The 72,089-nt window shown below is 44.4% G+C and overlaps 2 protein-coding genes across 2 annotated transcripts; one reads left to right on the forward strand and one right to left on the reverse strand.

Moving 5' to 3' along the window:
* Window positions 1–4,510: 4,510 nt before the first annotated feature.
* On the reverse strand, window positions 4,511–16,279 carry LOC121836169. Its single transcript, XM_042290976.1, has 5 exons — window positions 16,187–16,279; window positions 9,845–9,911; window positions 8,580–8,742; window positions 5,086–5,209; window positions 4,511–4,596 (listed from the first exon to the last, which is right to left on the reverse strand). Exons 1-5 carry the CDS (start codon window positions 16,232–16,234, stop codon window positions 4,588–4,590), a joined length of 411 nt encoding a protein of 136 aa, XP_042146910.1. The 5' UTR covers window positions 16,235–16,279; the 3' UTR covers window positions 4,511–4,587.
* A 1,021-nt stretch (window positions 16,280–17,300) lies between these two features.
* Window positions 17,301–51,660, forward strand: LOC8053896 (cytochrome P450 2J2). Its single transcript, XM_042290383.1, has 8 exons — window positions 17,301–17,404; window positions 21,272–21,390; window positions 22,220–22,326; window positions 29,020–29,324; window positions 30,123–30,238; window positions 32,061–32,319; window positions 40,441–40,631; window positions 51,482–51,660. Exons 1-8 carry the CDS (start codon window positions 17,301–17,303, stop codon window positions 51,658–51,660), a joined length of 1,380 nt encoding a protein of 459 aa, XP_042146317.1.
* Window positions 51,661–72,089: the final 20,429 nt, after the last annotated feature.

The raw sequence follows: 72,089 nt of genomic DNA on the forward strand, positions 1-72,089 counted from the left end.
CAAGATTATTACATTCTTCAAAGAACTCGTTCAAAGCTTTTACATTATTTTGCTTATTTATTGTGACTCCAAGGTGGAAAACATTGACTAATCGCCGACCTCATTAAGTTCTCTTCTCCTGGCCAGGGAATACCGTACACCTTTCTACTTTCGGAAAACTCACTGGCGCTCTTTGTAGCTATAGAAGTGAACTCACAGCGTTTGCGGTTCACCGATCAGTCTAGTAGTTTTGTAGACAAAAATTTGTTAAATTTCTGCGTTGTTTTTGCCCACTTCGTGTGCAGATTGGCAGGTGGGAACAGGCTCTAGCTCGTCAAAAATAAGGCATGGGTATGTTAATTGAATATTGGTATCTGACATAAAAAGTATGTTCGGTTTCTCTCAACTCAGCTGTTGTCCGCATGAGATGCGCCTTTCGGGCAGTCCCCAGAAATGACCTCTTTTTTTTTAATGAGGAATGCAATAATTTCCTAAGAAACGCTAAATTGGGATCACGTAGTTTAAAAGGCGTTACCGTGAAAAGAGCGAAAACGGAACACTTTATTTCCGTTATATATATATAAATATATATATAGATAGATAGATAGATACAGGGTGTTTCAGAGAATGCAGGCCAAATCGCTCCTGCAAAAACTACTCATCGCAACAAAAAAAGGCTTGTGGCGTTTTAGTCCTGGGCCAGAGGCCCATTTAGGAAAGTTATTAAAGTCCGCGATAATTAAGTTGTTAATTATTTTTGCGTAATTAACTTTTTTAATATTGTGTTTAAGGGCATGGTTTAAATTAAAAAATTGCTCAGCATCATCGAAAAACCCTAAATCAATAACAAGTTGTAGAACGATAGAAGGCACGCGAAGCATTTTACTGCTTTCTGCTCCGATATACTGACAAAGCCTGGCAGATCGCGACGAGAAGCGCCCGCAGAAATGGAAAAGGTGGAGCGGAGACAACGTATGAGAGGAGAACCACGTGACTGGCGCGCAACTGCGGCGAGAAACCGAAACACACTTCTCCCAATCCTGAGCAAAGAAGTGTGTTTCGGGACCTCGCCGCTGCAAAAAATGTGCGCTAACGTCTAGGTTCCCCCAGAAATGACTCTGATTCTTTCTGCTACCAGATTCACGCGCTCCAATGCGATTAAATACTCCATTGCTCCGTCGTTGAACTGCCAGGCTTTTTTCAGTATACGGGAGGCTATGATTACACATTTGGACACAGTGGTGCTGCATGGGATGTTTCCTCAATTTAAGGCAGTGACCCTGCTAAACTCTTTGTGGCCACTGTTTTAACGTACCTCTCACATTACGTGGACCATAATATTAAGGGCACTGCATGCTACACCACACGTTTACGGAAGCTTTTAAAGGGGCACTGACACATCAAAATCATATTTTTTTTATCCGAAACGATTGAAAACGATGCCGGGACATTACCATCAAAATTTGAAATTTGGGAATTCGGTATTCGTGAAGTAAAAAAAAAAAAACAATTTCCAAATGCCGAATTCGAAGTTCCCGCGCGATCGGCGCCGGTGCCTTGACGTCAAAAATTGCGGAGACCTGAGAGTCCCCTTTCTTTCACCACTCTCTGCTGTTGCCATGTCGACCCAAAGCGAGGGGGAAAGGAGCGAGCGGCGGCGTTCCGGCGGACTGGTTTTGAGCGGTGTCGCCACTGATCTCTATTGTAGTAGGCTGGATCGCGGATCGCGACCTCGGCAGCTGGGGCCGAGTGTCGCCACCGGCGGCCATTGATTGACACCAGCCAATGCATGGGACTCTATGGGAAGAACGAGAAAAAGTGCCGTTTTCCCCTGTTTCTAAACTGTTCTCGGCGCTGAAACTTTTTGGATGCTTTTCGATAAGCCCGTCAAATAGATTACTTACAAACATTAAATCTGACAGCCCTCTCAATTCTAATAAATAAATATTTTGTGGTTGAGAGTGACTCCGCAGTAGTGCAGCTCAATGATGCGAGTTACCTAGAGTTACCGCGGAGTCGGTGGCGGTTTCGTTGAGTTGGGTTTAGCAGACGACAAGCTCCAAGGCTTTGCAACGCGGAATTTGCTCACTCCCGGAAAGCCGCTGTCGAGATGGAACTTCTTTGTCATTCATCAACTTCTGGGCTTCCCCGAGGACGGTCTTATTGAAGGCAAGTTCCTTTGTTTACTCCACTACGAGAGCAAGCTTGCCTGCTCAGCCGTAGGTGCTCCGGTACGTTTGATTTTTTTATTCGGCGACCGGACGTTTGACAAATACCGATTCGATCTCCAAACACCCGACATAAGGATCGCAGCGCACAATAAAATACTCGACTCCGAGCACAGCGTACATGCTTCAATATGCTTACTTTTGTGCGTTTCTCCCATAGACTCGCGTGTATTGCCTGGTGTCAAGCAATGGCCGCCGGTGGCGACACCGACGGGCTCCCGATCCGCGATCCAGCCTACTAAAATAGAGATCAGTGGGTGTCGCCTGTTTTCCGTTGGAGGATACAAATCCAGGAGACGGCACCACAACGAACTCCCGATTTTCGGTATTTCAAAAAGAAGGGCCGTAGTGCGTTCGCGATTGCGTTAAAAAACATGTTTTAGGATTGTCGTAATTAAATGTTATAAAGATGTCGCCTACAAAGCTTCTTAATTTCCTGATTTTTGACGTCACCGATCAAAAGAAGCGAGGAGGCGAGAGGCGGGAAAATCAAACGCAAAAATAAAAAGGCGCGCGCACGCGCGGGAAATTTTTTTTTCGCGATGCGGTTTTTTTTTTTTTTGCGTGTCTATGACTGCAACTTGCATCGTTTTAGACAATAAAAATAAATACGACCTTTGGGGTGTCAGTGCCCCTTTAAACTCGTTTGAATTTTTTTGTGGTTTTAGTATTTACTTTTTTACTGAGTTTAATACAGACACCGCATCGAGATGTATTAGGGTCCAATGCATACATGCGCAAGAGGAGTTAACTGCAGATTGCAGCGAAATACAGAAATAACCACAGAGAGAAGACAATGATTTCGAAAGTGGAAAATTTACAAATACTTAGTGAAAAGCAAAGTTTAATATGCCCTTGCGCTTGGTTGAAAAACCGCCCTTGCGATTATTTTTCAGCTATGTCATTAGTAAGGGTGTTTGGTCTTCAATAGAGCGCGGAAAATGTGAACCTTTAAAAACAAACTTTACGCTTAAACGGCCTCCTATTTTTTTTTTAATTATCTTTCCTATGTTACGCAGAGTAGGTTCGACAATAAATTTGAATATACTAATAGCACGACTATTTCAACTATGAGACGTTAGTCTCTTTTATATACTAGTTTTCTTTTGTGCCCAGAGGCCGAAAGCAAGCGTAAATTATTTGCAACTGATATCCGATGAATAATATTGTTAAATGGTCTCAACGCGAGAGCGTTAAAAGAGCTCGTGTCGCAGAAAAGCCGGCGTCGGCGTCAGTAGGACGGGGGAAAACTTGATTGGTCGACAAGGTCATGACGTCACAGCCACATGAATTCGCGCGGGGATCTCAAACAACCCACAACGCTCGCGTGAAACACGACGTCACGCGTGTGATGAAAGGGATTATCACATGACATGTTATGCGAATTAAAGGTCGCCGCATATCTCAAACGATTTCTCTTTATAAAGTAATGAATTTGCCTTACACAAAACATCCGAAGAATTATAGACGGGTTTTGCACCCCCGACCTTTCGGTTGTGAGCCAAGCACGCTACTGACGAGGCTACGCAGGCACGCATGCCCTGCTGGCGAACGAAAGAGTTAATTTGTTTAGCTCACGGGTTCCACTCATAAAGGCGATACTTAAACGTCTTCCTGTACTATTCCGAACCATGTGTTACGTACACAGATGCGCTTTAAGTGTTCTAAGCTTAAAAGTATGCTTGTCCTGATTACCCGCACTGTTAAAAAAAGTGCCGTTATATTACAGAACCGTACTGCGCTAACTCATGATGCCAGACGTTATCTGTAACCCTCCGTAATACCACCAAAGCCGTAGCTGACAGTTTACATTATCATTTCTGTACAGCAGACATACAGCAATAGAAGCGCACTACGCAAGTACAGGACTAAAGCCGCAAACTTAGCTCGAGGTATCCAAGCCGTCGAGTGTTCAGACGGTATTGAAGGCGTAAGGGAAGGGTACGGCTTCAGTCCCGTATTTTCATACTGCACTTCCATTGCCGTATTGTAACGGTAACAGTTCAGTTACCGTACCCTTCCCTTACGCCTTCAATACCGTCGGAACGCTTGACGGCTTGCATACCTCAAGTTTAGTTTGCAGCTTTAATCCCGTACTTGCGTACTGCACTTCTACCGCTGTGTGCTCGCTGTACGGTAACAATAATGCAAACTCTCAGCTACGGCCCTGGTAGTATTACGGAGGGTTACAGATAACGTCTGGCATCATGAGTTAGCGCAGTACAGTTCCGTAATATAACGACAAATCCTTATAAACAAGTGTAGTGTGTCTGAAAAAAGGGACACGACAAAACGCAGGCAGTTTTGAAATTGAAGAACTATATTGTAAACCGTAAAAGAACATAATTATAAAGAAACCTTCATGGCATCCGATCGATCATCAGATGAGCTGAAAATAAAACAAATTCATATTCAGATGATTGAAAAGGCTACGGGAGGACCACAACCACTTGCACAAATTGCAGAGGTGCACGCACATGAAGTCACAAAAACCTGTACAGCGGGGCTCCCAAGCTCACAGAGCGATGCTCTAAGCCTCTGGTAGCAGCGCGCAAAAACACAAGGACAAAGGGAGGAAATGCACAAGGCGAGCGCTGAACTTCAACTAAATGTTTAATGAAAAGGAAACACCGAAGTCCTGTGCATTCGTCCCTTTGTCCGTGTGTTTTTTGCATGCTGCTACCAGTTGTAATCATACACCAACTCGCCTGTGCATTGCCACATTGAGCCACTCAGCACCATGACAGATCAAGGTTGCTGCCCTCGACCCCTGTGAATGCAGTGTCGTGCCGCTATTTGCTTTTCTTTTTAATACAAAACAAGACTGGAAACCTTTTGATACCACATCGTACACATGCCAAATCAAATATGTACTCACACTGTTCCATTTTTTCTCAAAAGCAGCAAGATCCGTGGCGGCTTTGATTGCTCTTGCCCGAGCTCCTTTCGACCTCCCGGCCTCCTGTCGTGACCCATCATGTTGTTTGATACCAACTTGGTATCTGAAACAAATAGCAGATTGGCCCATAAGTATTTGGTCAGAAACCAGACAAGTGAAAAAAAATTGCAGTGAAGGATTTGGGATCAGTACTTGCTGATATTTTACATGCACAACTAATGTCGAAAGCCCCAAACTTTGCCACCAAAGTCACATAGGTGCACAGTTCAAAAGTATAAGTGTGTTGAAGGTTCCTAAAATAACAATTAAGCCATAACAAGCTGAGCAAAACCTACATTTAGGCCAGCAGACTGTGCACTTAAAGAAAATATGTCAAGGTACAAATTCATGCCTAGATTTTGAGGAAAATAAAACAATGAGGGAACAACAAAAAAAATATTGTAATAAGGTGTCATTTTTCTGCAAGAGGAGAAAGTCTGGCACTCAAGGCTTCCCTCACTCAGATGCGATGGGGATACAGAACTCGGAATATTTCAGAAGTTATAAGCCCCATGTGGCACATCTTAAGGGGTAGGATTCATATAATGTAACTTTTAGAACTACAAAACACTAAAAACATATTGATTTAAAAAGATATTGAACAGACAGCGATGTAATTGATTTGAGTCATTTGGGAGAAGCTTTGGAAGCAAACAAAAGTAAATTTTATAGCAGCGACATAATCAGAAGAACAAGTACATACTTCGCACCAGGGATGGGCAGTATTTCAAATACAAGTATTTGAACTACGTATTTCAAATACTTTGTGTATTCTGCATTTGTATTTAATTAAAAATTCTGTAATGTATTTGACGTGTGTATTTAAATACTAAAACGTGTGTATTTCAAATACAATTGTAATCAAATACAATTTTGTGGGCGAAAATACATCCCTCAAATTTATTGTCACTGTCCAGAGCAGGAAGAAAACTATGTTCTGCACCGAATGCAGTGTCTCTCAATCAAGCACAAGCGTTTAGTGACTTTGTAATTACGGTGCTAGTCCAGGGAAAGAATAGTGACGAAATCGACGTTCACAGGCAGACTGGCTAAATAAGTGACGGTGACAACTTGTGATGCTTTCCAGCCTGATTTCCATCCATACCTTTGCCTCGAACATTCTAAATGCGCGGGTCATCCAGATGTTTGTAACTGGTGCGAGTTGCAACAATAAAAAAATCTGTAGCTAGTGCTGCGCATCTTGGTCGTCTCGGTTCTTTGATTGTCTATACCAAAATGTAATCAAAAAAAAAAAAAAAACTGCTTGAAGCTCTGTACTTTTTTCACCTATTACGTCCAAGCTGATTACATTTGTTTTTTGTGATTATATTTGTATTACGTTACTAGAGCCTCGAGCACTAACTCCCGAGTGTGCGATGCAAAATTAAAATGAGATACCCAGAAACCTGTTGCAGGTGCCCTGAAGTCGCTGACGCAAATTTTAAGGAATGTATTTGGAAAAGTATTTGGAAGAGACCAACTACTTTTCTGTCTGTATTTGTATCTTGTACTTAAATACTTTTTTGCAAAAGTAATTAGATTTGTAATTAAATACATTTTTGACTAAGCATTTCGTATTTGTATTTTGATACATATTTGCATGTATTTTGCCCATCCCTGCTTCGTGCTTATTTCTTTTATTACAATACAGCATTAAAATTTGTCTGTTGTCCTACACAGTCACAAAGCAATTCCTCCTCTGCATTTCTACTCGTAATTAAGCAAGCAGTCATTTGCATAATTAGTATTGCAGACAGTTGAATGACCTAAAATACTCAACTAGCTGTTAATGATTGCTTAAAAGCACCAGACATGGCAAAAGGAATGTTGTAAGAGAATCATTCTCTTTTTTTAGGAAGCCACATTTTGGCCAGCCACTGTCGAAAGAACATACGATTGATAAACATGTATAAAGACGAGAAAAAGGTATTCAGGTACAAAATCAAACATGAACCACATGCTACTAAAACATGCAGAAATAAAGCTTCAAAAAGTTGTGAAAAGGTTGTATATCAGTCAAATTTAGTTATGAATTAGAGATCATCTGCACATATCACTTCTAGACACTTTTACAGTGATACAGAATAGTGTGGTGCAGTAGAGAAACTCTTAAATAATTAGCTGAGTATATTAAACATATTTTGAGGCTCCAATTTGTTTCCAGCCAAAAATAATTTAATGATGTATACTGCTTATGACTCTGCCTTCTAACTGAATGCCAAATAGAATTATAAGTAAATGACACATTCAGTAAAGATAAAACAATAGGAATAGTAGATATATTGACATATTTATTTGTGATTTCTGGGATAGGATCAAATATAGTCACATTGTAACATTAGGTGAAACTTTTAAATCGAATTATTATGCAAGATATAACAACCTTTAAAGTAACTGAAGAGTGTGTTGGTAAAATTCACAGACCACAGAAAGAACAAATCATACCCGGACGAAGGACGACAAACATTTCTTTTAATTAACAACATGAATGAGCTTAAAAGCACTTCCTTCAATTCAGACCGCCAAGGAAATTGAGAGAAAGGGAGGCAGAAAGAGAGAAAGGTAAGTGTCAAAAATTGTAAGGAAGGAAATAAGAAAAAGAGTGAAGTAACAGCATGAGTTACAATTCTAACTTTACACTTTCCTTTTTATCTTCCTGCCTCCCTTTCTCTCCATTTTCTTGGCAGTCTGAATTGCACGGAGTGCTCTTAAGTTCATTCCTGTTGTTCTTAGTTGAAAGAAATGTTTGTCGTCTCCTTCGTCCCGACCACGTTTTATTCATTCTGTGGTCCAAGAATACAACACCCTATTGCGGTTTAATAATGGACTCTGAAATTGAGCTTGGAAATGTGGGTAGCCAGTGACAAATTAAAGGGCAACTCTACTCAATTTAGAAAATTTCAAGATAGTGGATGACCTTACTTTGAAAAGCACTCATGAACTCTACATTGTTTCACGAAAAGTAGAATATTGTTTGTGCAACTTTGCTATTTATAACTCAAGTCGCAAATTGGAACCGAAACTTCGGCAAAGGGCAAGCAGCGACGTCAGTTGCATGCACACTCATGTCCATGGCAGATGCATGATTACGTGATTTACCCCACTCACTGGGTCAACTCTAGGCAGTGTTGGCTGAACTGACTGGACATGTGATGGCGTTGAAAGAGAAAAAAGCCGGTGTATACAACAGACATCAACATGACGTCACATCTGAAGGAAGTGCCAAAGTTGGCTAGCCTGCACATCGCTCGCTAAAATTAGCAGATTAGCGCGTGTCAAACTTTGAGGGTCCAATTTTATATACAGAAAGATTTCAGTTGTAGCCTTCCTAGATGATTATAAAGAGAACTAATCGTTTTCTCAGCCAAAATTCAGCAGAGTTGCTCTTTATTGCCTCTCATGAGGCTCAAAATTATGAAGGAAATAAACCATACCTCTGAATGAACTCAAGTGTGGTTCCCGCACCTTTGGCATACTGGATGTTTAAACAATAATAAAGGGCGAAAAGGAGCTCCACAGCTTGGAGAAAGCCCACATCTTCCACCATCACCTCATGGTCCACAAACAGCTGGCAGCTGCATTCGAAAAGTGAGCGGCCTAGGAAAGAAACAAGCGATTAATGTAATTAATGCGGAGAAAATGTGTTAGTATCAGATGTATCGACCTATCTAGTCAAGTGACCAGAAAAGTCATGCGACTGACACCACTACGCCGGCTTTTTCTCTAATAGGGCTTTTAACGCTCACGCATTAAATGAAGAAAAAAATACCATTGTCATATTCACATCTGGAAACTTCCATAGAGGTATTAGCAGCAGGGACACTGAATAGGTAGGCACACTGATATAGGATTGTGACGCATATCTGAGATCTGAGACTGAGATGCATCACAATCACAGATAAGGCACACCTTATATGCCAAGCCAAATAAGGGTCACACTAAATAGTGTTGAGCTACCATACCCAGTAATGACATTAAGTTATGCAAAGTGCTCCTGAAGGCTTGAACAAAACAAAAAATTTGTATATGAGCATGTAGAATCAAACACTTTTTGTTGAGTTTGTGAACAGAATAAGTAGCATGGAAGTCTGATGCCAACGTGCAATGCCAGTCGTCGGTTTCGTTTAAATTGCTTTAACTAGAAATTAAATGACCGGAGACCGCATGCGACCACACATTCTACAAGCAGAAAATTTGGCTGTTCGGGTTGGACAAGACACAGAATGCAGGCCCAAACAATCAAATGCCTCACAGGCACCTGCTGTTTGGGCTGTATGCCGTTTTGTGGCAAATGCACTCACAAACCAAAATAAAAACTTCTCTTTTTCTTGCTGGATCAATCAAACATTGATTGTCGAAGTATGGTATAATACCAGGACATGTGCTTTACATTGGTGCTTGATAAGGCTGCCGAAACCAAACAATGTGGTTGTCTATCTAGCTCTGGTCAAAATCGGCGCACCACCCTTTGGTTACACCACTGCAGTATTCCAGCACTCTGGTTACACCACTACAGTATTCCACTACAATTGAGTCGCTAGGAGTCATCTGCATTGACCCCTCTTCTCTCTCTCACTCTCAAAATGGCACTACCCACGATAAAACGGTCTAGGTTGTTGTTCCAAAATTCAACACAAATTAAAAAAGAAAGCACCTTCAAAAATACAAAGCATGCAAGGAAAAGACACATGAAGCTCACCCAGTGCAACAATTACAGGAGAAGCAGGCAGACTGTTACGAAACTCCTCTGTGATTTCTGTTGTCACCTAAGAAAAGTCAGAAAACATGTGTGGTTAATTGAGAAATGCACGAAATGCTAGTGAAGGTACCATACATCTATGGGTCTATATTTATTCCCACAGAATGTAGAACTGTGGGACACAAGCAAGACGACGTAAGGCGGATCGCAAAGAATGATGCCCGAAGAACTTATCGTGGCCGGCGACTTTACCGCAGATGCACGAATATGGGGATACAAGCGAGACAATGACAGAGAGTGCAATGTCTTCACACCCGCCAAGCAGGCCAATCTATGAATTCTCAAAGAAGAACAGACTGCCATTTGCATTGGCAAACGTCGCACTGAGAACGACACCACAAGACTTGACATGGGCCATACACAACATCCAAGCCCGAGTGCGAACTGCTCCTACGCCTTGGGAAGCAAGCACCTACCCGTCGAAATAAAATTAATGACAGAAAGACACCCCAACACTAAATGACAGATCAGCTTCATTAACCTAGCCCCTGAAAAAGTGGCTAGGTGAGCGAATAATGAAAGCCACATCCACTCAGAAGTACCAAGTTAAACAAGACGACCCAGACCCCGACCTTCATCTCCTCAACTTGTGTGCTATCAGACTGCAAGCCCAACAATGTTACAGGAGAAATAAGGACTGAAAACTCCAAGCCAATTTCAATGCAACCACGGTGAAGATAAAAAATACACCCAGAAGCTCCGTAAACAACTGAGGTGCAAGCTCCAAGATAACACACGACGAGTGTAAGGCACATTCAAAGGACTCTGGCAGGAAGGCCGACAACTTTAAATCCACTGCTTCCTGGTACACCAAACCATTCCCAAGTAAATAAAACAGTGTCTGCCGCCGCATGCGAGTTCCTGTCTTTTCTTATCCTTACTATCCTTGGTGACAACAGCGCCACCTTCATTGAAAAAGACACAAAGGATCCCCCATTCTCCCAGGAAGCCAAACAACAGGCCCACTGAAAACACCTCACGGCTCTACTCAAAGAAGACTTAGACCCACTCCCAGATGGTAATTATACCAGGTGGGAAGAGGTGCGCCTGAAAAGACAACGGACCCACAGCACTATGGTTTCCAAGGAAACAGCAAAATGTAACACCCACAAGAACATGGTGTATAAGCCGCCATACACAGGATAAAGACAAGAGCCTATGCACCCACTGCGAGGTCACAGTCTCAGAAGCGCACTCCTGGTACTGCCCACACATGCAAGAACCCCAAACCTTGAAAGAGTCTGTTAATCCCACGGGTATTCGGGAATACCAAAAGGCTAATCTCCATTCACCCCTCACTTATGTGAAAGAGGTTCGTCTCACCCACTTTATTTTCATCTCACCCTTATTTCCTTTAACCCTTCATCCCACCTACAGGAAAGGATGCGGTTCCTGTTATTTTCTCACTAATAAGGACATTTTTAACTACAAACATTTGTTGTCCTAACGCTCAATAACAACTAAAAAACGATGTTAAATAAGCAGCAATGTATCTGCTGATATCTGTCACAAAGCCTCATTGTTACACCTGCGGGACAAGGAAGTTGCTAATATTAAAAACAAATGATCCTAACTTAGGAGTCGAAGTGGAAGTACAAACGTTTGTCACTAGTTAATTCTCTAGCATAATTTTTGTGTTAACTCTAACACTCGATCCCAAAAATGCAAAACATCATGTGAACCCATTAGAAGCAAGTGGTACAAGAGTGGGTGCCCACCGCCGCTCCCCTTTTGGTTTAGTGAAATATTTATGTAGAACATACTATAAGATGACCCAGCCTAGAGTTGCATATCCTCCCATTGCACTCTAATGTGAAGTATAATAAGTTGAGCCACCTCAGCCAGGAAAAGATTAAGGAAGGTTTGGCTCCTCGTAGAGCAATAGTAATTTCACTTTTTACGTGCTCATTATCAGCATTGTCGTCAGATACCAAGAAAGCGTTCACAAAGATTTTGCAGACAATTCTGAAAAAGTGGGGGGATGGTCGCTCAGAAAGCGAAACTGCAGAAAGAGTACAAGGCATTGCTCCAATGGTTAAAAATCACTAGGTAGGCGCCTATTCGGACATAGGTGCATGACCGGTATGTTACGGTATACAGGAAGACTGATATAGCTGAAAATTTCAAAAAATGAAGAAAAGTTTAGTATTTCCAGATGCATAGTTTCTCAGTGGAATGCTGACTGCCTGTGTGAGACTTCCAGGAAGTTATTTTCAACAAGGTCATGAGGATGTGTCTTTGGAAACAAATAGCCTGGTTATTATGAATGCTCCTACCTGATGTAACTGGAAGAGCTCTCCGAGGTTTTCTTGAAAGTAGGATGCAAGCAATGGGAGGAGGCAGACAGCTGCTGCGTTTTGATCTTTGAACTCTGCCTCGGCCTTGTTGATTTTGGGGCTCCACTCGAGCACAGCATCATTTTTGGGGCTTGAACGTAGGAATGTCACGAGGAGGAGGACATCTTTGGGCAGGCTCAGTTTTCCGTCCAGACAGACACCTGTAAGCCTTAAAAAATTCATGTTATCACTGACTCCTCATATCCAAAATCTTTGTAATCAAAATAGCTTTTTGCGAAAAGCAAAATATTGAAGGAAAGAAATCTGCAAGGACGACTGTATGGTGAAAGTAGCAATCGTATTCGTCGTTTAAAGCACCTTTTTATGAGCATAATAGTGTATGTTTGTTTTAGGAGTGAGTGACTCTTGCAAAGAACTGAACATATTCTGCCTTTTTAAAAAGGTATATTTGTGCAAAAAGATTTTCAAGCACACATGCCAGGAAAATCTTTGAAACTGCTGCAAGTTTCCAATTTGCCTTCTTTTTATATTCACTCAGTTATGTGTGCCTCCATGCTGCAGTGCTGAAATGTTTCTTGCCCTCTACCACATGCTATTGTGACTGCTCTACCAGAACATTGAAGCCATAGTTACATTTATAGTTAATGATATTCCCCACATTCTAATTGCTTACTCACGCTGCCCTAGTCCATATGCAACTAAAACAGTGGCCACCAAGCTCGAGCATTATAATGGTTAATAATAAAAGGAACACATGCCATGAAGTCTTTTCACGTCAGCAACTATATCCTGGACGATTGAGGACGGGATCAAATATTTTGACTCAAGCTTCAAAGTAAAAAGGGCCATGCTTTCAAGGAAAGAGTCTTGATCTATGTGAGTGGGATCCACATCATCAATGACTGAAGGCACTTCACTCTCAACGTCTGGTTTTTCCCTAATGTTCTCCAGACCATTGTCATCCTTGCTACAGCATGACGTCACTATTTCATCCTGCTCTACTGGCTCTGTCACCACTAATTTTTTTTTTTACATTCCCATGGTATATGGAAAGATGGGTCTTGAGTGAACCCCATGTCCTAAGCTGGCTATCACACGCATCAAATGGACAAGTTACAACAGTTGGCGGGTTGCCGGTGAGATGTTTTTTGAGGTGCTCGATAAAAGCCTTTCCAGGGCTCACCTCTTCACTGCAGGAACTAACACTGCATGTCCGGCAGGATTGGAAGTTAGTTGCATTACGAGGTGCAAGCGGAGAATGACACCTTGTGATGTGGCTTCGCAATGAGTTGTAATTTTTGAATGCAGCCTCACAGCCGACAACGCTGCATGGAACACCTCTTGATGACGTTTCATGATATAATGTCTGCTTGAAGAACGTGTCCAATGATGTACACTTTTTCTGGCATCTTTTGCAGTGATGTCTCATCTATAACCAAAAAAGAGTGCTTGGTTTATTTCAAGTTGATTTAATATTGAACATGTTTGTTGGGACCCTGAGAAATACAATATCCTAAGACGACATGAGAGCTGAACAATTTGGCTTTCTTTTTTCGGATTGAAGGTCTACTTTAAATTCCAAGATCTGCAAAAAAAAATTTTTCTCTCCACGATTTTGTACTTAAACACATGATCTTTGCATTTTTATAAAGGTACCTGAAACATTACCAATATTCGAAGCAATCATGGCGAAGTCCTAATCCAAAGATATTAATCCTTGACCCCAAATTTTTTTATTCCTGCCACAACTGAAGTCAGTGAACATTAAATCAACTGTGCTTGTGAAGATAATGACACACAGCATAAACATACACCTATCTAGAAATGAACACAGTAAGGATTATAAAGCACTTAACGTGAGCTTTCATCAAGTTTCAAAACTAACATTGTGTTTAAACTGAAGTGCAAAACAGCCATCCTCATTGTTCTATTTACACCAGAAAGATAGAACACCTGCACCTGCCTGTCTACACCTGCAGCGTGCGTGTCGTCTTGTCGTCCAGTCTTAACATACAAAACTATGTTTCCGTGTTCTTTTAGGTTGCCCGAGCCATGAGGAGCAACAGTCTAGCATGCTAACATTGGGCAGTGATATGGATGGCCGCAGTAATTGTCATGTGAAACGTTCGGCTAGGTTTTCGTTTCTGTGCATCTGGCTTGAGAGGTCAGGTGAGCAGAGCTGGGCTGGAATGGTATAGCACCTTGTCATTCATAGCTTGAGCAGTGTAATGAAAGCCAGGACGACGCAGCGCTATTTGATTTAAACTGCTGCCAAGGGCAAGGGAAAGGAACATGGAAAGGAGTAAGTAAACAACGCTGGCAAGGGAAGTTCCTCCTCTCCTTGCCAGCTATCCATCTGCTTCCTCCACTCCCACCTTCCTTTCCCTAGCATTTCGCGCTTGACTTACTGTTTTTTTTTTCTTGCTCTTTTCCATTTTTTGTTTGCGTTGCAGTCTATCGCGAAAATGTTTCACGCTAACGCCCCGCAATTGCACAGTAATGTGACATTTTTTTTACCACCTTTTGGGGCAGAAAATTGGTTTTCTAGATATGTGGGCCGGCTTGCATGAAGCAGAGTCTCGGTTGAGACTGCTCAAAGAAAGCGCTGTCAAGGCTAGTGCTAGAGCTTAAACCGAGTCCTAAACGCTCGCGCGCCCGAGCCTTGGCAGCGCTTTCTTTGAGCAGACTGAACCCAGACGCTGTCTCTTGCAAGCCGGCCCAGGCATCTAGTTTGTTCTCCTTTCTACCTCAAATACTACAATAAGGCAGATGACTTTTAACTCCAACTATAAGGCAACATATCTCTTTTTTTTTTCCACTGCTGGCAGCCACTTATTACGGTGCAGTTACCAAATCATTTCTTGCCCAATTTCATTTTCTTTTTTTTCTAAACACACGACGCGCTTCGTGCACCCTCCTGTGCTGAGACCGTTGCTTCTCTGAACAGAGCTGCACCGCGGCAAAATGTTAAGGCTGAAACACATTTACAAGAAAAGAAACCGAATATAGAACGGAAATCGGAGGGTGCAAAAATTGTTGCAAGCAAATTTGGAAGACAAGTTACACGAGAAGACTGATCCCGCGCAAAAGGCAACGTCCTCCGCAGTAAAATTAATGCAAACAACACCAAACGTGCACTCTTGATATATATATATATATATATATATATATATATATATATGACGCCGTGATTAGGACTTGACAGAATCATCGGATAAAAAGAGACTGGCTGTATCAGCTTTGGTTTTCGAAGCAACTGAGGCCTTCACACACCGGTACAAAGACTGCTATTACAACAGATAAAGTAAACAGAAGCAACGTGCGGAAACCAGTGTACGTATGCCACCGGTCACGACATCCTTCTACAGCCACACGCTTGCCTCGTTCTTATTCACGAAGTTCCTGTTAGATTAATTCGTTCTTACATGCATGGAGTCAGCCACAATCGGCGCTCGATGTTTAGTTGAGATTCAGATGTGCACCGACACGAGCATCGGCCGACGTACAGTCGGGAGCAAAAGTTTGCGGGGCACGGGAGCGCCTGCCGAAAAGACTGGCTGCGCCTTCTCACGGCACGTTGCTGCTCCAAGACGCACGCTATGCGCACGCGCTTCCTTTCTTGTTCGCGGTCATGCTTTTTTCGCTCGCTTCCGTTCGACACGCACGATATATAACTGGGACTGGCGCAAGGTGCCGCGAAATGTTATCTGTAGCATGCGCGAGTTTCGTCACCCATCACGGTGGCTGAGGCAGACGCGCGGCGTGATGGCTGTCATAGCGGCACCTTGCGCCGGTCCCCGGTTATCTCGTGCACGTCGGGCGGAAGCGAGCGAAAAAGTCATGGCTTCGAGCACGAAAGGAAGCACATTCTCGAAGCGTGAATCTTGAGAGCGGCCGCGCGCCGCAGAAGGCGCAACCAGCCATTTCGGCTGACGCTCCCGCGCCCCGCAAACTTTTACCGCCGACTGTACACGAGCAAACTCACCGCGATCTTGCTTTGCCCGAATGCCACAACACAGCGAACAGCCCACATAATTCTCAGTCTCCGCAATGCTCCGTTCACCACATACACGTAACAAGACAAAGATCAGCGAAAAGCAGTCTTCGTACAAAGCTGATCAAAAACCGCGGAAACACTCAACCAGCCTCGGCGGCTGCCGCGGCTGCGCCATAGCGTAGAAAACCCGGAGAGGGACGGAACGGACGGAACTCCCGAAGTAACGTTGCGACATCGCTCCCTCCCCCTCCGGGTTTCCCCCGCCGAAAGAAAAAAAGAAAAAAAGAAAAAAAAGAAGAATGAAGAAGAGAAAGAGAAAAAAAAAAAAAAAAAAGAAGAAGGCAATAGGAGTTGCTGTCCGATTTTCGTTTGCGATTTCTTCATACAATTTGCCCGCTTTTCGCAAATGTGATTCAGTCATGACTCATTACGTAAAGTCCGGCGCCGTCGCTACACTGTAGCGCACCAAAGAATGGACAAAACTAAACTCAACAAACTCAACAAAAAAAAAAAAAGAAAAAAGACCGCGGACTTAAAGACGTACTGCAAAGGATTTGAGTACTGGCAGTGTTACACACGAAGGTCGAATCGATCAATTTAAAGTTTCCTAAATCCACACAAGTCTACCGTAACAATATGAGAGTGCACGGAACCTAAATGTCGGCTCGGCACAAACGAACAAAAAAAAAAAAAAAGGAATTTTGGCACTAGTTTTTTACACTTCGGTCAAACGTATATAGTATATTATTGTGGGCACTTGAAACCTCATTGCACTGTGTCGCTTTGCATGTTTCGAAACAAATTGCACCTGAACAGCACGTTATGTCGAACAAGCAGCTACCGAAAAAATCGGCGTGCATGGTCCTCGAACCGGACCAGGGACCTCTGCCTTTCCAGCGGAGCGCTAAACCAAGAGCGTTTCACGTAGCAAAATAATATTTAGCTAAGAAGGGAGCAAGAAAAACGTAGAACACCGACACACTACGTCTCGTGATAATGCTAGAGTAACACTCGAAAGCAACAAGGCAAAGACCCCGTTACCCTAAACGCTACGCACCTCCAGTGCGAGGCGCACATCGTCTGCACACGCTTGTGGCGAGCAATGCATAATAGTGAATCCAGACAACAGCGCGACTCATCTAAGAAAACAGTGGTGCGACAGGTATTCATCAAACAGTTCAAGGAAGGGGATGTAATGCACTTACCGTGAAATCTCCAGGTTTGAGTGCGGCGAACCAAAAACACGTCCACAAAGTCGCCGAATTGCGCGGGATCTGCCTCGACACGCTCACTGCGCATGCGCCAGGGGTGCCTTCACGCGGACAGCGTCCCACGGGAGCGCGGGAAAGAAGTTCACGTGATCTTCCGCCTCTCCGAATGAAAGGGCTGCATTGACTGCGCCTGCGCAGCGCGCCGGCTATGTCTGTTCGTTCGGGTGCGGTGGAGGGGTTTACGGCAAAACGGCCACGACGGCTCGCGAGCGGCTCTGGTCCCGTTGGCGCTCCCTGTAATTTTACGGTTTTTTTTAACAGTGCGTGCTTGGCAGATCTTTGTTCTGCTGAAACTATTTTTGGGCTTCAACTTTTTTCTGTCAAATCATCATGTATTTGTGCCCATCAGCGGGGGGCGTAAACGCGAATGATAATCGCACCGTGTATTATCCTTGACATTAATAAAACAGTGCAAACTGAACAAGTACGAAGATGTACACAGACGACAGCATTGTCGCTGACTTGCAACTGAGTTGATTAGTTCAAACCTAGATCAAACCAAGCAAGATATACCATCATTTGCGAGAAAAACACTTAAATGAAACAAATACAAAATTATACATTCAAATACTTATCTAGCACGCGCCAGTCTAATGAGATAAAACCATCTGGAACAGATACTTCTTTGTCAGCGAGACACACCGAAGTTAAAAAGAAAGCCTCTATAATTTTCCTTCCGGGCTTGTCCCTGGCTATCTTTAAGGAATTAGTCATATTCAAAAGCAGTTCAAACCCACTCGCTTACAATGCTCATCAAGGATAGAAAATATGACAATTACATATGTTCGGTATTTTAAACTAAGAGCCAAAAGCAAAAGACACCAGAGGGATTCTCTAACGATCTGCATTCCCCCGTATTGAGAGGAAGTAAGCGCTGGTGCCCGCACTTGTGGGTACAGACTTCTAAGTAACTTATATTAAGTACACTACTCCAAATTGTATTAAGGTTTAGGGTTGGATTTTGAGGTAACTGCTAACGATAAACAGAAAACCTTACATAGGCCCAAATTCTCCTCAGCAGAGCGCCTGTGCGAAGTCCTATTCGAAACGCTCATGGCACGAGAGTCGGGTCTTAATAGCGGCCATAAAAACAATATATTACAATTTATGTTGGTAGTTCCCTATAGGCTACTATGTTACCTAACTCTAAATAAAAATTAAAAAAATAAAAGTTTTTTTTTTTTTTTAAATCGACTCCAAACTTGCTAGTTTTTCGAAATATCCGGTTTTCAGGCACATGTAGCGCATTATACACTTATTGCACATTATTGAAAATATACCCAAAAGAAAGAGCTTAATTGGGGCTTTACGGTGATGTAAAGATCATAAAATATGTTGATTAGGTCAGACAGCACCGCTTGCTGAACTTCGTCAAATACCGTCGCAGAGAGGTGGTTTGACAAATAAAAAAAATACTTTAAGAATGTTATGACCTAGACGCTTAATTAGCATAGAAAAAGAATATATCGAGGGTGTTCTCAAAAAGGTATATTGATGTAGCGTAAAAAGTAGGGAATAGGGATGGAGTGAAATATGGCACCCCGATAAGCTGGAAAAACGACAGTTTCCACCTTGGCCGCTCCAACGGTCCGTAACTTGAGAACAAAAAATCCGACGAACTTGCCGTTTGCGTCTTTTATTATAGTAGTCGCCCAATAATATTTATTTTTGTAAAAAAAATTGGACCCAAAGTTTGTGCGTGAGTTGAGATGAAATCACTCATATATATATTTATCTCATAAATTCTCCACCACTGTATATCACAAAATCAACATACCTGAAGACCTGCGATCTAATTTCTCATTAGAATAAGTGTGAAAGTCTCATTTTTTATTGATCGTTCTCATGTACATTCATTTTTTTTAATTATATTGTCTCAAGTCATAAGGTGACGAAACAAAGGATACTTGAGGAAACTGAAACGTTTAATGGGGCGAACTTGTGCCCAAAACAAAAAGTGAACAGAACATAACAACAGAGCGTCGCGGGCGTCGAAGTCGGCGTCACAGCAGGATCGACCGCTGGTGCGAGACTGACTGCGGCTCACCACTCGGAGCCCGTTATGTTCAGAAGCCAACACGCGTTGGCTTCTGGAACAATCGGTGCAGTAGGTTCGGCGGCAAGAACATTCAGACCTCGAAAAAGACACAGGGTTCTCGAATTCACGAGAACAGTGAACAGAAAGAATAAATAAAAGACGCGTCACTCCCAGGAATCGAACCCTGGGCCTTCGCATGAAAGTCAGGCGCGGTAACCACTCCGCCACGAACGCGCTCACGCACAGACGCGTGTGGTAATATGACCCTTTACTTTCTGTTGAGTTTGGTTTAGTGTTGCAATAATCTTAGTTGGAAGTCAGCGCCAGTCCTGTTGAAGGACTGCCTCTTCGACTTTGTTCAGCTTGCGCGATTCGATCTATGTCAAGTATAAACCAACAAGCCCAACGAAAAGTCGTGTGATAAAGTATTGTCATCTGCGATTTTCACAGCTAAACTTGGGCCTGCGCACGAGTGGTAATTTTGAGCTCCTTACCACGTTTTTCACAATCACTAAATCTTCCTAAAAATTACTGACTTCCCGGTTTTAGAAACCGAGTAGAAAGTTTGTTTGTGTGACTATATATTTCTCTACACAAATTATAAAGTTAATAGGTAGGTTTTAGTTATTTAGCCAACTTACTGGTACGATTAGCCCCCTATAGTATCGCTCTGTGGCCGCACAACTCACTGCACCGCTGCAACGTTTACCAACTTTTTAAATGTATTTGTTCAAATTCAAGTATAACACTAAGTATACTATACAAACACAGTTTTTGGGGTTTTCAGACATGTATGCTTCGGTTTCAACTTAAGAAATAGCGTGTTCTACGAGGCGAACTTCATGAAGATCTTCACAAATTGGGTGTAACGTTGAGGTTTAACGATGAGCCGTCAGAGAAAGCGATACGCCCATGGGAACCACGTAAAAAGTCTTCAGTACACCGGTAGAATTTGAACTCACAGCCTTGAGGTTCTGAGCCAAGTGTTTTAGCGACTGAGCAAGGGAGAGACGACATTTGCCCTAGACGCAAAGAGAGACTCTGTCACGCGGCGTTCGAAGACTACGGGAAGAGGCACGCTTTCGCGCCTTATAATTTTGAAAGCGTCTGGGCATGTCATGCTGCGCCATCTCTTATCGTTTGTCAGAGATGGGAGGGAATCTTTGACACACCTGCTTCGTAACGAGGCGGGGCCGTCGACACATCTCTCTCTTTTTGACCTCGGTGGATTAAGAGAGAGGTGAGCTTACTGAGAACCTGAAAAAATGAAAGACTTTTACAATTTCCTGTAATGCCGGATTAGACCGCAGATCTTGAGAAGGAAGGAAGGGCACGGAGGAGGAGGGGCATACCCGCCTCTCCGGACTCCTTTTCCTTTACTCCTCCATCCTCCTCCTCCTCCCCTCCTCCGTCTCCGTCAAAAGTGACCCTTGTGCCGTCACACGTAACCCTCGTGACCCTCGTGTCGTCCCACGCGACGTGTGACGTCATTATGGGAAACGTCGCCTACTGCAACGCGTGGCTACGCCGACGGCGACGGCGACGCCTCTCAAGCTGGAAACGGACGCCTAAGAGCTGCGCTCTAAAACTGTAGAAATAGCGGGAAAAAGAGTCTTCACCAGTGACCCCGGAGTGAAACTTTTATATGTTTTGAGCTGATATAAGTTTCGTATAACGCCACGCTGTCCACTTCTTTAATTTCTCTGAAATGTTTCTGAATTCCTATTTGCTTGCCGATAGTTGATTCCAGTTATTTCTTTTCAGTGTGAAGCTGGGAGTGCAAAGCATGGTCATCGTGAACGACTTCGAATTGATAAAAGAAATCCTCTGCAAAAAGGAGTGCCTCTTTCGTCCACGCACCTGGGTATTCAAGGATGTTGGGGGTACATAGCTCATTTGTTCTTCCTATTGTATTCTTCAATTAATATAAAATTTGCTTATTCCACATTTTGCCTACGAGAAATCTGTATTGATATCAGTGTAAGGAAGGCTTCCTTGCATCTTTGACGTGTTAAGGCATGTGGCTTACTATGAAGTCTAATTTCACATTCTGTTAAAATTGTGTCGCCCCGCCGAATTTACTAAGGCGCTCGCAAGCACAATTATTGAATTCTTTCTTTATGACGCTGTCTTACTATTATTTACTACGAACAGTTAAGCAAAACTATTGGTCGCGTTTCTTTTAATAAATATCCTTGATATTTAACAAACTTATCAATACACTTACAATCAATAGACCATCTTACATTGTACTTAAAATTGTCAGTTTCAAAAGGGGTGGCCCGTTTGTAAAGCAAAACAGAGTTAGGGAGCTGATACGGCTCTATAATTTAAATCGGCTTTAGAGGCTTTGAAAACACCGCCAGTTTTGCTTTCAGCTTCAGGATGTTTGTTTTTCTTTTCTATATATATATTATTTTGGGGAAGCTGTTTATGGCTAGTCTTCCATGGGTTCTTCATGTGCGTCAGCAAAAACTCGCACCGCCCTCTCTTTGTCGCCGTTCCAAGCGCTTGCGTGCCTAGTTTCCTTTCGCTCTCCCGTAATGGTGGTTCCGTCGCGCGTGTCTACTTTCCGCCGGCTCCTCGGGGCGGTGATAGTTTGTACCTCTGTGCGAAATTCTGTCACGTCTGTGTCGTGTGCTAAACAGCTTCGCATGTCATCCCCCTTCACAGTTTGATTTTGTATCCTTTTTAACAATCTTTGTGTTTAAGGAATCGCCTCGCTCAATGGTAAGGCCTGGCAGGAAAACCGTCGCTACTGCGTGAAGACGCTACGAGAACTTAGCTCTGGGAGGAAATCCATGTTGGAACAGGTTAGGGTGAGTACAATTCCGCTTTAGTTTTCCAAAGTTGATTGCATCAGTGCGTTGCACGTGATAAGAGTAGCATCACTGAACAACTTTCGTGGTGATGCATATATTTCTATCGGATATTAATTGTACCGGGCGTCCGTGAGAAATCCGAACCCTATTTTTTTCGCACCGCAAACATACACTAGACGTCACGAAGACCTTAAACTCCGTCTGGAAGTAGCACCAGCCGTTCAAGCAAGATGCAAAAGTTTCAGCACCAACCGTTATCTTATTTACAAGTTAGAAGCGGTTTTATGAAAATTTCGATGGAAAAATGGCGGCCGACGGAGTTCTCGATTATATGGAGCTCCGTATAGCCAGGAACCGAAAACGGCCAAAAATAAGCCCTATAATCCCATTGAAAACGTCAGAATATCATCTATAACTTTTGAATAAGATTACGGTTGGCGCTCGAACATTCGCCTCCTGCTCGAACGACTGCGGCAACGTTCTGACGGAGTTTCAGTTCTCCGCGATGTGTAGTTTATTTTTGCGGCGCGAAAAACAGTGTTCGCTTTTCACGCGAACGCATGGTATACCTGCTGTACGAAGACCTGGGTAGTTATAGAACGTACATTGATGTTTATTGCGGAAGAGCATTTTATTATTTGAAACGGTCAAAATATTTCTTGGGCTAAATTTCGCATTACAAAAAAGTTTCACAACACGGTGTCAACGAATCGTTCTTTTTTAATAAGAAAGCCTTAACTGTCCCATGAAGAGAGCCCACGTCAACAGCTTTGAAGCTGCGCCAAACAGCAGCTAAACTCCCCTCTCCCAATGGAGCGAAGTGAATTCGGGATTTGAAAGGCTACGAGCTTTGAAACCGCGCAAAAAGCCCCGCCAAACGGCAGCTAAATTCCTCTGTCCCAATGGAGCGAACTGGATCCGCGATCTAAAAGGAGCGGTGCAACGATATTCAATTGGAATGTTTTTCACTTTACACGAGCTTACTGAAACTGGTGGGACTCAAGAATACTTGCACGCAAGACCACTGGCCAAGAAACTCCTGTGTTGCGGTATAATTTCAAGGACAAAATCGATCATTTTCATTCAATCTCTCCTTTGCAAAATTTGATGACGTAAGGTGGAGATCGCAGTACACCCTAATGACGATATTCGAATGCGGTTCATAGATTGGACCCGAGCATTGCGTGGGCACTCGATTTGGACTCGTGATAATTACTAGCTCGAGAAGCATTCGACTAGTGGCCCGTGTCCAATCGCTGCAACGATGACAATAGCCGAGCCATAACAATGTCTGGAACTGCGCGCGTGTCCTGTGCTTTGCCACCCCCAGCGCGTACCTATGATTATTATTGGCAGTATATAATCTGCTCTAGATCACGTGGCCGCTTGATCTGGCTGCGAGTTAAGGGGGTGGACGCTGCTCGCCTTTCTTGAATTTTTTTTTTTAACTTCTATTGCGTGAGATGAAAAACGAACGCGTGTTTCTTAAGTCATTAACGTCAGGGATCCGTTCTAAGCAGTATTTGCTCAAAGTGCAAACATTGTTGCATCGCCCCTTTAAGGCTCCCAGTTTTGGAGCCGCTCAAAAAAGCCACGCAAAAGGGCAGCTAAATTCACCTCTCCAAGCAGAACGCAGTGAAGCAGAAATCTGATGGATAGGCGCCCATGGGCTGGCACGCGTCATAGTGTCAAGAAAAAAGGCTCCCATTGGCCGGCGCGAGTCAGTTTCAAGGGCCACCACCCCATGGCTCTGCGGGCCCGCGCCGCCAGCGCGCCAGTAAAATAAAGCGGCTGGTCGCCGAGCAAGGCAGAGCCCGCTCGGGCACACTCCAGAGTTGCTCTACGGCCGAGCTCAGCGCGGCGCGGTTACTTTACGAGAGCGCGAGCACGGCCGTCCGCCCCAAACTCGGCAGTAGGGAAACGTGGCCGTCCACGCCAGTAACCCGCAGACAAACTAAGAGAGCGGAAGGATGACATTCATGCTTTCGCATTCACATCTCATAAGAAGTGCTTAGGTGTCCCTCAAGCATTTTTGTTGTTCCTATTGTTAAGACTAGCTTCTAATTATTTTTTTAGCTTGGAAGAAAATCGAGCAATGAAAATAAGCAATCCGCTAAAAATGTTAACACGTCTTTTTGTCGGTATTTCAACTCTCAACGTTAATATTATAAATATTTTCCTAATAAAAGTTAGCCGAGGTTCTTGTTGAAAAAAAGAAGCAAATAACGCTTTTTTGTCTTTATGATTTGGGATATTAAGTGAAGTAATGAGTAATTGTTTGTTTTTGTGTGATTTCAGGCTCATGCAATGTCCCGTTCGGCTAGAATCTATAATACAATTTACGTTCCATACTACATTTAAACTTCCCTTTTCCCCCTTTCGATATCTATTGAGTCGTTAAAAATCAAATAATTTGTATATTTTGGCACTTCTTGCATTTCTGAATAAGCTTAGATAAGAAGAACAACAGGTTTTATCAGATGCCACCAGTCTAACACCAACAAGGGTGAAAGGCTTGCATCTTAAGATTTCGTCATTCTTGTCCAGCTCGCTTGCTCCTTTGCATTTGATTACATTATAATCGTAAAAATATAAAAAAACTTTCCTATTTTTCAAAAATTTTATGCAACACTACTTTTCATTTCTCATGCGCCCGTATTATGGTAGTCCTTGTAAAAATAAAATATTGTATTTAATTGATAGAGTGTAGGTGCACTCCGTTCATATGTAAACTGACAAGGCACCGAAAGCTGCAACCACACCAGCCATCCCGCTAGCTTACGGCCTCCGGAATTGATCCCTGGAATTGGGCAGACAACGGTAGCGGTGCGCATGCTCAGTAGCAGCGTCTACCTCCGCTTCGAGATTCGGAGCTAAAGAAGCGATATACGAAAGCTCCCTTTTGACTCGGGTGTTTTACCTGTTACAAAAACGAAAAGAGAAAAACTTGGTTCTAATATTATAATGTATATACAGCCAATGCAGAATGCAGGTGTCCCAGCTTACCTGGATATGTTTCCGTAGATTAGGGTTCATTGTTTTGCTGGTGACAATGTGTGTGTTTTTTGGCAAGCAAAGTATGCACTGAAACTCTAGGTTTCCGTTCTCCGTAATGCCCTGAATTTTTAACACCTCATTACGAGATGGTCATGGAGACGATGGACACAGCATGACCGAAAACTCGACTAGTCAGAGAAAAAGTGGCGGTTACGGGTTATCGATTGTTCATCGGTTCTCACTTTCATATCAATATTCGTGGAGGCCAGGGGAGCGGAGGGCATAGAGAGGGAGAGAAGCGGTGGCTATCGGCCTCACAAAACAATAGAGGATCACAGCACTTTTACGCGTTCCCTCTCTCTCTGTCAGCACTCCTTAGATGGCCTAACCCCCTCCCCTTTATGCTGACAGGTGACTGTAATGTGAGGAGTGGACTCGACCACCATGCCAGACAAGTAAACCAAAAGAAGTATCGTCCGTACCCTCGAAGACGATGTTCTTAGCCTCGCGCCGGGCGCTTTTCAGACGTGTCTCGAGAGGGCGCTAAAAAAAAGTAGCGCACATCAAAGACAAAGAGAATTCGACGCCCTCGCGTAGGCTACATCGTCTATTACGCGAGTTGTGAACCCGCGAATCGAGGGGGTAAGGACCCGCGTTTGATGTCTGTGGAGGTGGCGGGAGACGTCGAAGAAGGTAAAAAGTTTGAAACGGCGTAAGGGAGAAAAATAAAAACACGATGGAAGGCGACGGAAAGTCTACTTGGCGTTGTCTTACTTGATGTTTGTCTTTCGTATATTTGTACCTGCCCTTCCCGTTTTTCTAGTCGTTATAGCGACCGTTCATGCAAAAAATTGGGTTTTCTTTTCGGCTGTTCTCCCCTTCCTGATCTTTTCTCTTTTCTTGAACTTGCTCTCTTTATGCTGCTGAATGTTCTGGTCGTATCGCTCTAGTTACTGTAACATGCTCATATCCTTTTTTAAGTAACGAGTAATTAAAATAATTTGTTACCAATATTTTGTAACTAAATTACATTCCAAAAATATTTCCGAAAAAAAGTAACGTCGCAATTACAAAATTACTTGAAAAAGTAACGAATTACAAGTAATCCGTTACTTGTAATGGAGTACTTGACAAATCTGCTCCCATCCAGGCTCGATTCTTGATTACTCTGACGGAATGTTGGTTTTCGTAGATACCCGGCCTCTATACGCCCAGAAGATTCTCATCTAAGAGCGTATCATAACGACTTAATACAAGCTAAAATAAGCACTTCTGAACGGCACAAACAGAGAAGAAAACGGTTTCATGTTGGTAGGGGTTCGGCACGGAACAATTCTGTGCGAAGCAAAGCCTGATATGAGCATTCTTTCGCTTCACGAACACCGATACGGGGCAAAGAATGATCTTGGCGTTGATGGAAAAGTTATTTCAGCTACGTCTCCTATAGGTCTCGCTTAGAAACATCGAAGAAAGGTGCGGTACTTCTCTCATTGCATTTTACGTTGATATTCAGAATACTTGAAAGCACTTTCGTATTATCAAATTATCATTAACACCGAGATTTCCTTGGATGACGTCTTTATTATCGCAGAAATTGACAGTAATATTGTCGGTACGGGCCATTCTTGTTTCGGATTGAAATGCATTGTCTATGCTCTCTATACCAAGCACTATCAATGGCCAAGTGGAGAGCATCCCGCGCCTCAGCAGCTTCATTCATAAAGCACCTGAGGTGGCAGACGAATTTCGCATACGACACTGGTGACAGGCAGGCGGCGGATACACCCCGTCTCTCTGAGGACGCGGTAAACGTCCCGCACCGGGAGGTATCTGCGATGCGCATGCCGCAGAAGAGGACGATACTCCACAAAGAGCAGCAGCAGCGTACGTTAAAACAGTGGAAGCGCGTGACAGAACGGCCTTGCGCTTCTAACGTTGCAGAGCTCGGCGGCCACATTGCAGTCGCATAATATTGAGATACGGCCGAGTACAGACGGGCGTGAGGACTCCACGGTAACCAGATGGTCAAGGAAGCAGAGCCTAAGCGCTGCTTAGAGCTGTCATGGAAATTCAAATCGCTTACCCGACGCAAAAAAAAAAAAAAAATAAGGATATGAAGTGTGCTACCCTAACCGCAGAGAGTCAGTGAATAAATGTGGCAAGCACGCCGCCCAAAGCTGTGTCGTCACACATATTTGTGCGGCAGTGCGGTAACATTGACGGCACGGCCGCAAGCCAGCAATCAAGGGGATTCCAGGGCATAAGGGCACCTTGGGAAAGAGTGGGCACAAAAGAACACAGCTTGGCAGCTCAATGATCCAAAATTTTAAAGTCATGTGGGGTGGTATTTTCTCAACACCACTGACCCCCTGCTCTGACCAAATCTAATTATAAAGTAACGTCTTTTTTTTTGCATTAGGGCATGAAATTCGGAGATTATCTGATAAATCCAAATTAACAAATATTTCACAGGCGAGCGTTTCCTTCTTTTTGCTAGTTTTATCGGATCTAGCCGAAAACACGAAACCCTTGCAATAGGCTACAATCTGTAGATGTGGGCCATTTTTTTTTTGTCAATTTGATTCACCAAAATAAAAACAATCGAGTGTATTTATAAAATTACTTAGTTTCAGTGAAACCAGTTTAACTTTGAGAGCATTGGTCATGATGGGGAAATTAAAAGGCGCAGTAGTTGCGAAGGGAGCTCCAGAAATTAGAGTGACATATCGCGTCGTGATCAGCGGCCGCTATAACCGGTAAGGCCACTCTCACTATATGATGCGCCAAACGAACTTTCTGCTGAAAAAGAGCCGAAATAAATCGGGGCCTGCACATAGAGATCTCGCACTTTCGCAGAATATGCAATGAACAGGTTAATTTTACCGTGTGAATTTGTAAAACGTAGTTCTCTTCCTGTTCAACACGGAAGCAAGAAAACATGCCAAACTCCACGGTAGGCGCGTTTGCAGTCGACCGAATTACCGACGCTGTTAACTTGCGACGGAATCTCCCGATATGCGCAGAGAACAGAGGACGCAATGTTTGCTTCCACTTTTAACAGAAAGAAATCTGCGCCTTGAGATTTCAAGCGGTAAGACTGGCCTGCTTAGTGCACAATCACTGAAACGTTTGAGCTTTCCATTTGCAGGCGACCATTCTTCCGGCTTGTTTCACACCGGAAGTTGATCTTGGGACAGCCTAAAACCCAGTTCCACCAATCATAAGACTCGTGTTGCTAAATTACTACCATATTCGGTGATGAAAATCTAGGTTTTCTACGGGACAGATGCGGCATATGTTCAAGTGTTGCTTCGCGATATTTGAGTTGACTGTACTGCGTTCACTTTCGACTGCGTACGTGACGCTTCTTTATAGCCACTGACTGTGTCGTAACGTTTGCTCCAATCGGGTTTTGTGCTACATTCCGTTTCACTTTAAGTCCAACCGCTGCCGATACTACAGACCTATTGGTCCAATCGCGGAAAATTAAACTGCTGAGGACTATTCTAGAACGTCTTTCTGCCATAATGTAGTTCTCCTTTTTTTTTACTAAAGTTAATGAGATTTTTGACACTTGCCTCAACTCAATACCACAGAAACATTAGTGGTCACGTTGCTTCATACTCGACGATTAAAGTTTTATTTCGAGGCAGTCAACCCACCGTAATTTAAATCCACCGTTTTGTCTTGCAGGAGGAGTTCCAGTACCTACGAGAGAAAGTGTCAGAAACGAAAGGTCACCCAGTAATGGTGCGGCCTTTTCTTCTTCCCTGTGTGACCAACAACATCGCGGCGCTCTTGCTGGGTAGCCGTTATGATTTCAACGACCCGAGGCTAAATCGACTGGACACATTATTGGAGGCTTTTCTTAGGATATTTTCCGGTGTCTCTCCTGTGGACCCCTTGCCTAAATGTCTCAAGTGGATAGCGCCATATATTCACTGTCTGGGAGGTGGCAACGGCCTGGAATTGCAACAAAAGTTCTTCAAGTTCATTCGGTAAACTCAGTTCAATCTCTAAAAATTGCCAAACAGAAGACACAACGAAAAACTTTAAGGACAATTTCAAATCGAGCTACACGGAAGTCGAGAAGTGGAAGTAGGGGCCGTGGAACACATTACGTCATGTCTCGTCAATCCGGCCCATGCTATAGCAATATAAGAATCCTGTTTATGTTGCCAAATGTTTGGGGACAAACTGGGTTTGTTTTTGCCCCGTTCTGTTTGACAGCTCATACCAGAAATACTTTTCTGTGGGAACGGAGGTGTACATATTGACGAGACATCACTGTAGCACGGTCTACTCCTACCTTTGCGTTTCGTGCTCACAGCTCTTGTTATTATGAAATATACATACATAAACCGCTTGAAATCTTCTTACTCATTTCTGCTACATGAGTTTTATGAACTCTTTCGAAGGAAATATGAACGAAAATCGTTGCCACAATACCGTTAAATATTTTTTTCTACTCAAGTAATGTCTTCAGCAAATATTGAATACCTGAACCCTGACAAAAACACTCATGTGGCGATGTATTCAACTGCGACGATTGACAGAAAGATTCAACTCGCAGTTCGGCTGTAGTAAAAAATGAATCGTAAAAAAAAAGAGATCAACTCCCCAAACCTAAGTACAGCATATGCCTTACTTGAACTAATAATGGAACAATTTTCAATCAAAACATTTCTGGATGTCGCTGAATTACTCCCAAAACAAATAAACAAAGTCAAAATAAATATGCGTATTGCGCTCCGCATTTTTAGGGACCGTGCTAAGTACTTTTTTTCTTTGATCAGCAATGAAATCAATGACCGGCTGGAGACAGTGGACTCAGATATCAATCCACACTTTATTAAAGGATACCTTGCCTTGGTAACGCAGCACAATGAGAACCCCAAGTCCAACATTAACGGTACGTTTAAACATTTACTTGTTTGTATAGACACCGGAAAGAAGTGCTGGAAGGCGGTGGTGACCAGACACCAAAAAATTGTTTTCAATGTACCAGCCGTCAGGCGATACACAAGATGAAATATGCGAAGAATGGTAAAATACTATTTTTGTACGGCCTATATTGATATCGCAACGAGTCCTTATACCACCAATATTAAATTTTTTAGGTATTCCATATAAAAAAAATATTCATTTAGAAGCCTTGTATGCACATGAAACTTACAAGTTATTCGCAGACAATAAAAATATCTAGCAGCAACAAGCGCTTTTCTTGCGAAAAACAAAACAGTGTTTTTTTTTTCTGTCTTTTTTTTTTTACAATTTATCTGAGACTGCACGTCGACAAGAACTACATGTTACTCGCTCGGCTGGTGTCCTGAACATGACCTTGTTCAGCACTTTAAGAGTGATATCAGAGACATTATATGCATGAAACGGAACAAAGAGTCGGCTGTTGATACTAATGGCGTCGCGCTCTGTAGCTTTATAGAGAGACGTCACTATTTACTTCGCGTGATCGATGCATCAGATATAGATAGTGATCGATAAAAATGATATTTTATTGGGTTTCTTGCACATATGGCACTTTATTGTGCGCGAATATGGCGATTATTTTTAAGCCACTAGCCCTCCCGCTTCTTTAGCGTGTTTTTGTAGCTTGAGGTTCTTTTAAGAATAGAGTATTTCTGATAAACATTTTTAAAACATCCCAATCCGCAGTGGCTATTTTTCATGTTTCGTTGATGCTACTCTATCCTGCAACTCTACGCTCAGATTCCTATCCCATCTCTGCCTCGCAGTGGCAAGTAAACGCAACTCCACTCACGATGATATTGAATAACATAAAACTCTTTAACACATCTTTTGCAGTTTCGAGACCATGTAATAAACTAAGGGAACATGAAATAAACGTGGGCAGCGCATAATGTTTCCGCTACTGGACTTGCGTTGATTAAAAGTTAAAAAAAGTGTGGCCGGTAACCAGCGTTGCTTTTGCTTACTTGGAAACGTTTCGTCATAATATTTAATTGAAGTAGTCTTTGTGATATGCCCATTCTTTAGAGTATATATTTTACTATTTGAAGTTTTGATACCAAAAGCTAAGTGGTATAAATTTATTTGCCACTTATGTCGTTCTAAACCTACGTATAATACGCCCCTTAGATTAGGTCATAAACTGGTGATACAGGCAGGGCGGTGTGTATTACATGAAGGACCCTATAGTGCACGACAGACGAGGCGACTTATGAAATACTCCTCTTTTTGTCACGCTATTTTGGCTATCTAACACAATAGACCTTTTGTAGAATCATCGGTTCGAGAGTAAATGGTTCTAGTACTCTCTCTGTCTCTCTTCCTTCTGGTCGAGCAGAGAGGGAAGATGGTTTCTTAGTGTGGACTTCGGGGCAGAAGATAACCCACGGCGGAGACAAAGGCAAGTTTGGGGGAGCCGTATCTAGGTCACAGCGGCTCAACAGGCGAACGGGATGTGGCTGACGTTTTGGGTGTGGAACGGGTGGGAGAGGCCTTGCACGCGCGTTGTTTGCTAGCCACTTAGTCTCGAACCCAGTCACTTTTCTAGGTGGCAGCACATATTCGCCAAAAGGTACATTACAAGCCAACCGAGCTAATGCTCATTGGAGGAGACCCTTCATTTTTTCTATATCTTGTTGTTTGACACAATATTGAAGACCTGTAATGTTTGCTCCATTCACGCAGATGCCAAATCGTTGTCTTCCTGGCGTGTGCGATATCATAGTAATGCTTATTGTCGCGCACAGCTCGCGCCCTTCATGGAAACATGGTTGATATTTTGGTGGCTGGATCGGCAAGCGTGGCAGCCAGCATTCTGTATATCCTTCTGTACTGCGCCGAGAAACCGGACACAGTTCAAGCCAAGATCCAGGAAGAGATTGACCGGGTTGTCGGGTCTGGCCGCACCCCGACGTGGGAAGACCACCGCTTTATGCCATACAGCATGGCTGTCGTATGGGAGATGAGTCGCTGGAAAACCCTCACCACGCTGGACCTGCCAAGAGAGTAAGATCACTGCAGTCACTCACAGCATAAGAACGGCGGGATGAGTCTTTCGTAAGCCGGCTCTCAGTGCACGCGTAATGCCTTCAGACGCGTGCTTTGTCTTCGCATGCAGGCTCGGGGCTCACGAGACGCAGACGCATTGTCCAAGGCAGGAAGCTTGAGCTGGAGGCCAAAAAATGGAAGCTCCTCCCCACCCTACTCCTCCCCTTAACGACCATACACGTTTCCCTTGTGAACAGCTTGAAAGGGAAACCCGCATGGAAGCTCATTATTTCTGGTTAGCTTCGGTTAGGTATGGCGTAGGTGAAAATTCGATTAACATTTAACATTAACGTTAAACATTTTGTGTAGCGCTGTTGTTACGCATACGAAATTTCCGCATAATTCTTGCATCATTAGGCGTACAATGCATATGCTGCCAGCGCAGTACGACTGATGCTTCTAGATTTTCGAAGGAACGTATATAACAGCACCTGCTGCAAATTGTGCCAAAGATGTAACCATTATATCAAAACCGACTCGACTTGAGTACCCAATCTAACTGTAACGTTGGGTTACATTTTTTTTAGGATTTAGTTGATACGCCAAGTTAGTTAAAAAGATAATGTAATATTCAGAACGCAACTAAAAGCATGCACTATTATTCATTGAGTGTTGAGCAAAACAGGCCTTATGTATTAATTAATTTATTTATTTATTGTACCCTCAAGGCCCGGGAACACTACAGAGGGGAGCAGGACTACAATAGGAAAATCAAATAAAAAAAATGACAACCTAAGAAAATGAAATACGAACATAGCAATTATTAACTTAGAAAATTGGTTAAACAACGCTTGAACATAATGACATATGTTACGCACACAACTGATGATGGAAGGTGGTTCCACGTAATTGCTGTATTGGGGATGAACGAATCATAAAAAGTATTTGTTTTACAAACATGTAGACCAATTTTGTGTAGGTGATCGACGCGTGGCGAGACATATGAAGGAGGAGTCTGTAATTTATGGCGCAAGGAAAAATTGTGATCATAAATTTTATGAAACGTACAAACTCAGGATAGCCCACGACGTAAGGAAAGGTTACGTTGGTTTGAAAGCGATTTCACAGATGTTACGCTTGCAGTACGGTGATAATTACTAAAATACAGCGAACAGATATCTTTTGAATACTTTCGACTGTTGTTGTAAGCAAGTCAATGCCTGGATCCCATATAGAAGAGGAGCATCCCAATTCAGGTTGGACAACGGTTTTATAGATAACAGCTTGAGACACAGGAACAAAAAGAAATTTATGTTCGAGGAAGCCGAGCATGCGGTTAGTATTGCTAGTTATGTAGCGAATATAAAAATAGCTTTCCTCTTGTCCACTGGTTTGGCAGTCGGCAATCAGAGGGGCATTTTTTCGCACTGAACGACTACACCAAGCATCTGTACGTATCAATGGTTAGGCCTGTTTAATTTGAACTTGCAATGTGAAAGACATCCATGTACAGCCTAGTATAGTTTCGCCACTACCGTTTTTTTATTCTTCGAACGATAAGAAAAGAAATGGCGGTTCGCAGTGGATAAGAGCGGCCATGATGATATAGAAGTCCAGCTATACTAGGCATGTAAAAACATAAAGAAAAAGTGTATAAATGTTCTTTAGCAATAAAATGAAAGTAACACCCCTCTCTGACGGACCAGCTTAAGTTCCATTAGAAGAAAAGACAATCTCTTAATGGAGGACATCGTGCGATATGGCACCATAAATGCTTCTTCGACTAAAAGACATTTTCGATAAAGGAGCTCGCTAGCATATTTTAGTACAAATGAAGTACTCTCGACAGTAGGCGCTAACAGCAATGGAGGAAAGCTGGCGTATTATTTTGTCTTCCTGAAGTTAAAATATTGAAGGACTAGCCTCGGCATAAGTTTTTTTTTTTTTTGAGCTGGCTGAGGACATTGTAGCAATGAAGAACGTTCGTTGCCAATAAGAACCTTAACTTCTTCAGAAACATTCTGAGCCTTCTTTCACAGCTCCCGGGCTTCGAATCGAGTCGCTTGTGTGTTTACTCTTCTACCAGGTATTCGTGGTATATAGAATTAACTCTACAATGCGTGGTGCATCTGATATAACGCACTCCAGTAAAAAGCGCCTTTCAAAAATTCACAGCTGAATAGCAACAAAAATACATGCTGAATCACACCCGATAGGTGTTTTGTGCCACCTGTCTCAAGAATGCTCCTCCAGATGGAGCCATCTGACTTCCCGGTGCTCAGATGCACGTCTTGCTGACATTGGCAACATTTTCGTGCAAAGCCCAGCTGCCACGCAGGGCTCCTAACTAACAGGCTGTGCGTCCTTGATTGAAAACTGCGAAAAATTTGCTGTTGCGATGTGCTCGAACAAAAGTAAATACTGTTTTGCCGCATCCAGAGCCCGTGAGGCACCAATGCGTTGTGTATAGAAAATTATTTAGGAAGTATTTCTTTGACTTTGAGCTAAAAAAAGACAATAAACTTTTTATAAATTTTAGAATCATGTTTTATAGCAGCGTGCAGTCCTAAATAATTGCATGTATAAGTAAAAAGTTATGCATCGTAAGGTGTAAGTGAGGTGTATATAAAGCGGAGATTTTATTATGGTAACATAAACAATTTCAAGTATTTTTTTAGGTTTCGGTAAGCAGGCAAACGTTTAGCAGACTGTCGATTTCGTATACTCTCTTGGTTGCCAGTGCCTGGCTTTGATTCGAAAGCTTCTTGGGTGTTTTTTTTTATTATGATCCGAATTATATCTATTTAAGAAACGGTTCGTTGTATAGGCGTAATTAACTCGTAACTTTTTCAAGCGATTCTAAAATTATATATACTAATTTTAGTTTTGGTTTCAAGGTGCTGGGCCCAGCCCAAAGGCAATCATGTCGATGGTAAATTGAATATTGCCGAACGTGAGACAGCAACTTACTTACCACTATATGTTTTAGTGAAAAGGACTGTAGAAAGCACGTCAAACGACTCCGATGTCTCGGATGGATTGTCTTTTAATCACGCGCACTCGCGACCACATCGCCGTTTGTGCTTGGCGATGGTGCAGCAAGCTTAGAGGAAAAATACAAAACAACGAAGTGTCTAGCACGGGGCCCCCACAGGGCTCCCTCCCCGTAGAACGTTGCCTTCGGTCGGGAACTGGCTGCAGGTGATGGACGGAGATGCAGGCGAAGTTGAACTGAGCGTTGTAATAGGGATAAGGTAGCGTCCGATAACCGCTGAGGTGAAAGTGGGCTGGCTTCTGGCAGACTGCAGGCAAAGGGGATCGACTGCGTGCTACGCCCCCGTAGTTGCCTCCAGCGGAAACAGCGGGCACTCGCCGGTGGCTCGAAGTAAACCTCAGACTCGCAGAATGATGTGACTAGCTGTGCGATCGCTGCAGGTACATTCCTCAGAGTCGCGGTGCTCAGCTGACGAGCGACGCTGATGTTCTACGACTCAACAGCCGCACTGCCCTTGACGGTCAACGACGCGCCGTAGCCGGTGACAGATTAGTGACGGCAGCGGCAAAGATAGAGCCGCAGGTCAGCGTGCCGAGCCGGCAGGGACAAGCGAAGTGGATGCGTCCCGACGTGCCGGCGGCAGACGCGACGGGAGATGAGGTAATGCAGGCCGCAGGTGCGGAGGCCGCGCTTGAGGCCTCAAGACGCTGCTGACCTCAGCACCCTCGTCCGAGGCCGCATCGTTGTAGAGTCCCACGTCGCGGAGAACATTCACCTGGATGACAGATGCTCGGAGCAAATCGCGTTCCGGTCACCATTTTTGTAGAGAAAACACGTCAAACGACTCCGATGTCTCGGATGGAATGTCTTTTCATCACGCGCGCTTGCGACCACATCGCCGTTTGTGCTTGACGATGGTGCTGCAAGCTTAAAGGAAAAATACAAAACAACGAAGTGTTTAGCACGGGGCCCCCACAAGGACATTTATTGATGGGAGCTTTAGGGCGTCGTATGACAAGGGTATAAGTAATCCTTGGAAATGCGCTGGTCCATGCAGCTGGATATTTTGAAATCTCGTATCTGACCTTTGCAGCCTGCATTTCCGCGGAATACAGGCAAAGTAAAGCAACAGGGGGTTGAACCTGCCTTCAGTTGACAAATAATGCTTTGCATATATTTATTCTAAACCGCTGAAAGATGTTACAAAAGCTGCACTTCGGACCGCGTCGAGAGAGCACAGTGTATTGAAGGGCCAAGGGAACTAGTTAATTATGTAGTACCGTTTTAGAGTTAATTAGGTCTGTAATGTGAGAGCGAAAGTCGACGCTAAAGTTCTACAACCACTCGAATGTCCCGATACTGCCCTCGCGCACCACAGGTGCACTTTGTCCTCCTTTTTTACCGCCCTCGCTACATCATCCCTTCTTGGAACTGAGTTGGCGTCCCGAAACACAATTCTTCGCCTCAAGTTGTCTAGTAGTCGAAGGTCATAATGTGCATCCCCTGGGTTCTCATCGATCATCCTGGTTTAGAGATTGCCAACGAGCGGTGTATCCTCCACTGCGTTCACCGCCGGTGGACTTTCCACTACGTCGAGCAGCGGGTGATCCTGCACTGTGTCGATCGTTTGCGGATCTTTGACTGCGTTGAGTGACGAAAAGTGTTCGTGTGCCTCGACGTACACATCTTCATCTTCTCTGTCTATTACGGAAATAGTTTAGTTTGCTGTGCAAATATATCTGGGACGTTCGGGCGGGAGTGTCGAGAAGGACAGGCAACCTCATGACCAACGACCAGCCGATTGTTCTGCCCTAGCAAGCAGGACAATCGGCTCTCTTAAATCGGCTATTCGTTCGAAACTGTTGTAGTAGAAAACCCGTCGCTTTAATTTTACTGTTTTCTCTTGGATAAGGTAGACGTGGTTAGCGAATTTATTGAAAACAACATATGAACCCAACTACGGTAAATGTAGCTTTCAGGACCTTCCTTGAGGCACTGTATGTGGGGAATGCTAGATAAGTCTTTCACCTGGTTCGTAGTCTCGTTTATTGGTAGTGATGTCCTAGTGGCGCTTCTGTGTAATGTTTGATGTCTCTTCATTCATGATTGCATGGACGGGAATTCCTGCAAGTTTTCAGACGGCGTGACAAGTGCCGATCGCAACTAGAAGTCGACGGGTTAACGTGGTTGAGTACGCCTAATAACACGTCCACTGGGATCTTCATGTATCTTCCAAAGAACAGGTAATACGCACTGTAGTTAGTCAATTCATGCAAACTCGAGCGACAAGACATCATGACGAGAGGTAGGTTGATGTCCCAGTCAACCTACGATTCATTAACGCACGCGCGAGAGCTGTCTATAACGTGCGATTTAAGCGCTCCACCAGTACGTCGAACTGTTGGTGGTAAAAAGAGGTCCTTTTATTTCCGATGCCTAAAATCTAAAAAAAAACTTCTTGGAGCACCTGGCTCTCGAAAATTCTTACTTGGTTTGTATGTAGTGCCGATGATATTACGCAGCGAATAATGAAGTTGTGAACGAGGCAGTTGGCGACGCCCTTACGTTCTTGACTATTCGGGGCGAACGCTTCCACCCATCAAGTGAAATTGTCGCTCACCACCAGGGTTTCCTTGTGCGCTCCAGTCATTGGGACCTACCAGTCATTTCTATAGCCACGCGTTCAAAAGGGAAGGTGGCTGCCTCGAGGACCAGCGGTACTCGTGGTCTCGTGTTCGGTACCTTACGAACAGAGCACTTAACACATCTTCAGAGCAAGTCGGCTGTACTTGTGCTATTTGTACCCAGGAAAACTTTTATACTCCTTTCTTCGGTCTTTTTACTAGGCCAAATGACCCCCCTCCCCAGTGCAACGTCGACAGAGTCTAATGCGAGTTGTATCCAAAGATCGGACATCACGCGGATGGCGGTGGACCCCGGTGTTCTCATCTAGATGATACAGCCTTGGACGAGCCTTAGCTGGTGCCGGTGGCGGCAAAGCGCTCTCGCGGTGCATAGACGTACCCCTCTTGGCAGCTTACCTCCAAGCAGGGCCTCGATGATGGGCGAAAGTTTTGCGTCACATCGCTGTTTGTCGTGGAGGTCCGCCATTGTGAATGAAGTCTGTCAAACTGACATGGGTACAAAGTGTTGGCCTTCGTTCGTTGTTGAAGGTCGTCGGGGCAACGAATTTGGGTTGCCCGGTTGCTTTCCCAGTCGATGACAAGCGACGAACTCGTTTTCGCTGAGCTGACCAATCCAACGTGTTACTAGACTTTCCGGTTCTTTAGGGTCATGTATTCACTGCAGTGCGCTGTGGTTCGTCCTGCGGGTTAATGGCCATCCGAGCAGTAAGTGTCTGAAGTAGCGGAGAAAGCAAGCTACGGCCAACATTTCTGTTCTGGTCACTCTGAAGTGGCATTCAGACCTCGTGAGGGTACGACAGCCATTGGCTACAACGCCTTTCGTACAACCGTGTCCTTGAAAGTGTACTGCGCCAATACGTTCTTCACTTATGTCTTTGTCCAGAATAAAGTGTAGGTCGAAGTTTGGGAATGTCAAAAGTGGAGAGTTCGTCAGGCGTTGTTTAAGCTCTTCGAAGGCGTTAAGACATTGAAAACTCTAGATGAATATGACTTGTTTCTTCATTAACTTTTAAAAAGGAGCCAAAAGTGTGCGAACGTTTGCAACGAATTTCCTATAGTACGAGGCAAGCCCCAGGAAGTAGATAAGAGCCTCAACACCTGAAGGCTGCGGCCATTTCGAAACCATTTCAGTTTTAGTAACGTCAGTTACGACTCCCGTTGCCAAAATTTTGTCGCCTCGGTACATAACGATGTTTCTAAAAAAGCGACACTTTAAAAGTTCTAAATTGTGACGAGCCTATCTCAAACCATGTGGGACTTCTTTCAGGTTTTTAACGTGTTCCGCTTCCCTGTTGCTGAAGATGATAAGATCATCAATATAGCGCAAGCAGAAGTTCAGCTCTCCGATGAGCACCTGCATTATTGTTGAAATGTAGCAAGAGCGTTGCACAGCTCAATCGGGAGGACATTGAACTCGAACAGTTCTTGCTGTAAGGCTATTGCCGTCTTCGCTCGTGACTTCGTCGACATCTCCACCTCCCAATGTACAGACGTCATATCGATGGGCTGAAATATTTAGCATCGTTCAAAGCTTCGACAGCGTTGTTGATCCTTGGCAGTGGATGCGCGTCTTTCTGCGTGACGTTCTTCAGCCTATGGTAATTAGCGGAAAAGCGGAAAATCCGGATTTTTTTTTGTTTTTTTTTTTTGGCCAGAACGACCGGCGCTGACAGGGGCTGTCTTATTAGAAGGGCGGATAATTTCCATGATTAGCATTTCATCCGTTGTGGCCGTCACAACTTTTCGCCGATTTGGAGGTAGGTGGTGCATAGAAAGAGTGCAAACAGCCTCAACTGCGTTGCGCGAGGACAGCGCAGCAGAGGTTGGCTGCACTATTTCTCCAGGGGGCGTGGTGCCGTCGGGGCGGAGAAGCGCTCCGATTGCAAACCGAAACTTAAATACCCACCGAAGTTGTGCGGTTTTTCAGAAAGCTATAAAATGCTGCGCGTGCCTTTTATCATACTTCAATTTATCGATTTAGTGTTTTCGATGATTCTCATCAATATTCTAATTAAAACCAAGCCTTTAACATCAATAATAAAAAAGTTAATTCCGCAAAAATAAATTAACAATTTAATTATCTCAATATTTAATCTTTTTCCTAAGTGGGCCCCCGGCCCAGGACCAAAACGATGAAAGCCTTTTTTTATTTTTTATTTTTTTTTGTTACGGCGGGTAGTTTTCGGAATATCGAATCTGTCCACTTTTCGTGAAACACCCTGTATATATAGATATATAGAAAGTGATGCCATGTCAATTATACTATACAAGACTGTATATAATCTTTTAGGCAAATTAAAACTATTACTTCTTAAATACTGCCTTTTCTGCATTATATGACTTTGAATGTAAAGGTCGCTGTCAATTCTTCGCTTCGCCGTTTGTGTTTAAGCGTTTGTATAGACTGATGCCTCACTCTCATTGGCGGCGGAGCGATGGACTCGCCACGCCTTGTGTTTCTTGAGCTGCCGGCGAGTCAAGCTATTTAACTTCTTTCAGAGTTGACGAGGATGTCTTCCTGAGCGGATACGTGATCCCCAAGGGAACCATCGTCGTAGCCAATTTCTGGGCTGCTCACTTCGACCCCAAGTACTGGAAGAATCCCGAAGAATTCGACCCTTCCCGATTTATGACGCCAGATGGATCCGCACTCCTTCCAAGACCGGAATTCCTCATCCCTTTTTCAATTGGTGGGTACTACAGCATTTTTACGTGACAGTGTTTAAAAGGCAGCTCGCCTGGGTCTTCCCCTTTCAAGTAACACAGCTTTTTTCGGCGAAATTTGGTTTTGTCTGGCCCTTGAAGGAACAGAAAAAAAGGCAAGGTGTAACTATATTTAATACAGTCGAGCACGATTGGAACCCAAGTATTTAGATATATAGTTTATTCTGAACTGTCAAAAGAGCTGCTTGAAAATGTTATGTAAATGTGTGGACGTCTAGTACGCTTGTATCACGGTGTAAGATATATCTTACGCCGTGGTCTGTGTCGAACTTCACCACGCGGGACATGTATATTTGCTTCCTCATGGAGTAAAAGTTTACAACGAATTCGGGGTCCCGGATTTTCCTTTCTTGAGGCACATGACAAATGCGCGCTCCTCGGGCGGGTAAACGCGCGCCAGTGTTTTGCGCGTACACAGATGCCGCATCCAAGATAGAGATGCCGCCTCGTGAGATTTGCTTGCTTGGTGGCTGGCTGCGCTTGCTTGGCTGCTGCACACGGTTCTATCGGGAACCGACGCCATTATCATCGTAATCCGCTTCTACACGCGGATTTATGTCACAAGGGCCAAAGGCTCTTAGCGCTTCTTTATGCGGTTTTGGGCTTTGTAATTGCCGTCAGAAACTAGAATTTCGTTTACCACCAAATGTCTACCGTCAGCCCCGCCGCTCGTGTGGCTTTATAATGTGCCACCACCGAGCGGCGTGAAGGGTGGTGGGGGAGGGGGGGGAGAAAGGGGGAGGGGGCTCTTACGCGTTCCATTGAAACCCCCCCCCCCCCCCCCGTACCCCGTTACACTTCCGAATGAGCGAACAAACACCGAACGCAATTTCATTGTTGTTTCCTACTTGCGAAAGAGCGGGACGTTGAAATAGGCCAATCAGGGCCCTGGACTTCTTTCGTGGTTTTGCACAGTGAATACATTGCAATACGCGCCCGGGACATTTGATACATCGAACCGTGCGCCATGTCCCTGGTAGGGAGGCTTTCCAAGTAGCCTGCAGTTTGCACGCGCTAAAGGTAAACGACTCTGGCCACGGGCAGTAAAAGGCACGAAAATCAGAGAGAAACAACATTTGTCCTCAACACCTCGGCCCCCAGATAAAAAAGAATAAAGTCTTTGGGTAGCCTAGTGTGGTGACAACGACTGTGCAATCGCGCTTTGGATGCCTTGTTTATCTTCGTTTAGCTTTTTCTCTCGCCGTTTTTGCTTTGTCGCCAGACTATGTTTACGAGAGTTTTTTTTTTCTTTTTGTTGCTGGTTTAACTTTTTTTTTGTCGAAGAAGAAAGAGCTCTCGTTTTTTTTTTTGTTTTTTTTTTTGGCGTACGCTATTTCAGTTTTTTTATTATTATCATTGTGTTCCGTTGCTTGTACTCTTGAGCTCGCGGACACGCGCGGGCACATGAGCGGCGGCGCCCACGGTTCTCGCTGACTACGCTTTAACAAGGTTCTACTGTATTAGGCGGTTCTTGGATGCTCTATTCCGTAAGCTCCCATTTGGCAGAATCTTGGGAATTAGTGAAGACGCGCGGAAATTTCAACTTCATATTCAGTTAACGCGGACGTCTGTATACCGAACTACCTCCTTTGAATTCAGTATATCCGTGTTTTGTGAAAAATTTGCCAGTGTCTGGCCATCTTGGCTCTAAATTGGAAAACAAGTGCCGCATTTAGGCTTCATTGACTCGTTCTTCTGTTTTCACCCTTCCCTATTGGACCTCAGTTCTCATGAAAATGCCAAAATTAGGCACTCCTTATGGTAGTTCGGTTTTCACCTGACAACTTTGTGCCTTGTAAAGACTCAGCGCTTGTCCACGTAGTCGACCTCCGCTGGAGCCATGCGTCGCCCAGAACATCGCGCTGAGTTAATAGCGAGCCAGGGTGTCTCTTCTCAAACAGTTTATTTACATTCTATGTACAGTCTGCCGTTCGGAATGAGAAAAACATGAGAACATGAAGAGAGCGCGTAAAACCGCTCTTTTTATAAGGTCCCCTTTCTCCACGTCCCTATGCCAGGATGCCGTTCCCCAAATAATCAGGCCCCGCCCGTGAGCACGCACAAACACACCCAGAGGACAATAGGTGACCGGCGTTTGGCAACAGCCTCAAAGTACTCTGGGTATTATTCACTTCCGGTTCGTAGCTAGCAGCCGACGCAGTCCCATGACGGCTACGGAAGCGTGTGCGAGTGTTGAAACCCGATCAATCCGGGCCACCTGCCTCTGCTGCTGGCTGACTTACGCACTTCTGAACGTCTTAAATTACTTCTACGAATATGTTAAGTAGTAATCGGTACGCAGAAGCATCGAAAACGGCCATGAAAGCGCAGAGCGAGTGCGGCCGGTGGCAAGATGCACTCGCACCGCGCTTTCCGGAACGTCGCATGAAAACTCAGGTTAGATATTTCTTTTTGCTTTTGAGCCAGCGTTTTGAATTTGGGTTCTGTTTATTTTTGATGGTTACATTAGACCACATCAACGACTGTGAATAAGCGCGAATGTAAGCCGTGGGACGCGGCCAGCTGAAATGCCCGATCGGAGGTCTGGCGTAATTTTCTCATTCTCATAGAACACCTGAGTCTGGGTAGGAAACTCTTCAGGCAAACAAAAGTTGAAGACAGGGAAAGAAGTCGGTCAGACGGCGTTTCGAACTCAGCTAATATGTTTTCTCGCGCGATTGAAACGCCACTTCTCTACAAAAGTTAGTTTCGACGACATCTGACTATGTGACTATCCTTGCTTTTTAACACTCACGCGTTTTTGGCACTTGAACTAAGTTGTCCCCCGTGAACTACCATAACCCTCCCCCCTTCCAGCACGTTTTTTTAAGGATGTCGAATGAGAAAGCATGCACAAACAAGCACCGATCTTGATATGAGCTGCGCAGGGTCGTAGTACCGCTTTATTGTCAGTGAATATGAAGCTGCTCCCCATTTGCTTTTGTTTCTTTATATTACAGAAAGCGGACCTGTCCTTTTGTTTATTTATATTAGAGCAAGCCACCCATTCACGCCGCTTCGTGGAAACAGTCTGCGGCGGCTCATCACAGAAAATGTTAATCCGAGCTGTCGATGTAACGATTAAAAGCCTGGCGATGGCACTGTATGTCGACGAAACGTCGTGCCATGAACTGATTGTCTGCGAGATCGCATCCCGCACTCTCGCGGATGCCTTGTACGATAAGCAGTGCTCACCCCTTCGCCGATTAATCGAGACCTTCTTGGTGGGGGCCAAAAGACTGTTAGAGCTCGTTATTTCCCGCGGCCCCTACCTGAAGAAAGAGAGAACACGTTGTACTGGCCTGTAACCATAATGGCCGCGCATAAACGGTCACCGACGTTTGTCTGTCACAGGTCACCTCGCTCCATCACTCGCTTAACAGCGACGGCCCATCGTTGCTTCCATGCTTTGTTTCACGGGAACTGGAACAACTTATGCCCTCTATGGCTTGCGTTAGAACAACGTATCGCGGAGCTGTAAACCATTTTCACCGCAAATACAGCACGGCTACCAGGCCAAGAAGGGATCTCGATACAGCTGGACGAACCACGCCCGGCACCGGACGAACCGGAAGCATGAAGTCACGTGGTGCCTCGCTTCGGATGACGAAACTTCCGGCTCAAACGCCGGTCTTTATTGCTCCGCCGATTCCTCAAGGCTTGTAGTGGCACCCATTCCCGCAGGGACGCTTGAGATTTGGCCTTGCTTCCTGGATTCTACGGCGAGGTGACCCCGAGAAGGTCATCCCCAAACGTCCAGGCACTGCCTACGAGCACGCACAAGCGCACACACAGGTTAATCATTTTGTTGACTCCAAGAGGGCACGAACGCCCGAAAGATACCGTTCCCCTCCTTAGTCGGGACGGAAAGGACCTTGGACGCCGATAATCGGGCAGCTATCGTTGACGGCTCATCTCCCTCTTTCGGCTTAGCACGGATCACCGTGGCGGTTGATTCCTGCTTGGACTCCTCGAGGAGAAAGTCTTTCTTTTTCAGCACCTTAATTGAGCCGGTATCGACTACAGCTTGCCTACCCCTTTTGTAAACGGTACGGGTGTTCACCCGCGCAGCGGGGCAGTTAATCGTGGCTCGAGGTTGTCAGCGGAAGTCATGTCCCCGGGAATGTTGGAGAAGGGGGGGGGGGGGGGCGCTCCGCGTCCAAGTGGTGCCGCGATGGTCGTTCGTTACAGCCTATATCACCAAATAAAATAAATGACCAAGTTATGCTTCAAGGTCGGTTATTCCATTCTCGTCTGGCAACTTTAAGCATCGATTCCCGAGCTAGTGCAAGAATCCGGTTGCACCGGTGATTGTCAATTATCCGGTGGTAACTTTGACTAATGTCTGGCAATTTGTCAATTATAAATTATGTGGCGAGCCAGAAAAAACAACATAATTTTATTTCTTTTACTAGTTAAGGCAGAAGAGACGCATTTTGGCCTTAACTCCCCTTGTGCGCCAACCTTGTGCCAAGTTGGGCTTTCCTTGGGAATACTGCCTGGGCTAGTCATATTCACACGTACATTCCTTGCGCGTTTGCGGAATCGCTGCTGAAAGTTTGTGATGTCTGTTCTTCCCTATTGAAAAATACAGGCAAAAACTTTCGGTGACATTCGGTGGAAACGGGCTAATTTCCACGCATTTTCACCAGAAACCAGCATAGTTTACTACTTTTTTGGTGGAAATATTACCGGCCGCCACATCCAGTGATTAGATTTCGCTAAACCTTTTACCGGAGCCACTTACGGTTAAAATCCGGCAAAAACTTCCAGCGACATTCGGCGGAAACGGGTTAATTTCAGTCATTTTCATCAGAAACCAGCGTAGCCACTTTCGCTGGAAGCTTACCAGAACCACTTTCGATTACCCGCCGCTGGAATCCTACCGGAAGCCACTCTCGTTTGCCGGACACCGAACATCACTGGAAGCCGACGCAAGGGGAACGGCTAAAGTCAAGGAAGCCAAGACGAGCAGGGGGACAGAGTTAATTTGTAATGACGGCCGCCAATGCAGCGGCATTCTCGTGAGTGCGTGTTTTAGCTCGAAACGACGTTGGAATTTTGCAAGAAGTGCGTGCAGCGAACTGTTTTGACGATCCAAAAAGGTGGGCAGCGATCACCGGCAACTTGATATTTGCGACAGGCAAAAGTCTGGGCCAGAGCCGGTACGAGACCACTCGAGCGGCATTCTCGTGAGTGCGAGTTTTAGCTCGGGACGACGTTGCAATCCTCAAGAAGTACGTGCAGTGAACTGTTTTGACGATCCCAAAAGGTGGGCACTTTCACCCGTTTTCATCCGAAACCAGTTTACCAGTCTTTGGTAGATTATTGGCCGGCAAACAGATTTCACTGGAATGTCACCGGAAGCCCCTTTCGTATACCATGCAGACGACCCGGTTTTCCTAGAAATCTTACCCGAAACGGGTGACTCGCTTCCCTGTTTACCGACCTTCACTCCAAGCCGACGCGAGGGGAGGGGGAAGCCGAGACGAGCCGGCGACCGGGTGTGCAATTATGGTGCCTCGCACCAAGGACGAGTCCCCACGCACTCTCTCTCTCTCGCATTGGGTTCGTGGGGAAAGTGGGAGAGGGTCGTTTTGCTGACCTTTTTTTTTTTTTTTAAAAGAAAGCCGGTTTTTTGTCCGTCAACGAGCAACGGCGGGCCAGGAACGAATGCTCAGTCTCGGCTTCTCGTTGCATGTGTGCGGCCTGTATCTTCCAAAGCAGCTGGGTGTGCAGATGGAAACAATATATTTTTCAGTGGCCTGTTTCTTACGCCTCAGTCCGTCCGCCTTCAGAAGCATCCAGCGAGCGAAAAAGACACTGCACAAGATTTCTCAACGTCGGCGGATGTTCGTTTCGCGCATTCGTTGTTTTCGCGAAGCGCGCTACTGACGCCTGCAGGTGCACCCGCGGCGACGGCATCAGGGACGACATCGTGAGTGTGCCCAGAATTCCTCTACGGCGGTGGATGTTCGTTCCACGCGGTCGTGGTTTTCGCTAAGCGTGCTACTGACGCCTGGTGCACCCGCGGCGACCGCATCAGGGACGACATCGTGAGTGTGCCCGGGATTTCTCTACGGCGGTGGATGTTCGTTCCACGCGGTCGTGGTTTTCGCTAAGCGTGCTACTGACGCCCGGTGCACCCGCGGCGACGGCATCAGGGACGACATCGTGAGTGTGCCCGGGATTTCTCTATGACGGCGGATGTTCTCTCCGCGCGGTCGTGGTTTTCGCTAAGCGTGCTACTGACGCCCGGTGCACCCGCGGCGACGGCATCAGGGACATCATGAGTGTGCCCGGGATTTCTCAACGGCGGCGGACGCTCGCTCAGCGCGTTCGCGGTTTTCGCTAAATGTGCTGCTGACAGGAAACGTGTGTGTGTCCTAAACAAAACCTGCGCGGTTTTGTTAGTTGAACTACCGTGCGTCTAGGAACTTACCCAGCGGCATTGTGAGTACTTTGAAAGACATCTTTTGCAGCAAAGGACTTGGTTGTTCCCATTCGGTCTGATTGCTTTTGCCTACAGCTCTGTGAAATAAATTCATAGAACCTCCAGGTCTATATGGACTAACCACTTTAATTGTTAGCGAATCGTCCAGCATCTGGTAAACATACACCAACCACGGTTCACCGGCTTCCTCCTAAATGCCTTCCGTTGACGTCCGAAAAAAGAAAGAAAAACACGGTAAATTCCGGCCAATCTGGTAATCTTCTGGCAAATTCTGGCTTTGCTGGAAGTGAAAAGAGTCCCATATTCCAGTAAAATAGATTTTTACTGGAAATATACTTCCGGTACTAATCCGGTGACATTCCGGTAAGCTGCAGCTTTACTGGAATTGAAAACAGTCCCATAATCGAGTAAAATAGACTTTTACTAGAAATGACATTCCGGTAAAAAATATTTTTTTCAAAACATTGTTTCTGATTTTTAAAACATACACCCGTCAGCAGTTTCTCCCCAATTATTGAAAGCTTTCGAATGGCAGAGAAAGGTATCGAGTTCGCCGAAAAGAATGACAGTACGTTATTGAAAAATATTTTTTTACCGGAATGTCATTTCCAGTAAAAGGTTCTTTTACTGGATTATGGGACTAATTTTACTGCTAGTAAAGCCGTAGTTTACCGGAATGCCGCCGGATCTGTTACTGGAATTTCACCGGTTGTTTTACAGGAATGTTACCGGCTTCTTACCGGAATGCCACCAGATATTTTACCAGAATGTCACCAGATTTTTACCGGGAGTCTATTTCCAGGAAACGTCCATTTTACTGGGTTATGGGACTCTTTTCACTTCCAGTAAAGCCATAATTTACCAGAACATCACCAGATTGGCCGGAATTTACCGTGTTTTTCTTTCTGTTTTCGGACGTCAACGGAAGGCACTTAGGATGAATCCTGTGAAACGTGGTTGGTTATCTTTACCAGATGCTGGACGATTCGGTAACAATTAAAGTGGTTAGTCCATATAGACTTGAAGGTTCTATGTGTTTATTTAACAGGGTCCATACCAGTAAAACAATTTGCACAGCAGTAGACAAAAGCAACCAGACCAAATAGGAACAACCATGCAAGTTCTTTGTCGCAAAAGATATCTTTCAAGGTACTCACAATGCCGCTGGGTAAAGTCCTAGGCGCACGGTAGTTCAACTAATAAAACCGCGCACACGGACATACACAGGTATACTGTCAGCAGCACGTTTAGCGAAAACCACGAACGTGCGGAGCGAACATCAGCCGCCGTTGAGAAATCCCGGGCACACTCACGATGTCGTCCCTGATGCCATCGCCGCGGGTGCACCAGGCATCAGTAACACGCTTAGCGAAAACCACGAACGCGCCGGAGCGAACATCTGCCGCCGTTGAGAAATCCCGGGCACACTCACGATGTCGTCCCTGATGCCGTCGCCGCGGGTGCACCAGGCGTCAGTAACACGCTTAGCGAAAACCACGAACGCGCCGGAGCGAACATCAGCCGCCGTTGAGAAATCCCGGACACACTCACGATGTCGTCCCTGATGCCGTCGCCGCGGGTGCACCAGGCGTCAGTAACACGCTTAGCGAAAACCACGAACGCGCCGGAGCGAACATCTGCCGCCGTTGAGAAGTCCCGGGCACGCTCACGATGTCGTCCCTGATGCCGTCGCCGCGGGTGCACCAGGCGTCAGTAACACGCTTAGCGAAAACCACGAACGCGCGGAGCGAACATCAGCCGCCGTTGAGAAATCCCGGGCACACTCACGATGTCGTCCCTGATGCCGTTCTCGCGGGTGCACCAGGCGTCAGTAGCACGGTTAGCGAAAACCACGAACGCGCGGAGCGAACATCAGCCGCCGTTGAGAAATCCCGCACACACTCACAATGTCGTCCCTGATGCCGTTCTCGCGGGTGCACCAGGCGTCAGTAGCACGGTTAGCGAAAACCACGAACGCGCGAAACGAAAATCCGCCGACGTTGAGAAATCTTGGGCTCAGTCTTTTTCGCTCGCTGGATGCTTCTGAAGACGGACGGACAAAGAGGCGTAAGAAAAAGGTCACTGAAAAATATTCTTTTCATCTACACACCCTGCTGCTTTGGAAGATACAGGTCGCAACACATAGAACGCGAAGCCGAGACTGAGTGTTCGTTTCTGACCGGCCGTTGCTCGTTGACGGACAAAGAAACCGGTTGTCTTCAAAGAAAAAAGAAAATCAAAATAAGTCAGCAGAACGACCCTCTTGCATTTTCCCCACGAACCCAATGCGAGGGAGAGGGTGCGTGGGGACTCGTCCTTGGTGCGAGGCACCATAGTACACACCCAGTTGCCGGCTCGTCGCGGCTTCCCCCTCCCCTCGCGTCGGCTTCAAGTGAAGGTCGGTAAACAGGGAAGCGAGTCACCCGTTTCGGGTAAGATTTATAGGAAAACCGGGTCGTCTGCATGGTATACGAAAGGGGCTGCCGGTGGCATTCCAGTGAAATTTGTTTGCCGGCCAATAATCTACCAAAACTGGTAAAATGGTTTCGAATGAAAAGGGGTGAAAGTGCACTCCTTTTTGGATCGTCAAAACAGTTCGCTGCACGCACTTATTGAGGATTGCAACGTCGTCCCGAGCTAAAACTCGCACTCACGAGAATGCCGCTCGAGTGGTCTCGTACCTGCTCTGGCCCAGACGTTTGCCTGTCGCAAATATCAAGTTGCCGGTGATCGCTGCCCACCTTTATGGATCGTCAAAACAATTCGCTGGTCGCATTTCTTGCAGAATTGCAACGTCGTTTCGAGCTAAAACACGCACTCACGAGAATGCCGCTGCATTGGCGGCCGCCATTACAAACACAGTCCCCCTGCTCTTCTTGGCTTCCTTGACTTTAGCCGTTCCCCTTGCGTCGGCTTCCAGTGATGTTCGGTGTCCGGCAAACGAGAGTGGCTTCCGGTAGGATTTCAGCGGTGGGTAATCGAAAGTGGTTCTGGTATAACTTCCAGCGAAAGTGACTACGCTGGTTTCTGGTGAAAATGAGTGGAAATTAACCCGTTTCCGCCGAATTTCAAGGGAAGTTTTTGCCGGATTTTTACCGTAAGTGGCTCCGGTAAAAGGTCCAGCGAAATCTGGTTACTGGAAGTGGCAGCCGGTAATATTTCCACCAAGAAACTGGTAAACTACGCTGGTTTATGGTGAAAATGAGTGGAAATTAACCCGTTTCCACCGAATGTCACTGAAAGTTTTTGCCGAATTTTTCAATAGGGAGTAAAAGCTTTCCTTCATTCTTTGCATAAAGTTGAGAAGCATAACGCACACTGATTTACCCGGTCTCTTTGTTTCCTTCTTCTTTTTTATTTTGATGAATTATTTATATATGCTCGCCCCTATTGCTCTTGAGAAATTTACGACTTTTTTGAGAGGCAGAGACAGAAACACATCGCACTTTGCTTCCAACTTCTCCACCACGTGTAGCAGAACAACGGCCGTTAGACATGGCTGGAATATGCACGCATTTTGTTTTAATAATACTAATACCGACTCTGCGTTTTTATATTCCACTCGACGTTGCATTCGCAATATTCAAATATTTTTTTATAGGACGAGAGAGTTTTTTTTGGTCTCGGGTGATATTAGAACTTTTCTTTATATTCTTCATTTATTTTTTAATGGGTTCCAATATTCCGAAGTTTTCGCTACGACATCTTGAAATATTTTGACAGTTCGGTTTTTTTGTGCAAAATAATTACGTTTTTTTTTGTTTTTTTTTTATCTGCGTGGACTAGATCGATATAACAAAAGTTTCTACAATCCTGACTTTACTTTATGTCTAGGGTTCCATGTCCTCGGTTTATATCAAAAGACCCCGTAAAGTAATCCTCGAGCAGGTCCTAATAATATAGCGTGGAAAGCGAATACTACCGAAGTGGCGTTGTCTTTCAATATGATTTAATAAAAAAACAAAACAAAACAAAAACGCCTCAAGGGGAGAAATATTTGTCTCGGACTCTAGTTTGTATTGATACGGAACATAGCCGGCTTTTCTTTGGGGACAAAACCAATTCCTTTGTTTATATTAAGCACTGTTTTTTAGATTTAATAATTGACTTTAGCGATGCTAGATGTAGGCAGTATTTACAATGGATACAAAGGAGAGAGGGCACCCGCCAACGGGTGGCTCCTTGAGGGGACCGATGATGGTACGAAGCGGCTACATGAATTCCACCGACCGTACAAAGTAGTTATACAACGGTGTTCATGATAGTTATGGGGTTACGACTTGTGCAACTTATAGACCACAAAATACGTTAGTCTTGCGTTTAGTGCAATGCACCATTAATATTTTCTTTTATCATTTCCAGGAAAACGAATGTGTCCCGGAGGGGCCCTGGCTACGATTCAGATCTTTCTGTGCGTAACAACGTTGCTGCAGGCGTTCCGCGTGCTGCCCGAGGAGGGGGCCAGCTACAGCGTAGGTTCGGATCTGTTTGCAGATCTGTTGATGCAGGGACTTTGTTTTGTACCCCGTATGCCGGAGTAACGGTTTCGAGTTCCTCGAATGCTCTGAAAATCCTGGACATTATTTCCAAACACGCTGTAAGAAGAAAAGTTATTTATGTCTAGCAGTGCAAGGGAACGCATTTCTTGTTAAAGCGAACCCTTGCCTTCAAATGTGGCATTCCTCACTGTCGTTCCTCAGCTTATTCATCCATACCTGAAACTTCGTCAGAACGGAACTACCTGCCCGCATCATTACTAGCACTACCCTACTTAGGTTTGTTTAAATCTATTGTTGCTAACTGTTATTTCGTAATAGACTCGTGCCTCCGTTTAACTCATACTTGTCTATTTTGTTGTGTTTACTTGCCTACGCTCCCTCCAATGGTCCGTGGGCATTGAGAGTACCATAATGCAGGAATAAATAAATGCTTGCTGTCAGATATAATTTTTGTGTATATATCATCCCGTAAAATACTCTTTAATAGGCTTCCATAGGCCGCATGCTAATATTATAGCAAAATATTTTTATGCGTGGCATCCTAAATATTTGTAATATTTACTTTTTTCATTTGCTTTTTATTAGAGGTAAGTTGTGGCCAGAAAGTAAGTTGCAGGTCTAGATTTGAGCTCAATGTGAACTTGCTCAGTAACATTTAAAATGATTAATTTGTAATATTCTTTTCCGATAACACATCAGCATAGCCTCGATTTTTTTCGTAACTACATAAGTTTGCATTTACTCAAAACTGGGAATAAAGGAAGCAATACATGGGACTACAGTTATCAAACACAAAACTGGGCTCAAAATGTCTAGTGAAAAATGTAATATTGTATTGGCAGAACACTCTCTTCTCTTAATTGATCATGTACTCAGTTTTATTTCCAACATGGAGGACGGATTCTCAAAGTTGTCTTAGGACAAAAAAGTTCATAAATATAACTTACGCAAAAATTACGGAGTTGTCTTTATTCTCAAAGCAAAATGTTCTTAACCTTTGCGTGTGATAAGACAAAAATCTACGACGGAATCCCAATTCCTCTTACGAAGTTTTTCGCAGCTATTCGTCCAAAAGGCTGCCTACGTAGCATTCGTGCTTGAAGAACAGCGCGACGCAAAAAGAGGCTTACAGCAGCAGCGGGCGCCTAGGACTCGTCGGACACTGGAAATGATCACTGATCATCGCCGTTTGTGATACTACCGCGTACCGAGGCCTAGCGTGCAGAAGCTCTGCGATGTTGTGGTACCAACGCTTCGCCGCCCGACAACTGTGTATTGTTCGCTGCCGATGGATGCCCAGGTGCTGCTGGCGGTATATTTCCAGTTGGTGGTGGTTTCCGCAAGAAACACGAGCAAGACGAGTGCCTCACGGGTTATCAGCGTGGAGAGATCTGTGCAACCTCGTCAGAACGAGAATAAAGTATCATGTGACGCCGCGGCAGTGCTTATCCACGGGCTATGACCAGCAAGGCGTTTGACTTGCCGTCCCTAACCACGGGCTGCTGCCTTGATGAATAGAAGATGCCCACGGCTCCCCCTTTTTTAAAGGAACCTTCCCCGTATGAATCCCAAGCGGCACAAGAATATTAGGCAAGTATCTTCACAATATTGTTGGCAAATGCTCAGAATATATTAATTACTTCTGAGGTCAATACTCAGTAATTTAACTTAATTACTTTCTTGTAACTCGTACATGTCTGGTCTGCAGTGAAGCGTGTGCAATGTATTTGAATACACAGTTTAGCTATGGAAATTGCGTGAGTCGTGCTTCGCAGTGTGTAAGTGCGGTGCTGCTTCGTTCAAACGATCGAAGGCTCACTTTGGTTGTGCGGCGCAAGGAAGAACTGGTAGTTTCCGTGCCGTGCAAGATGATGCTGTGCTGATTCCTAAATTGTTGCGGGGTGGGCGTGCACTTTCACGGAGCACGAGTTTTCGGCGCACCGAACAGCTGCCTTTGAGCTGGTAGTTCCCATGCCATGCTAGGTGATGCTGTGCTGCTTCCAAAAATGTTCTGGCGTAGACGTGCACTTTTGCGGAGCACAGGAGTTGCAATTGGTGTTGAATCCGCTGGTATGACGCACGTTTCGTTGACACAAACGTTTAATCATACCTCGCTATTAGAACTGTATGGACATTTTATCGCGCATGTATCAGTAGAGCCCGTGTTACACGCAACGCACCCGGTTACGCCGCTTCGCGGCGACAGTCTGCAGCTGCTCATTGCCAGAAATGTGGTCCCACATTCATTTCAGTTCATTTCGTCAACGGCTGTCGTCAAAACCCCCGAAGGAGTTGACATATTCGGACAGAATGCTACTTAAGCAATGCAGCTTCTTTACTGGTCAGTATAAACTCTCTTCTGGCAGTTTTGTTATATTTTCATGGATGCTTGGTCCAGTCCTAGCAATCTTTATTATTCTGGAAAGTTCCGGGCCATGATCGGCTGTCATCCTATGTTCTGTTGGAGTTGCTGGGTATTTTACACTTAGCACTTCACTTTGTGCGCTCCCTGGCGGCCCTCAGCCGAGTTGTCCGACAACAGGACAAGGGTGGTGGACTGTACCACGTCTTACACCCACAGCCAGCCTCGAACCAAGTCCAATCCCAAGTCCGACAGAGAAATCGCAAGACGAGCAAGTCCCACACGAGCGAGCCCCGTAAATACACCACGAAGAACCTGAAATCCAAGCCAGTCGCTGCTACCAGAAAGAACCATGGTAATTCGGCCTGCTTCCAGAAAAACTAGAACAGGCTAAGCCAACGATGACAATCCTGCAGCAGCACACCGCGTCCGCTCTTACCATTGTTTGCATGCCCGTCACACCTCGCACTTTAACGCCTTTCCACGACAAGGTACATGAAGACGTCGAAGACTGGATTGAACAATATGACCATGTCACCCGACACAATGGGTGGAAAGACGACCTGGAGCCGCAGAACCTATACTTTTAGGGAAAGAAACTGGCAGGCACTGGTTTGAAAACCAGGAATCCCTTTCAGCGTCGCGAGAAGTTTGCAAGATTGAGCTGAAGCACTTGTTTTTCAGACATCATCGACGAGAGAGGGCCAAATACTTCATTCAGTCGAGGACAGCGCCCCAACGAGGGCAACAGTGCCATCGTGGAGGACTTTCTGCACCTGATTGAGCGCCCGCGCGTGCCCTCCTGTTGCAGAAGAAAAGATGCTGAGAATCCTCATGTCTCTCATGTGAGGGGCAACCTTTTCAGCACCTCTGTCCGCAACGCTCCGACAACAGTCAAAGCTTTCATCAACCAGGCCTCAAAGATTGGACGTGCACTGCATGCCCGAGCCCGTCACTATCAGCAACTCCCCAGCCTCTCGACCCTCGAGTCGTCAAGCTGCGACTTCGACGCTAGCCTCTCAGACATCCGCGAAATCATACACAATGATATCCAGGAGGACATCAGGAAGCTACTTCCTGCCATCAGTCGCCCGGCTTCTATTGAGATCACTAATATCGTTCGAGAAGAGATTCAACAGGCATTTCAACAAGAGACTTGTGCGAGCGAAGAGGCATCTGATGAACCGAGGGTGACTTAGCCACAACGGCACAACGACCGCCACCTGCTGTCCATTAGCATAACAATTCAACGGGACACCCCAAAGCCGCAGTACTCGTGACGTCGGGAAGAACGAGTGTAGGTCCGCACTGAACAAAGTACACCGAGGAAGATGGAGGTGTTGCGAATGACCGACCGACTATACCACTCTGCTACCACTACGTGAGGCCGTCCATGTCCACCGGGGGTGCCTGTATCAATCTCTGGGCTTGCGAGGGTTCGTGCGAAACAACCCTTGACCACGTCTCGAGGAGCGTCCGCGGGGCATTGAGGAGAATCTTCGGCAGCCTCTGTCCCTGGCGCCGACACTACCCTAAAGCTTTTGATCCCTATCACCTTGACGGGAGGTAAGCACGACACATGCTACTACACTAAACTAAGCAGGACAAAGCAGGTAAACAGCAATGCCATGACAGTTGATTTAGTGTCGGTCGTCGTCGAAAGGCAATAATAATATTCCGACATCAATTATTCGTGTCCACTCCACGAAGCAAAAAACTTCAAACTCTGAGGAAGAGTGCTGCTGAGGGGCTTCAAGAAATAGAACGGTTGGTTGTTCTCACAAATTGAACACGAAGCATCACCCGACTGCACTTTGCCACATGAGACCTACACAAGTTTCAGTGATCCCGGCATGCAGGAGAAATCGCCAGTAGCGGAATGTAAGTGAAGTGGATTAGATAGCAAACAAATATTGTTGCTAGCCATCACGTCATCGGTACATTAAAAGGCAGGGCCACTTAAGGAATTCATGCTTGAACTTCCCTCATTGACGCAGAAAACTGCCAGAAAGATTTGCAGATTAAAAGCCAGCCCTTCAGCTTCAGTGCATCAAAAGTCAGCGGCGGCACATGACGTATGATCACAAGGTGTCATCAGTCAAAGTCGCCACCCGACCAAACTGAACACTAACGTACCAGGACCGTCAACCGAGAAGGAGCAAAGATGCTACGACTGAACGCCTGAAACGATACTGCCTCAGAAAGAACTTGTTACGAACCCGTTTGATAAGAATCAATAATTATGTAATCAAGTGGAACTAAACATATTCGATGTACTAACCGTGTATGCATCATATTCACATTCCAGCCTTTACGCCTTCAGAGTCTACGCACCAAAGAATTGTGTTCACTGCATGCGGTGGAGCTTTTGAGGGAACCTGCATCTCTGACCCCCAATATTTTTAAATGGGAAAAACCAAACTGGCAGACCTGTTGCATGGGGCTGCACTCCTTCTGCCTCTTCTGAACAAGTGGTTCATCCGAAAACAAACTTCAGTGACATAAAAATGTTTATTTATTCATTCCCTTCAAGGACCCCTGTAGGCATTGTTGAGAGGATATTTAAAACTTTACACACATTGTAATACCATGATAGCATACCATGAGCACAAAATGGGCCCAGCAACCAAAAATTAATATTACACTCGACAAAAAAAAAAATAACTGCAGCAACTTGTCAATTACAAAGACGAACACACTTCTGAGTATCTAGTTCATTAGCATGTGTTGATGCGTTTTTATATAACAGGAGATTTCCTAAACGTATGACACAATTACCCTTTGCAAAACTCCATCAAGCAACATGAGAGTCACTTTTTTGTTTGGCGTAAAGCACATGAACGGGCCCCAGTTCACGTCGAACGCTAATGCAGCATTCGATTCCAATGGGTGCTGAACCGAGTCTATAGTGATTGCTGGTAGAACATTCTTGTCAAACTAAATTCCAAAGTATGAAGGCCTTGGGTACTTAGAGTAGTAGCTACTGTAATTCGTTTCATTACAATTTGGCAAACAGCGAAGGCTACAGTCTCGGTCAGTCAGTATGTACGTTGGAGAGAGGCACATGACAACATATCATCACAGTGCTCATCTGCACAGATTTGTCGCATGCCTTCACTCCGTCTTTCTAATTGGCTCGAGGAGGCTGTGGCGGTTGCCCTTTTCCAAGTTACGATGAAACGAAGTCTAGGCAGCCACACTTGTATATTGAAGAGGCTGAAAGGAATGATAGTCAACATTTTTCAACAAGACTGCTCTTCAGGCAAGGGATGAACACAAATATGAATCATTTTGTCCAGGTAATGGGAACAAGTAAATCATTGAATGACTAATCTTGATGAAAAAAATATTGCTGCAAAAAATCCCATGAAAGAAAAAGATGTGCAGTTAATCTTATATTTCCTTGTTGCATTACATTTAACGAATTGATAATATGTCTGGTTCTATCTCTGGCAAGAGAGGGGCTGCATTTCTTTTTAAGATTCCAGTTGTTAAAATGATGGATTAGACAACCATCTAAGAGGAGTCTTATCATGCACATGGAGGTTACTGTGTGGACTATTGATACCCCTCGGCATTGCAAAGAGCCTACTAATATTAATTTCTAAGGGACATCGGATGCAACATTTTGTGCACGGACTAATCAAAAATGTGAAGACGTGCTGTTTTCTGAGTTCCAAGGGGACAAATAAGCTGTTTCAAGTGAACATAACTAATGAACCATGTCGAATTAACCTGAGACTTGGGTAGAGAAGAAACATCAAAACGTAGAAGGGAAGAAAATAGACAGGACGACGTCTCAAACTCAGCTAACTTATTTATTTAGTCCACCTCCTTATATAGCCTCAATCTCAAGCTCATCTCCACCAACACAAAATGACGAAGTCTATACAAATCAAGCGCCACAGCCTTTATCACACAATGCAAGAGCGTTGACAACGTTTACAGGTCGACGCGATAAGGCAACATCCATCCACCCTCAAACTTGAACAAAAGGATCTCTTTCCCTACTATTCCATACACAGTTCATACTTCTGAATCATAACGCGCCATATCCACATAAAAAAACAATAAAAGAAAACAATAGTAGGGCCAATACATGGTGGAGAACCACACAAAGCAAAAAAAGTTTTACAGGTTTTTGGAAAATCAGAAGCACTTAAAACAACCTAAATATCGAAATGAAAGAAAAGGAATTACACTTTTAGAAAGCTTTTTAATTGCTTCCAAACTATAGCGAAGCCTGACTTATGCAGTTGCCTAGAGACTTTATCGGCACGGTCTCCCTTAGTACGCTCTTTACATCGTTCCTCCCATTGTGTATTATTTCCGTCTCCGACCAGAGTGCCGTGCAGTTGTTACATTCACGAATATGTTTCGCTATTTCCGAGTTTTGTGCATGGTTCTTTACATTTCTTTTATGTTCGTTTAATCTGTCATTTATGCAGCGTGACGTTTGTCCTACATACTTAAATTCGCACTTTAATGGTATCCCATACACAACACCAGTCTCGCAAGATACCGATTTTTCCCGATGAACCTTTTTGCACTCACTCACACTTGTTTGAAATGGCGTTTGTTTACTTAATCTGAAATCTGAACTAAAGACAGTTTCTACTCCATACTGCCTCGCACATGCCTTCAGGTTGTGAGAGATGTCATGAAAATAAGGGATTACAGCAAAGCGGTTCCTTGGTTTCTGTTCAGCGTCTTTCCCGCCTTTAATAAACAATTTTAATTGCCGTTTTATAAACAGTCATCATAACCTACACTTATCAACTGTTTTCATTGCCTTCCTACTGATTCAGTGATATGATGGGCACATGACCTTTCTTACGCGTTCCTGATAAATGACTTTACAATCCCCGCCTTTATGGTCTTCGAATGGCAACTCATTCTTGGCAAAACTGGTTTCAATTTTTCTTTACCATATTCCCAACGTAACTCTCGATTTACTTGAATACGTAAATCGAGAAAACTGCACAACATTATCCTCCGTTTTTTCCACAGTGAACTTAAATTCTGGAGCCGTTGACCTTATCACACCTTCTGTGGTTTCTGTTAGACCTTCCCTAAACGTGCATATTAAGATGTCATCTACGTATCTTCTAACTTTTGCCGTACCCGGGGACAGCTCCTGTAGATTATCGTGTACTGCACGATCCAAAGAGTTTAAGTAAACCTCTGCTAAAATCGTTGCGACTGATGAACCTATACAAACACCTTCTTTTTGTATATACTTTCTTCCTTCGTACTCAACTACCGTTGACTTCAGATAAAACTCCGAAATTGTTAAGAAACTTTCTACCAATATACCTGAACCCGATTGGAACTTAACGAGATTCAGCTCCAATGCCTCCCTGACTCTCTGCATTCACCGGGTATCTTCTAGGGAATAATACAAGTCCCTAATGTCCATCGATATCATTGAACAACGCCCCCCATGACGAGCCTCCAAACTAGTAACCAATTCATTTGAATTTCTAAGTGATAATGCATTTTCTAAGCATGCATAACCCAACCCCCACTGTAGAAACTTTGATACCACTTTCTGCCATGTCCCACTCTCATTGATGACCGCACGAAGGGGCATTTCAGGCTTATGGTCTTTTAGGAAAAACTTGATGCCTAATGTTGAATTCATTGCATTTGTGATACATTTTGCTACATCCTTCAATTCATCCTCATTCAGTACTGCACAAATGTTTCCTTTCAACTTTCCAATGTTCCCTACCCATTCCGAAAACAATGTATCCATAGCCGTTTCTGTTTTTTTTTCTTGAATAGATTATCGTGCACTGCACGATCCAAAGAGTTCAAGTAAACTTCTGCTAAAATCGGGGCGACTGATGAACCTATACAAACAACTTCTTTTTGTATATACTTTCTTCCTTCGTACTCCACTACCGTTGAGTTCAGACAAAAATCCAAAATTGTTAAGAAACTTTCTACCAATATACCTGAACCCGATTGCAACTTAACGAGATTCAGCTCCAATGCCTCCCTGACTCTCTGCATTAACCGGGAATTTTCTAGGGAATAATACAAGTCCGTAGTGTCCATCGATAACAGTGAACAACGCCTCCTATGATGAGCCTCCAAACTGGTAATCAATTCATTTGAATTTCTAAGTAAGAAGCGTTGTTCAGTGTTATCCATGGACATTAAGGACTTCTATTATTCCCTAGAAAATACCCGGTCAATGCAGAGAGTCAGGGTGGCTAAATAAATAATTAGCTGAGTTTGAGACGTCGTCCTATCTATTTTCTGTCCCTTCCACGCTTTGATGTTTCTTCTCTACCCCAGTCTCAGGTTTATTCAACATGGTTAATATTCACCAGCTCGCCTGCACCCTTACGATTTTTTATATAACTAATGAACATTTTTCGAATGATTGGTTCGAATGCTGTTCGCGTGCACGTAAGCTCAGCAAACGCCAACCTTTTACTTCAGAAACGTATTAGGATCGTATGTAGAATCGCCGATTAGCACAAAAGGTCAAAGATCGCAGGAGCTTCCTCGCTAAAAGTGGCTACGGTTATTCGGTGGCGCAGGGCTGAAACAACTCCCCCCAGGCCCTTACGTCACGTACACCTTTCGCTTCGATTCTCAGACATTTCAACGTTCAAACTAAGCCAAAGAACTGCGAATATTTTTTGCTAAAGGGTATATCGTTAAATTGGTGATGAGTAGAAAACGTGAACATCGCCGGAGCTTCCTCACGAAACGTTTCTGTGATTATGCAGTTACCTAGGACTGACACAAATTCCCCTAGGCCCTACGTCCGACGCATACATTGCGCGTCATTCTCAGACATTCAAACGTTCAAACAAAGCTAAAAGAATGCGAACATTTTGTTGTAAAGGCACTCAAAGTTCTAGCGATCATCGAACACATCCGGGAATCAGAGCACCGGCACGGCGATACGGCTGATGCTCTCTCATAGGTCTTGAAGTGGAACTCCGCCGATTTTTCGTGCTACTTAATCCAAAAACATCATCGCAACGCGGATGACTTCCTGAATCTGAAATGCTATTTCGTTCCCCCAGATTCGCTCTAGTTAATTAAAAAGTGATATTTTGTTCGCTGCCGAAACCGAAACGTCGTTTTCCCTAGTTTTCCCCGCCAACCAGGCGTGACGTCACTGACGGGCAGCGAGTCACGCGGCCGGCAATCGTGTACGCTTGCACCCGTCTTTCCCGCATCTAACAGCGAGAAAACTTAGGCATTCGTCCTATTTCAAGTTGATAACAATCTCTATTTGTACAAAAATATAACATTGGATTACGTGCTGAGCTAGAAGAAATAAAAAACAACCAAAACGGAAGCAAATGAGATTTTGTGAAAATCGTTTTTGCAACCCGGTACACTCAAGCCGCGGCTCGCTAGTATCGTGAAATCGCTAGCAAATTCATTCTCCTTCTATCAGAAGCTAGCAGTTACGCTGCCGAAGAAACGTCGACAAGTCAAGCAATTCATTTTTTGTTTGACAAATTACCCAAGCACCACGGAGAATGCTCCAAAAGTGGATACAGGTGCCCCACACGCTCGTCTTATACCTGAAGGAACGTGCCATTCGTTTTAAGATTTCTTTAGAAAAGTTACTGTAGCAGACGCCAGCATGTGTATCTACCCTTGTAGCATTTATAAAATTTTCGGTGCTTAAATACGTTGGAAAAATATCTATACACCATTCCAGAAAAGCGCTTCTGGTCTGAACTATTTTCACCGTTCGTGATTGTGGTGCGTACTTCCCTCACCTTCAAAAGCCATGAACATTCGCCTGCTAGCCTGTGAGCTAACACGTGTAGGCCGTGATTCTTGTAAACATTGAAATGTATGGCATGAACTGCATTCGTGTAGGCTAGATGGCAGGTTTCTGTTCGTAGATTGTGCTAAAATTAAAACTAAAAGAACTCGGCAACCACCAAACCACAGATCAAGGTGCCATGAAATGCGCATAAAATCCCTAATACACTATTCATCTTCAAATAAAAAATTACTTAAAATATTGCGTGAAGTACAAAAAAATGCAACATAAAATGTTTAATTAAAAACAATTTGACAAAAGTTACTCCCCTCAAAACTTGTAATTTTTTTTACTGATGGAATAGAATGTAAGCTACTCATTTAACACTCATCCAGGAGCGCACATTGGGAATAGAGTAATTATATATTAGATTTCTTAAAATCTAATTTTTGGTTTTGCAGTTTTCATGAGCTGTAAATTTTCAGGCTTTTCCTCAATCACTTTAATTATTTTCATTATATTATAAAGCTTTTCAGCCCTATATAACACTTCTCCGTAATAGAATAAACTAAAGATGTTTTCACGACCTCTCCTGTGAGAGAACCTTGCATGCCAACCACTTGACAAACCAGGTACCGACTGTTTTTGTATATTAATGGATCTCAACACTTGTTCCATAAACTTCTGTTATACCAAAAACGAATAGCAATATTCGAAAGTCATGTCTAAACTCAGAATTGAGCTTTGTTTAGACGTTTCATTTCTCGTCTTCAGCAGATCGACAGTGTGAATGGTACTCCGAGAGTAGCCCGAGCTAGATTCGATGTCCCAAACGACTATAATGTTTACGAAGAAAAACAAATCACTGCAGCAACTGTGAACAACAAATGTAACTGCGCCAAATGTCGAGTTTAGTGCTAGAATGTGCACTATTTTTTCAAATATTATTAGCGCTCCTTTTTGGACGGATGTCGTAGTGATCACAACCGGTTTGAGTCTGCGCTTGCCGCTTCCGAAGCTGTTCCAGCTGCAGAAGGATACTCTGCTTGCAGCACGTGGCTATAAAGTATTTCGAGAATAAGTGAGAATGTTTCACGTGACATTACTTTTCTCTGCACACAGCTCGCGCAAAAGCACCTTGACGTGGGTGGCCTGCATTGCTGAGAGCATTTTGTTTCTCCCACGAAAAAAATGGTAAAAAAGAAACTTTTGCAGGCACTGTTCCTACTATCTACCAAAGAGCACAGATTGCTATCCATTGCAAAGTAACTTACAACATTGAAGCTGCGAAGAAAAAGTTTCCATTTTTCCAAGACATTTCGGTGTCACAGCTCTACACTTTCTAGAGAGCGTCTCAACCTTAGCGCAAAACAGCATAGTTTTAATATATATATATAACGAGCTTAATAAAGATAGTTTCTGAGCAATATTTTTGTAAAACTAACTGGTCGATCTTTATTTTACTCAGATATACTTTTACTACATTTTTCGCACACGTTTGTCATACTTCTTACAAACATCAGAGCAGAAGGTTAGCACACTTTGAAGATACCTTTAGTATCCTTAAATTTACATAAAATGTATTAAAAAAATTGTATTAAAAAGGCGTTCAAAGCACAATGCAATTTATGATGCGCGGAAATTTCAATTGAAGAAGCAAGACAAAGCAAAAATTAAAATTCGAAGCTTAGGCAAAGCAAACTGCCAGCAGTGGAACAAAAATTCATGACTTCATGATTGCGGAAATCATGGAAAGTTATTTGTGGCCAGCAGTTTGGTTTACAGGCTTCCCATTTTAATTTTTGGCCTAATGTGATAATTGCATCAATAAAGATGCACTGAAGCAAGCGTCCTAAAGATCACAGATGCAAATTTTAACTATATTTGGAACAAGGAGAAGTGTATGTACGTGCCTATGTATACATGCAGTACTACAAAATGCAAGAAAGAACGACAACATAAAAAAAAAAAAACTTTTTGAAGACCATCCACATATTCTACAGAAGATGTGCAAAATGCCAGCTTCCAGTCTGCCTTAAACTTTATAGATGGCCTAAAACGTAGACCGAAGTATAGAAAAACGTAGAGAACCGCTTGAAGCTGCCTTGAACTTTGGAAGGAGATATCGGGGTTCCAGTCCGTAGAGTATGTCAGTGGTCCATCAGTCTCTTCAGTTGAATGGCTATTGTTTAACGTTGAGCCTGCAAAAAAAAAAATCGGAACACACAAGGCAGTGCCATAGACACGGCATTTTCTAAGCGCTGCGAGATCGCCCAGTAAATCTGGCTCGGAAACGTAGAAAACGGAGCAGAGGCGGCACCCATTATCCTTGGCGCAACAATTCAGACTAGGGGACGTTGTAGGATGAATATCTCCCTTCTATCTTGCTCACATCTCCGCTCTCTACACTCTTAACGGCGTGCCCTTTATGGCTACCTCTAGACGAATGAAACTTCTATTTTGGAAGTTACAGGCGTCGTCCTTAAAGGTTTCATACATTTTCCGTTGCATTAGATGTTAAAACGGCTATTCTTTTTTTTTGTTTTTTTGTCTAGAACCATATTTAGTAGTTACGCTGCGACTCTTGTGTGGCAACCTCTAAAATGTATCGTTGGACAAGACCGGGTAACCTGTACACGATTGACACGATTGTTTATTTTTCTTTCCTCTCAAAAAGGGAACTTGGAAAGGGGGAGGGGGAGTGAGCTAGGGGACGACACGAGCGAGAGAGGAGGCATAATAATAACCCAACGTTTTTAGTTCAACGAATTCCGAAACTATAGAGACGTAGCCTCTAGTGACCAGACTTTTTGGCGCCTTCAGTGCCTTCCCCACCGACGCTTCGATTTTGAAGGAATCGCGGTTGTAACCGCGCGCGCGGCTGTCGTGCATTATTTAGGATCGGAACTCGTCGCTGCTGTTTCATCTGGATTACTCTAAGACGCCAAATCTTCACAAGGCATGCTTGACGCTTGGCTGGTGAGAATGATGTTATACTCGACGCGGAATTGAATCTGCATCACAGCTTCATGCTTCGCGTTTATTCAGATCGCCATGGCGGGTTTGACGAAGAGAGACATATTTGGGATCGTAAGAGGACGGTGCAAAGAAGAAGGCTGCGAGTGTGCAGGCTACCTTGTAGAATCCGCCTCCCTCACTACCAGTGTCCCGCAATTGAAACGCGGGTATTGTCAGCACACACCTTCAACGCATGGGCACCTGGGGACTTTTGGTAAGCTGATGATCTCCTTTGAAACGCGATTGGCAAGGCTCTATTTGAAGAGTGTGTCGATCGCGATTCCCAACCGCAGCAACACACGCGCATATGTCACAGATTTAGCCTTTTGTTTGACTCCAGCGCAGAAACTTCTGTTGGTGGTTGGTTCTGTTTGCTATGTTTCCTTCGATTGTGTAAAGGGCCTGTCACACTGAGGCAACACGACGGCAACAACAACACAACACGTTGTGCAACAGTCGGGCAACTTGTTGCTAGCTCCCCGTGTTGTCACACAAACCTGTCACATCGCGGCAACAGCACGACAACATGGACGACAACTAAAATGTTGCCTCGGTATGGCAGCTTTCGGTAACAAAAACTGCGGCAACCTGTGTTGGACAACATGTGTTGCCCTGATCGCTTGCTGAGCGAATTTCGGGCCGGCAACACGACAACATAGGTAGCTTCGATGGTAGAGCTAGTCCCCTATCAATAACGTCTTACTGAAATAAAGGCTTGGAAAACGTTATTTAATGCTGGCGTGCTGCTAAAATTTTTTCAATTAATGTTTTTGCTGCGTAGTTACGAAAGCGATTTTTGAAATGGTAACAGCTACGGTCGTGAACGTTCAGGCCGGTTTTGAAATTAGAACTGCCGAGAGACCAGCTCACATTACTGATAGTAAAATAAAATGGTATGCCTACTCACCCGCTGATGAAGTATGATAAAAATATTCCAGACAACCCAAGATTAAAAAATCGAAGCATTCAGAAGAACATTCTGATCATGACTGTTGATGCTTGGAACTTAGAAACAGCCGCTACCAGACACCTGGTTCGTTTTCAAAATACCCAGGACGTTTTGGGGGAATAAAGCGATCATATAGCAGGCGGTAGGCAAGTAGACAGCGTTGAAAAATATTTATTCCACTGATTGTTATGAAGGCCGATCGTGTCGGTGTCACAGTTTTGAAGCACTGTCAGTTCAGCTCCACACCACGCTGCAAAAGACGCTTTGGGGTACTGCCGGTGCTAACTCAATTTTAAAGCAGACATATGAATCCATGAAAGAACCGGACAGAAACACTTCATACGGTGGCAAAAATCCCGAAAATATATCAGCGATGTCACTTTACTCGGTTAGAGCTATCTGCTTTGTCAGCGAATGAAGAACATTTCGATAAAATAAAGAGCGGAAAATACTCCCCGTGTCAAGTTTTTTAATCGCAGTCACTGGTTGATGTCGTACCGTGGTAATTCCCGGCCCTTCGAACGCACTAGTACCACATTTTTCTAGTACTTTGTAGAGTCACATTTCCAGCGATTCCGCGCCGCACACGAACGGAGGTAAACAATCAAGATGGCGGAGCGTTCCCCGTGTTGTCCTCGAAGTCAGCGCAGTGTGACAGGGTTGTCGGACAACAAATCGGGCAACACGGTTGCCGGGCGTCAGCAACATGTTGCCCGACTGTTGTTGTTGCCGCAATGTGAGAGGGTCGCCGGCAACACGACTTTCCCGTGTTGCCGGATAGAGTTGTCCAACTGTTGCCTCAGTGTGACAGGGCCTTAAGCTCTTATTTACCAGGGGTCCATATCATATGAGCGAATGACGTTCTAGCGAATGACACTTTAGCGAATCGGAATCATTTTATTAAATAGACGTTTTCGCGAATGACGGTTAGCGAATAGGCTATATGCACGTGGCGGCACGCTGTAAGGACGTTTCGTCGCGCGTGTATCATTGGGACGCACGTTAACCCATGCGAAAAACCCGTTTACGCCGCTTCGCAACAACACACATAAGGCTTCTTAAAACAAAACAAAAAATGAGTTGTTGATGTAACCGCTTACTCCTGTTCGTAGACGGCGGCACGTTGTAGAGACGCTTCGTCCCGCGTGTATCACTGGGCGCGTATTATCTATTGACCACTCGTCCGCGCCGCTTCGTGGCGGCAGGCAAGGCGGTACATAAGCTAATCTGAGCTGTCGAAGATTGTAAGTAGACCCATTCACTAATATCAACGCCATCATTCGCTAAAGCGTCATACGATGAAACGTCGTGGTTTTGTTTTCATTCGCCAAAACGTCGTTCGATCAAGAGAATGCCTCCCGGGTTTAACAAAGCTAAACTTAAGGGCACGCTTTAGATGTTCCATCTTTAAAAGGAGTGAAGTTACGCTGTGTACTTTATGTTCACTTGTCGTAGTTCATGGGACTACAGTTTGATTTTTACACTTTCCTGAGGAGACGAATTAAACCAAAAGCATGTTGCATAAAGGGGCGAGTATATTTCGTTGTGTCTTAATCAACACTGAGACCAATATGCATAGAACACCTTAATTTGGCAAAATAGTGAGATTGAGACATTGATTACATAAAGTCAGACAATGTCCCCTTGTATTACTTTTAACGTGAAACCAAATACACATATGTTGTCAGACCAATATTGATAAGCGTTCAGCACACCAACGATATGAAAATTTCCCCAAGCTTGGTTAGTTCATTTCTTTTTTGTCTGTTCACACCGCAGGCAGAGGTGCCAGACAAACCCACTTTGTCTGTCCCTCACATATACGGAGCAGCTGAGAAGATTGTGATTTACGGCGGAAAACCAGGAGAACTTGTTCCACTGAGTTATCCGTGCACACTGGAGAAAGCCCTCGTGATGTGCCTTGCCATCTATTACATTCAGAACATCCACTACCCTCTCACACTTGCAGCCGTTGATACTGCTCCAAAAACTGTTTTTGCCCAAGGACACTGCACCCCGAAGGTTAATGAACGGAAAACTGACAGCATTGCTGGTTATGCTGGGTCAATGAAGACCCGAGTGACCTATGCCGAACGTTAACTTGCATAAAAAGTTAATTCCCTTTGGAACTTCGTCGTGAACAGGGTGTTTCATTCTTTGTAATTACTTTACGGCTTTGACAATAAAGAGAGTATTTCTCAACATTCGTTGCATTATTTTAGCTGCCCAAGCCCATACTTTTATGCCGGACCTCTATAGAGCAAATGAGCGAGCGTATGTAAGCGTAAAAATGACAAGGGTCACAAATATTATTGATTATAGTCAACTTTAAATTAGGGCAGATTTTTGGGCGAGGAACGTGCTTTGTATTTAATTTTGTAGCGCAAAAGTTATATTTAAGAAGGGTCTCAAATTGGCGAAGATGTCTTGCTGGAAAGTATCCCAAGCGGCACAAGAATATTAGGCGAGTATCTACACAATATTGTTGGCAAATACTCCGAATATACGGTTCTTCCCATCCACACGATGTCTAGAAAATAACGTTTCAAAAGCGGGGCAGTACCAACAAAAATATCACTGGAGTACCGCCACCGTCAGGCTGAGTACCCACCGGACGCCGAGTATATCTACAGAGAACTAGCAGCGTCGGCTGAGTGCACGCCGGACGTCGCGTGTTAAGAGGGGGCGCACCTCAGAGCCCCATAGAGAATACATGAGGTTTTTCACCAAATTAAAAAAATCCTCGCATAATAACGGCTGCGCGGATCTTCTTGAAAATTTCGGCTTTAAAGACATTGAGTCATTATTGAGACACTAAGCGCAACAAATGTTTCATCATAAATTTAATTATATTCTTTAAAAAATCATGAAAATGGTCAAAATCGGCTAATTCGGCACTCTTGCGTTCGGAGCGAATTTACAAAATTATCTAAATTCAAAGATAAGCAGTATTGCGCTTAATGTCTTTTAAATTTATTACGGAATCGAATAATATTCAAATTATTCATGTAAGTCGATTTGTTCCGTAACTACAGCAAATATAAAGAACCAAGGTGTCGGTGCTTGTTTTCGCCGTTTTTAAGGTACCTCTCTCTCCCGTGCGGTGGCGCTCGCTGTCCACGAAATGCGAAATCGTCCGTTCGGAGATCGGCCGGATCGGCATTGTGCGAGGTTTTCTTCCGCGGCCGTATTCCGCGCCCGTATCCTGATTCATTCTGCACGCCGAGGCGTCAGTGTGCGTGTCTTGCTTTCCTGGTTCTCGCTGGGTAGGTCTCCGTGTTTTCGCAAGTGGCAAATTCACCTTGGAGCTAGGGTCGAAGACAACCGTCCTGTGGCAAGCGGACCGCGAGGTGTTCCACAACCTCGCGGTCCGTCAACGCGTTGTGCTTGTTTCTACTTTTTTTTTTCTTTTAAAAACGGGCTTTTTTTTTTTTGACGCAAAGTTTTATTTTATTGTTATCCTTCACACAAACGTCCTTCGGCATTGGGGTCGTGGAAATCGGGGATGAAGCGTGCACAGAGTAGATCATTGTTTGCCTCCTTTTTATTTTTCACGGACGTCCTGTGACCTCCGTACGGTTCGTGGTCACCGCAATCAAACGCGGGGAAAAACGGGTCGCCTGCTCTGTAGTCAGGGTATTCCTAGGGGAGGGTGATAACTCGCTGTTCTTCTGGAAATTCACATATCACCCAAAAAGGTGACATGGGTAATGATTACGGTATGTTTTTTCCGGTGTTTATTTTTGAGCGAAAATCGGTACATGTTTTTCGGTGCTTATTTTTTAATCACCAGTGTATTATGGGTTGAACGTCTTGTGATGACGCTAAAAACCGTTGATAACCAAAGAAAAATGCGATTGGACAAGAACATTTCAAATTTCCAATTCTATTTACATATCCATTACGCTCTTCTCGTGGGAGCATCTATCCTGACGAAGAATGCCTAAGTCATTGAGCTGTGAACGCATACTCAGTGTACAATCTTTCGGCCTAGAGAGGTATTGCGCACGCTCGAACGCCCTTCACAGCCCAGTAGACGAAGTTGGTGGCACCCAGAAGGCGAGTTTTTGAATGGTCTGTAGTAGGCAAAAGAAACAAATGACAATCAACGCATATCAGCTCTTCAAGCGAAGAGGCGCGTTTCTAAGGTCAATGGTTCCGGACGGCACTAATGTTGTTGGCGTTGTCGTAAGATGACGTCAGTTCATACGAACTGACGTCATCTTACGTGATCACGTGACACAAACACGTCATCTTACATGATCTCGTTACACGAACTGACGTCATCTTACGTGATCACGCTGCACGAAATGACGCCATATAACGTGACCATGTAACACGTCATCTTGTAAGTCAACCCCTCCCCACAGCAGCGCTTTCCGGGCCCGTGTAGTGCTGTAGTCGAAAGCAAGCTCCCTATGGCAAGCGAAAGCTTCTGAAGTCTCACATTGAGAATACTCGCAAGCGACCGTTTGTGGAAGCTTCGCACGTTGAGGTTTTTGTTGAGATCGAGCCATCGTGTTCGATTAACTATAGTTGAAGTTATCGTTCAATAAAGCCTTAAAAAATATGAATTTAGTTGGTGTAGACATCAAGATCTAATCAAAAATGCGGTTTGACGTCGTTTAATTAACGTGTATATACAAGTGTAGAAAAAAACGAGTTATTTGTGCATAGATGTTTAAAAAAGTGTTTATTATTCGACATAGGACTTTGGGAGAAGGATGTGTTCAGATTTTTCTTCATGAGCGCAAATATACCTGACGCAATAAATAGTGACGATTTCATCGTCCCAGTGGTGAGCAGGTGATTTCTTGCTCGAAACAATGATGTCATTTCATAAACGAAGTTCTGTGACATATGCTTTTCGGTTCCCGGACATTTCATCGAACGCCGTTTCATCGAACGCCGTTTCATCGAAAAAATGGACGTTTCATCGAACGCCCTTTCATCGAACGCCGTTTCATCGAATCGCTGACGGCCGTTTCATCGAATGTCTTTTAAATAAAAAGTGTGAAAGATGTTTTTGTATGCGCGGACCGAGTGCATTTTCGTGTCACTCACCCATTTCATCGTCAGGTTTTTTAATCTCCAAACTTGTAGCTGTTACAATTTATTTTGATGCAAGTAACCCATGAGGATATTTGTACCGACCTTTATGTTTGTTTCGCACATTGTGCTTATATGTTCACCCCCTCTGTATTACCCGATGGGCCTTGAGGGTATTGTAACAAATAAATCAAAAGTCGCACTCCCGGTAAGAGCGCACTCCAACTCATGGAGGCCAGAAGGCGTCTTAGGTTTTGCGCAGGCGCAACAACTTTAGCCATGCGAGCCTCCTAGCCTCTCATGTCTTTCTATTGATGCTTTTTTACTGCCCGAAGCTTGCGGTAGCTAAAGCTGAGGTGCTATTTATAAAACTACAATAAAACTTTTTTTTTTTTTTTTTCGTTTCACGGCTCAATGAAGTCAAAAGTAAGTACGTCACTTCAAATTTTATTTGAAAACTTTCGGGGGCTCATGTGTTCGTGCGACAGCCATTCACCGTTTCAAATGATGAGCAATTGCTCTCAAAAAGTCTCCCACAGCCATGGTCCGTCGGTTCTCATAAAAAAGGCGGACCTTCTCATTCCTTGCCGCTATGGTCATCTTCTGGCGAGGAGGCTCTTGGGAACTCAGCATCGCCTCCAGCTTGTCTTCCGTCAGTTGATGTTCTGTGGCGATGCAAGTCAAAAACTTCCAGAACCCGGGATGGGCACCTCCGACCAGCTTCAGGAAGCGGGAATGCCACCCTGGCGTTCGATAAAACGGCGTTCGATGAAACGGCTTCGATGAAACGGCGTTCGACGAAACGGCGTTCGATGAAACGGCGTTCGATGAAACGGCTTCGATGAAACGGCGTTCGACGAAACGGCGTTCGATGAAATGTCCGGTCCCAATGCTTTTCCAATGTCTGGTCACTATTTTGTAAACCTTTCATTCCAAACGCGTATACTTCTGTTTGTTTTTGTTAGCTTAGGAGGGGGGTCACAGAGCCTATCTTTATGTCTTCCTCTAGGACAGACGTACAGAGTTATACCGCAACACGCATCTGTGGAGCACACAGAGCTATCGCTCTCCTGTTGGCGGTACAGTAGCAGACGACACAACGCAGATCCCTAGTCTATCGAGGGCACGGCTAGCCGTGGCCCGTAGCGCGACCGTTCAGACTAGGGAAATGGTTTTGAAGAACCGAGAAATGGTATCTTGTGTACAATAATCACATGTCGTTAGTATACTAGTATTCTACTTGCTAAGCCAAATAAATATTTGCAGCTTGTGAGAATATGTTTGCGTGACGATTTACCGTTCACACTCCTGACGGATGTTAGCGAATCCTTCATGTTCGTGGC

The sequence above is a fragment of the Ixodes scapularis genome, unplaced genomic scaffold (assembly GCF_016920785.2).
Source record: "Ixodes scapularis isolate PalLabHiFi unplaced genomic scaffold, ASM1692078v2 PGA_scaffold1__304_contigs__length_218370807, whole genome shotgun sequence".
NCBI lineage: Eukaryota > Metazoa > Arthropoda > Arachnida > Ixodida > Ixodidae > Ixodes > Ixodes scapularis.

What these genes read in the sequence shown, in the direction of transcription:
- LOC121836169 (XM_042290976.1), bottom strand. Translation starts at nt 16,234, where the DNA reads ATGTGGGCTGTTCGCTGTGTTGTGGCATTCGGGCAAAGCAAGATCGCG. An exon ending in TCCTGTAATTGTTGCACTGG is followed by an intron (nt 8,743 to 9,844) that starts GTGAGCTTCATG and finishes TTTCTTTCCTAG; the next exon opens with GCCGCTCACTTTTCGAATGC. An exon ending in ACACTTGAGTTCATTCAGAG is followed by an intron (nt 5,210 to 8,579) that starts GTATGGTTTATT and finishes TATTTGTTTCAG; the next exon opens with ATACCAAGTTGGTATCAAAC.
- LOC8053896 (XM_042290383.1), top strand. Translation starts at nt 17,301, where the DNA reads ATGCATAATAGTGAATCCAGACAACAGCGCGACTCATCTAAGAAAACA. An exon ending in CCCCAAGTCCAACATTAACG is followed by an intron (nt 30,239 to 32,060) that starts GTACGTTTAAAC and finishes TGTCGCGCACAG; the next exon opens with CTCGCGCCCTTCATGGAAAC. An exon ending in ACGCTGGACCTGCCAAGAGA is followed by an intron (nt 32,320 to 40,440) that starts GTAAGATCACTG and finishes AACTTCTTTCAG; the next exon opens with AGTTGACGAGGATGTCTTCC.